Here is a 72089-nt window from a genome sequence, read left to right on the forward strand (position 1 = left end):
CACATTCAATAAGATTCATCCTTCTTTTTCACAAATAAAATTAGGGCTCCCCAGGGTGAGGAACTCGGTCTGATGAATCCTTTGTTAAGTAGCTCATTGAGTTGGCTGGATAGCTCTTGCATTTCTGCTGGTGCTAGGTAGTAAGGGGATTTAGCTACGGGGGTAGCTCCGGGGATTAAGTCGATGCAAAACTCGACTTGGCGCTCTGGAGGAATTCCCAGAAGCTCTTTGGGAAGGACATCGGGAAAGATGCAGACTTCCGGGATGCTCTCGAGGTCTTTAACTTCATGCTTCTTGTTTACGGCATGGGCTAGGAATGCATGACACTCCTTTCGTAGAAGTTTTCGGGCCTTGATGCATGAAATGATGCGGAGGTTCGAGCTGAGTTTATCGCCATAAACCATGAGGGTTTCACCAGAAGGAAGATTGAGTCAAATAGCCTTTTCATAAAAAATGATATCAGCACGATTGGGGATCAAACAATCTATGCCGATGATGACATCGAAGCTCTTTATGGAAACCAGCATAAGGTAGATTGGAAAGAAGTGATCGTTTAGGGTAAGGGTACAACTGCGGAATATATCGTTAGTGCTCTCTTTCTCACCATTAGCCATCTCGATGGTAAATTTTTTGGTTAAGGGTTGAGGTTTATGTTTGAGAAGGTGTTTAAATGCATGACTAACAAAACTTCTCTCTACACCATAATCAAAAAGAATGCATGCATAAGAGTTGTCGAGGAAGAATGTACCCATAACAACCGTGGGATCTGCAACTGCCTCCTCTTGCCCCATAGTCAGTACTCTCCCTGTTTTGTTGGTTGTTGTATCCTTGGGGTAGTTTCTCCTATAATGTCCGACTTCCCCACAGCCATAACAGGCTTGACCAACACCTGCTCCAGAGGCCTGATTGGTTGGTTGGACTAGAGTTTTGCATAAACGAGCTATGTGCCCTTCTTGCCACAGCCTTTGTAGATCATTTCTCAGCATGGGTCGGGGATATGATGATAGTTTCATTTGCTGCACCAAGGGAGGGTACAAGTATATCCGATGGTAGGTGCTTGAGTGGCAGGAGTAGTAGCAGCATGAACTGCCACCGTTTGTTGTTTCTTTGAGGGATCTTGCAAAGGCTAGCCCTTTCCCTGCTTCCAGAACTTTCTTTTCTCACCACTCTCTTTTGTTGGTTCAGGAGCGGCTGTCAGTTTATCAAGATCAACTCTGTGATCTATAAGAGTCTGTTCCAGGCACTTGGCGCTGTCAAAAGTGATTGGCCTAGCAGCCAATACATTTCCTTGTGTTGGGGGTGTCAATCCCCAAATGTATCTCTCCGTCTTCTTGCTTTCCAAGGTGACCATTCTTGGGCAGAGAAGTGCTAGATCTTCAAACCTAGTAGTGTAGGCAGCAATGTCGGAACCCTTCATCTTCAAGTTCCATAGGTCATGCTCTAGTTTCTTCATCTTGCCCCGTGGGCAGCACTCAGCGAGCATGAGCTCCTTCAAGCTCTCCCAACCCATAGCATTCACTACTGGTAGGGTTAGGGATTTGACCCGACTATTCCACCAGGTCAATGCTCTGTCTGTAAAGGTTCAAGCAGCGAACATCACCTTGCTCGCTTCTGAGCATGCACAGATCTTGAAGACTGTCACACTCCAAAACCAAGAACGGCGGAAACGTTCTGGGGCGGAGGACGTCATGTACAGTATCACAACACAGTATAATAGTAAACAACATCATCCATTGCATTAAATACATAATTTAATACAAGTGTGTTATGTAGTATATAAGACACCAAAACATAAATCAAAATATAAGATGAGTCTTGAATGCGCTCCATCTTCCCAAAATCTATCATCGGTACCTATCTAATGATGACCTGAGAATACAAGTTATTTTGAAATAGTTTATCAACATTAAAGCTGGTGAGTTCATAAGTATTTAGTGTCTATGTTTGTATCAAAATGTTTGAACCGTTTGTTTGAAGCACGAGTTTGTAAACGTTTATAGTAAAAGTCTGTGAATGTTTGTAAAAGTTTGTAACCCCTAGAAAATCCAATATTTTCTACTAAAAGTAGCCTTCTACCAAGGCACAACTGTTTTGTATGTTTGTTTCTTGTAAAAGTGTGTAATTTTCCCAAGTGTAACTATCATTATCAAAATATAGTTTGTACATTAATGTTTACGTGATATGATCACCAAATAAATGTAAAGGGTAAATTAATGTAGTACTGTAGTGTTGTATTATAAGAACTACTGTTGTACTAACTACCTTAAACCGGATTTATATCAAGGTTTTATGTGATTTATTGTACCATAATATCGACTGGAAAACACGACAATGTAAGTCGTCAAAAGATAAGACATTTGGCACCCTAAGACCTGCAGGTCCCGCTATAGCTAGCAGCAAGGTGTAGGATAGTCAATCCAGTATAGATCTATACGCAAACTCACGCTCTCCCTCCAGGAGATTCTGGTTACAACTCAGTCCATTACAATGAAGGCATGGTCCGATACAGTGGGCCACATTTATGTTATCGTATACTTGTATGTTCTCATCATAGTATCGTTATATATATTCTCATCCTAGTATAGTTGTATATGTTCTCATAGTAATAAGTAATGACTCATGAATGAACTGACACTTATATGCTTCATTAAACTAGAAGTAGTAAGTTGTATAACTCTAAACTATACCTATTATAATTTATTAGTAAACTTGTTTGTATGACTGAATGTACTGAACTAAGATAAAAGTCTTTATATCTATACATATATACATAATATGTAACTAAGGATTCAATGACACTTGGACAAACAATCGGGTACTTTAAGACCACAACCAAACAAGGAGAGGAAGTAAAGTGGCTTATCTCTCCTAAGTCCTTCAAACCTTATTTATATACTATATATGTAGTTGATATGGTTTTAACAATATATAAATTTGGAAACTATAAAAGAAAGGTTTAGTATACAAAAGTGAATTTGATAAAGAGTTTGATATGTAAAATAGTTTGATAGATAGTTTGAAGTCATTTGTTTGGTAAAATAGTTTATAGTATGAAAAATCCATTTGTATACTAGTTATTAATCACATGTGATTGATCTAATAACTAACATGGTTCAACTTGTATCCCCCCCCCCCCCCCCGCCCATAAAGCATTTAAAAACATTTAAAAGCATTTCAAAGGTTGATTAAGGGGTATGAACTCACTTGATTGAAGTGGTTGTTTTGAAGTAGTCAAGAGAAGAATCGAGTAGAACTTCGACTAGAGAGAGTTGAAATCTCGAGATTTTCGGGGGATCTCAGGAGTGTAGGACTTCCTTCGGGACTCGAGTATGAAAAATCGGGGCTTAGGGAAGGCTTATCGAGATAATCATGTAGAGTAACGACACTTAGATGGAAAGAGATGAGCACCAAACCCGGCACCCTTAAACTTCTATTTATAGGGGTTGATTTGGGGTCTCACGTCGTGAGTCTTGGATTGCTCACGTCATGAGGCTTAGTCAGTATGATCCACTTCGACGAGTTAACATGTCTGATACTCTACAACCCATCAATCACGAGGTCATTTCGTGAGCATGGTTCCCTCACATCGTGAGGCTGAGTCAGCCTCAGGTTTTGTGTACCGAACTTGTAAAATCCGTAACTTTTGCGTACGAGCTCCGATTTCAACGTTCTTTATATGTATGGATAGGTGTGAAAAGGCTCTACAACTCTCCTTTAGACTCCATCAGCAAGTTTTGAATTTATTTTTATTATATTATTTTTAATAGGTCGGGCCTGGAAAGGTTCGTTTAAATCCCATAACTCCTTCATCTGATGTCTATTTTCCTCAGACTTTTTACTGTTGTACTCCTATTGTCGGGGTCTTCAACTTTCGTTTAGGTCGTGTCAGCTAAACACCGCTCAATCTCTATTTCGAGTTTTTAGTTGTCTACTACTAGGTCAGAAACTTCGAAAATTCATAACTTCCTCATACGAAGTCAGATTTGGGCTTTTTTTATGTATGTTCGCGGTTTAATGATATCCACGACTTTCATTTGATACCTAAGGCTAAAAAGTATTTTATTGAAATTTCTCGTTTTATGCTTAACATCGCTTTACCGGTAGCGTTATGAATCTTAGATTGGTCATAACTCCTTCGTTAGAGCTCATATTTTAGTGTTCTTTATATTTTTGTACACCTTATCCTGATATCTACCACATAGTGTACCCAAACAGAGATTTTTGAACATTTCATTTTCAATGATATTCTTATTATTTTACAAAGAGGTTACAAGACTCGACTTTTAGTCATTACATTGACCTGAAATAACAGGTTGTCACAAAGACCGATTTAATCTTCTCGATCCATCGAGTTAAGGCAATGACACCTCCATTGTCGTCAAAGGATCTGGGCTTTGCGTTCATAAAGTCCTTGTAGGAACACTCCTTCTGGTGTCCCTAGTTTCCATCGAGGTTAAGGAGTGAGGCACCACTTCCCGATCCGCTAGAGCCGCCAGAATTTATATGTGACATCGCGGCAGCCACAGCGGCAGTAACACCTGATTGAAACATGGCGGGATCGAACTGAGGAGGTAGTGGAGTTGGATCTATTGGAGGATTGTTGTTCTTTTTGGTGGGTCTTTTCTTTGGAGGCATCTTTTTCTATATCAGGAAGTAGAAGATGGTAAGTCCCTTAGACTTTCGAATTAAGAGATATGAAACAATGTATATCTCTATCTGATAGATAAAGTGTGCTACTAAGTGATAAATAAGGAAAAGCTATTAATACAAGTAAACCATTGCTAAGAAAGAATGAGTAGCAACTCTTAGAATAAATCTCTACAGTGTATTTGGCTCTGGCTAAAATACTCCTATAATATTTTATGTTGTCTGTTTTGTTTTATCGATATCTTGTAATAGGAATAGTTGGTAAGTTTTAGGTCTGCTACGACACCACAGTCACTCCCAAGCACATCTTGGTCATGTATCGAATAAATATTGTTGATCAAGCTATATTGACTCTAGACATGATTACATAACTGCACAGGTTTAACCGCAGTGTTCAACATCCAAATACTTTTGTTTTGTTCTACTCATGATATCGTTTCTGGTATGTAGGTGTACTTGTATACTTTTTGTAAAATACTTATATTTTAAAGTATACTTTTAGTTCAAAGCACTTCAGCCCCTTAGTGTTTATAGTTGTATACCATGTAAGGTTCGGTATACTTAGTTCACTATAAACAATAGCTCTGATACCAATTGGTCACACCTTTGAACCATCAGAATAGACTGCGGAAACATCCGGGGGTGACGTCATACGTAGTATCACAATAATCGTATAATAGCAATCAAAGTAAACACAACCATTACATTACAGTATGAGTATTTACATCTGTTTGAAAACATAGTTTGTACACATTAGTATATAACAGAAGTAAGAGATGAGACTTCAAAAGCTCCAACTTCTCCAAAAGCTGGCACAGGTACCTGTCTATCGTTGTCCTAAGAATACAAGCGGTTTTGAAAACATATCAGCATAAAGTTGGTGAGTTCATAAGCATGTTTTTGTATTGAAAACTAGTCACAAAATTTGTACAAATTATTTCTTTTCATTATAAGTAAAATATCGCTTGTATCAAAACCCTGGTTAATCACCAGTAAGTAAAATGTGTTATGTTTGAAACCCTGGCTACCACCAGTAAGTGATGTATGTTTTGTTGAAAACCCTGGCTACCACCAGTAAGTGATGCATGTTCTGTTGAAAACCCTGGCTACCACTAGTATGTAAGGTAGTTTTATTACTTAAAACCTTGGGAAATGATAATGATCACCTGCCTTGTATGATCTTATTAATTTGAACATCAATTACAAAGATCAGCTTGATAATATGATTACAAATGATAAAGTAAGTTTAGATGAGTAAGGTGACAGTTAATTGTCCATGTTGTGTGTGTTTTAAAAGTGTATTTATAGTCTAGGTTAAGTAACTATAAATCCAAGATTTTCGGGATCCTATTGAATTGGTATTTGCTATGTGCTTTGACTTGGTATTCCCAGGTTTTAAGCCTGGTTAGAATGATTCTTCGTTGTGAATGAGTCCTATGTTGACCATTTCTGCACATGTGAGAAATAAACAAGAAATATAACCGTTAATCTTGTTAGGAAATAATAATGGTGTTATTCAAGATCCTGATGTATGTTCAGGATCCTAAGAATCCCTTAAGATTTGGGATCCTTGATAGGTTTAAGGATCCTTATATATCTTTGAGATCTAGGATCCTAGATAGGATTGAGGATCTTGGCCCTAACAATTGCCCCCAAATTATACCTGTAAAATATTTTAATTAATTTCAAGTATTTAAAGTGTATGATTTAATTAATTAAAAATATAGGATTTCAAATTCAAACCCTAACAAATATAATTGTATCCGTTCCAAAGATGTGATTATGTTTTCAAGTCTTTTCTCCATCCTCAGTGATATGAATAAATAAGTGTTAATGGTTATCGATCTTCTGTTACTTCTTTTAGCTCTCTTTCAAGGGTTATCAGTAATCTTGAAGTTAAATTTCATGTTCCTTTCTTCTCATTTTTCTTGTTTGATTATCATGGGTAAAAAAGGCACTTCGTTCTTCCTCGAGCATCCTTACTCTTTCCGACGAGAACCTACTTGATCAAAAGATTTTGTCTTACGAGGGGACTTGCTCTTTTGATGATAACGACATAGAGTCCTTGAAATCAACTCTTGACGACATCATTTTCAAGCCTTTTGATGCTAAGGAAAAACCTAGCTTTATCTTTCCTACTTGGGTTTGCTTTCAGCCAAACTGTTCCTATAATATGGAGGATCCTATTTTAGGTTGATCAATTCAATCAATCTATGCACGGGATTAGACGTGTTGGCCTATGTTTATGATCTCCAAACTTTTGGGTCTTCTCGTTTCCTACTTAAAGTCAAAACAAATAGATCACATCTTGTTTTGAAATTGAAACAAAATGATGGTTCTTGGAAAGAGAATATTTCTTTGTAAAATGTGAATCCATCCCCGAAGGTGATCTCCTGCCAAGGAATTGGGCTAGAAATGATAGGATTTTATTTTATTTTATTGAGGATCTAAAATTCACACTTCCTTGTTTTTTGTTTTTTTTTTTTTTGATGTAGCTTTCAAGTTCGAGGATCCCATCCTTACTGATAAAGATACCGAGGAGAATATTGTGAGTTTCCTTGCTTTGCCAGAGACTAAAAGATCCTGCAGGTTTAAAGAGCTTAGCTTTCAAGAGATTACATCTGCTACTGCCCCCATGTCGACATGTAAAGATCCTTTGTCTATCTATCTATTATTTTCCATGGATGATCCTAAACTTATTGAGTTCCTCTATTATGTTTAGAATGCAAGGCTACACACTCTAGTGCTTGGTTCACCCTTGTTGATATCGACTCCGCCATGTCCGCTGCCCAACTTGTGGTCAAGAAGGAGAATACCTCATATTCTCTTCCTTCAAAGAGAACCTCGATAGATCACCATTAAGACTCTAGGATCCCGAAAGATGAAGTCGGGTGAGACCTTCAATTTGGAGAGCTTTAGGGTGGACTAGGCGCTGAGTAAGATGATCTCTTTCACGCAAGCTATAAGGATCTTGGTGCTTTTTTATGTTTGATTTCAATTCTCGAATGTTCCTTGCTTTGTGATTTTAGGATTTCTAGTTATCTTTAACTAACTAGTAAATGAATATGTTAAGTTGCATATTATGAGGACTAAATAATTTCAGAAGGTTAGGTTTAGCTCTATTTCGCAACTCTCGTTTGACTCTAACCATTGTAGGGTAAGACCTCTCATTCGAAGAATTATCTGGTCTTAGTGATATGTAATGGTATCCGCGATCTAGTTAGGAGGGATAGTAGGGACTTTTAATGCAGCTGATGTTGGAGAGTAGGGCAGAGGTTACCCTAGGGCAAGCCTAGGATGAGATTAGTAGACAGCAATAGTAGTGAAAGGGATTTGGTGGAGTCATGGCAGTTCTTGAGGAAAGTACGGATAGATGTGGAAGGTAGTATGGGCCTGTACTACTGAAAGCAGAGGATCCGTACGCGAATCAAGGACGGCTGATATGAAGCTAGGGAACTTGTAATGTGTGAGATCCCTCGAGTTATGATGAGTATTTTGATGGTTGTTATGGTATATTTCCGAGTATAGTGATGCTACGTGGTAGACCAGATGGTAGTGCTAGTGCTGGTGACGGATCAAGCTCAAACTCTAGAGTCGGGCAGCTTGATGGTCAGATGAGGGAGTTCACCTCATCTAAGATTATGTGTAGTATCATTGACTAGACTCATGTGAACTTTGGTATGGTCAAGGAACGCACTTTGGAGATCTGTGATGAGAGGTTGGGTGCATTCCACACCCAAATGGCAACCATGATAGGGACGCGCACGTCGATGTTTTGGGATTTTGGAGCTCGTGGAGCCCCAGATTATCATGGGGATAAGGACCCTATTGCTAGCAGCAGATGGTTGGAAGTTGTCGCCAACTCTTTTCGAAACAGCCTTTATCCCGAGAGGGATAAGGTCCGACTTGTTTCCTACCTCCTGAAGGACAGGTCATGTGATTGGTGGGAAGAGGTTGGGATTGCTTTTGATACTTTTGTAGATATGATATCTTTTGTTTTCTTCTGGGCGGTTATCAGGAACTTGTTCTGTGTGGCAATTTTGGCTTGGGATTTGGATAAGCAACATCTTGGATGGATTTTCTGCTATTGTCGGGATTATATTATCAAGAAGTGTGATATGCTATTCTGCATGTCAGAAGTATTCAATGAATCATTAGAGGGTCGTATTTTGTCAAGTAGGTTCCAGTGTATTCCATTGTCTATCATGGTCCTTGGCAAGATCAATTCAGGGGTGTTACTTGGGAGATCTTTGACCAGGGTTAGCGTGATAGTTCTCCAATGAAGTCAGGATTCAGTAATTCTATCAACAGTTGGGTATGACCGACAGTTTCCTATAGAAGAACTTTAGAGTTCAAGGCACTATCATTTTTGGGGAAGGGAGAGCAGCAGGAAGATGATGGTGTCAGTTACGTGAGCTGTTTGATCATTGGATGTGTTAAGAGGATTGTATTTTTGCATGGACCGAATTCGATTAGATTTCAATGATTCCTTAAGGATAAAAATTAGAATAGAGATTCGTCAGTGCATGGCAAGGGTTACGTTTGTTAGTTGCAGGCATAATAACTCATGGAAATGGCATGGTTCCATGATAGGTGACTTGGATCATCATATGGGTTAAGGTCTCAAGAGCATTCTCCCGGATTCTGGTAGTTGGGAAATCATTGAGATTTAGCTAGTCATGGAACACTAGATTGGTAATTATAGGTTACAGGTAGTTCCTATTATATGAGGTTCGGTGGGTTGGGAATCCATTAGACTTATAGGATGGAAGAGCTTCGCCAAATCCAAGTAGAGGAGAATCGATCCGAATTTTCAGGAATTGGATCGGGTGTGGAACTAGGACACGTTTCGCATCCTGGTCAGGTATAGAGACAACACAAGTTACTATTTAGTTCGAGGTTTTGTAAGTGAGAGTTCAGAGAGACTCTTGACAGCTGGTCGACATTTTCTTGTTATGCATAGCAGGCTTGTGGATAGATCCCGACCGGGAGTCGTGTAGAGCCGTGCTGCCTGTTCTTGACTTATACGGATTCAATTCAACACATTGGGATTGAGATGGTTGGTTAGTGATGAAACCCGGGATGGTAATCATGATTGGCTAGAAATGTTGTGAGATTGCGATGGATCGTAGCATTCATCTGTTTGAGGTAGACCATCATTGGTAGTGGATATGAGCGTAAAGGGGGAATCAGTTTGTGCCTTAGGCACGCCAGTCAGGATTGTCACAGACTATTTCTCCGTTGTGGGTTGAGGACTGTTGGGGTCCGAGGTAGAGTTGGGCCTATGTAACCCTAGATGGGTGGGACCCGTGGGAAAGGCCCGTTTGTTTATAGTAACGCAGGTGGGACCTGGTAGAGACCGTTGAGCCAATGTATTGGATTCCGAATTTTAGGATTTAGTGAGTGGTCAGTGTGTGTGACCCAAAAGGGTGTATAAGCTAGATAGCTTTGTTATTTGGACTCTTGGGAACCTAGTGGTTAGACCAGGTGTGCGATTGGTAGTCTCAATATTGGTTTGGGAGCCTTTATAACTCAGTCCAGCAAGGATTGGCGCTATCAGAAGGTCTTGGGTAAAATGCAAGTGCAGATCTACGGATCTCTATTCACGAGTTGAGTATCAGGTTAGATTCTTAGGTAAGATCTCAAGTCGAGAATGCGATTGTTTTGTGCAGGATTTTCATTTATGTTGGTTGAGGATCAAGGTAGCTATTCACCGAGGGCATCGATAGAAGAGTTCCAGGGTAATAAATGGATTCAGTTCTGATGATAGATCATGCTCTTGTGTTGTGACTTGGAATGGTTCTATTGGTAAAGGACATAAATATAAGTCAAGGCAGTACTATTGATTCGGATCTCGAGTGTGGAGTCGCTTGTTACTCAGAGGATATCTCAGGTCACTTGCAGATGAGTTTGTATAATCTCATAGTAGATGATTTGGTCCTATGGTGCAGCTCTCATTTGAGTCTAATCATTGCAGGGATGAGCCTTCTACTCGAAGGATTATCTGGGCCTTCTATCAAGTATAAGTGTACTGCAGGAAATTTGGGTTGTGATTATGCTTTCTAGTAAAAACCTCAAGCTATCAGAAGTAGAGTAGCCAGTTGGGAGACAAGTGGGTTGGATTCAACCAAAATTCACCATGATTTAGTATGGGAGGTTTGTTAGGGAGTCAGACCATCTTGAGAATACATAATTCAGACAGAGTAGATGTGATTAAGTTGCAAAGGATTCCTTCATATGCGGGATGTAGAGCCCTACGAGAGTTGATTTCCGTTACCTTGGGAAGGTTGGTGTATGCTCGGGGTTGTGGTCGTGTTGTTCAAGTTGTTTTGGAGTGTCGGGAATGATAGGAGATGATTTCGAGGATGAAATCTAATTTAAGTGGGGGAGAATTGTAACATTCTGTTTGAATTAATTAGATTAGATAAAATAAATATATGAACCCCGAGATGTGAACTATATTTCGTATTATTATTTAAGTGAAGTTCTCAATCCATAATAATATATCGGTGCTAGCTTCGGGAGTTAAATATTATAATTGCAGGAATTTGGAGTTTATATTGTATTAAATGGACTTGTAGTGAATGGATTCTGGGAAGCAAGGGCTAAAGGGTAATTTCTGGATAAAGTTTGTAAAGATTTCTGAGGGCAGTGGCTGTTTGGTAAGTTTTGGATTTAAGTTGAAAAGGATTTGAGAAAGAAGGGACTGAATATGAATAACTGGTGATAGTTGTATAATGATGGGACATAACCCGTCACCCTTCCTCATGGCTGCATTTTAAGGAAGCAACCAACAACCTAACCCTAATTCTATTTCCATCCACCACCAAAGATGGAAGTCATCCAGTCGCCACCCCTCCGTCGAGAAACCGGAAGCCGTCGTTGCACAACTGCCGATGAAGATGAACCGCCATGGGAAACACGTTATTTCTTCTGTTGTTGTTATTCTTGGTACACAACGTTTCTTCCCTCCTACTCTCCATCTTCCAAACCACCGCCATCGTCGGCCGATAACCTCACATTTGTTAGTGTCGTTTGGTGGCCTCGCCGCTGTTGTGGTGAGGATTTACCATCCATTCGTTGCTTCTCTGTCGTCGCCCACCTCCAAGGAGATATATTACATTAGCTTAGTAAGTGCTTCCGCCCATGTATGTGTATATTACAGTGTAACATAGCGGGTGTTGTTGGCCGGAACGCTAGCGGACCACCAAGGCAGCCAACCATGGTGGTTGCCGCCACTTCTACTTCTTTCTGCCGCTTTCTGCCGTATCTTGCCACCACCAGCCACCTTGGGAGATGGTTGCGGGTGTGTGTAAGGGTGTGTGTTTGAAGGAACATTTTGTTTGATGTATTCATGGGGTTGTAGGTATCATTTTTGGCCGAAAAACCCACCGCCACCATTGTGAGGTGGTGGCTGCCACCGCTTGTTGCACCCTGCCACCGCATGGGTGGTTGTTTGTGTGTCATTAGATTTGTATGAATGTGTTTCCTATATGATTGGGATGTTGATTGGGTGTTTTGGCCAGAGAAAAACCTATGAAAACCCCACCACCATCGTGAGGTGGTGGTTGTCGCTGTGAGCCGCCGTCGACCTCCACTACCTGAGGTGGTAGTGGGTGGTGTCCAGTCTAGTGAAACTTATATTAGCCAAAAACATAACTATAGGGACTAATTGACTTTTGTTTGGGTTGGAAACCCTAATTAGGGTTTAGAAAACCCTAATCTTTGAAATTGTTGTTGGGACTTGTCGGGACCCGCGTTTGGACTGTTAGACTGGAATTTTGAATTATGTCTGACTACATTATATGAAAGGCCTAGTAGAGTGATGGAATTAATGGATTAAGTCCTTAATGGGTTAAGTAAGAACACGTAACCTTAATCGTTATTTTATGTGAAAACCCTAATTATGATTGGGCTTCAAGTTCAGCCTTTCTTTTGGGCTTAAGTGTTTGGATTCTTGTTGGGCCAATTGAGAACAAGTATATGGACTATTATATGTGGATGGGCCTTATGGTAAGGCCCATGTAAGGGGTTTGTGCCCAATTTGGAAAATTTGGCCATAATTTGGCCATAATTAGGCCTTAATTGATTAATTGGCTTTTGGGCCTTCAGAGTATGAGTTGGGCCTTGATCTTGGACCAAGCTATGTTAGGGGTAAAATGGTCTTTTACCTTAAGTGTGTATTTATGGTGATGCACTGAAACCCAAATGGTTAATTGGGTTTTTTTTTGATGTTGACAGTTTAGGAATCTGTTAGCCAGCAGCCAACAGTCAGGGATCGTCTGCAGTGCGAGGTGAGTTTCCTCCTGGTTTAAACGGGTCGAAGGCACCAATGCCGGCCCATATAGTTTATATGTTCTTGATTGGAACATGGAGTGTGGGCAGGGATTTTATCTCATTATTACATGAGTATAGATACCGGTCAGATTGTTGGATTGTTATACTTGTTGTCTGTGTGATACATGTATGTGTTGTTAGGAATGTGAGTGTGGGCGGGGCCCATATCTCATCATTAGCTAAGTGTGGTCGGGGACCATATCTTATAGCATTATTCGAGTATGTATATAGGATTGATTGATAGAATTAATTATACTTGTTGTCTATGTGATACTTGTATGTATGCTTAGTGGCTGAGTGTGGGTGGAGCCCGTATCTCATAGATAGACGAGTGTGGGCGGGGCGTGCATCTCATAGTCAGCAGAGTGTGGGTGATGCCCGTATCTTCTAGTTAGCCGAGTGTAGGCAGGGCTCGTATCTCGTATTCAGTCGAGTGTAAGCGGGGCCCATATCTCCTAGTTAACCAAGTGTAGGCAGGGCCCGTATCTCTTAGTCAGCCGGATGTGGGTGGGGCCCGTATCTCCTAGTTATCTGAGTGTGGGCGGCGCCCATATCTCGTAGTTAGCCGAGTGTGGGTAGGGCTTGTATCTCGTAGTCAGCAGAGTGTGGGTGGGGCCTGTATCACTTAGTTAGCGACGTGTCGACGGGGCACGTATCTCCTTGAGTGTAGGCGGGGTCCGTATCTCCAAGCAGCATGATTATTTGTATGGTATGTGGTAGTTTGGGGAGACTCACTAAGCTTCGTGCTTACAGTTTTCATATTTGGTTTCAGGTACTTCCGGTAGCAAAAGGAAGAGCTCGGGATGATTGTATTGCACACACCACATCGTTTAGCCTGGGAAAATTTACTCTGATATTTGGACATGTGACTTTGATACAGTGTTTTGATAAGTTGTTTATAATATTTTGAGATATACGACTTATGATTTTTATATGATGTTTGATAACTATGGTTTTCTTAATGATTAAAAATTAAAATTTTGGATTGTTTTTTTGGGATGTTTCAAATACGTATCCTGTGCTTTCAGTACTATGGGCCCATACTACCTTCCACACCTACCCGTATTTATCTCAAGGATCATCAGAACAACCCTAACAATAGACACTATAAGATGCATACACTCAATCCTCACTCCCTAGAGGAAGGCTAAACATCACCAGACTAGTCGCCTGACCCCACACAACTCATCCATGAAACTTCCACAAACCCTGCAGCACTCGTGTATAATGTTTTAAAAATTAGACCGGACATCGAACCGGCCGTCTTATTGGGTTGATGGTTCAAATGGTCCGACCGGTCTTAAAAACCGATAAAAACGTGTGTGTGTGTGTGTGTGTGTGTATATATAAGATTTTGCCCACATGAAATAGAGTTGAAGTTAAACGGTGATATTGCATTTTAGTTTCGTCTAAGAATGTTTCACTCAATATTTGAAAAGAGATAGAAAAGTTGTATAAGAGTAGAAGTAATAAATATTTGAGGAATAATGAAAAGCATTATAATCCCACATCGACCAAGTGAAGAAAATATGGATGTGCACCTTTATTATTTAAACGCCTTGCACTGTAAGATTGGAAATGGGCTCACTGCCAAACATATGTGGCACATAGTGACTTAAGTTGGCGTTTCTACATGAGATGGATGAAGATTTTTAGCAATTTAAAATTATAAATCCGGTTTTGACCGGTTGAACCACAAAGGTTTTGACCGCTTTTTGACTAAACCGGCGGTTTTTCGCAGTTCTCAAAGCAGCCGATTTTTTAGGCTAATTAAACCGGATTCCTGGCCGGTTCCCAGTTCAATCAGTTGAACCGGCCGGTCCGGTCCGGTTTTCAAAACAGTGCTTGTGTATGCTAATCATACATAACACTAGACCCTATAGACAGTTGAATACCTGGTCCTACGCTAAGAACTTCATCAAACAAGAACAGGAAATAAGGCCAAACCAAACATTCTAAGGCTATAAAATCTTAGTTATGTATAACCATGATGTATACACTAAGCAACTGCGATAATGAAGCCAGTTTCATATAAGGCAGAACGCTAGGCTATCATACATCATATAATCAGGCTATTCTATCATGCAATTCCTGAAGATCCCTAGCCTATCACTAGCATGTTGTTTTAACATATCACAAAATCAATAACAGTGTGGTAATTTCAGGTCTACTTACTGGCTCCAACTGATCGTATACATCACATCCTCTTTGATTATTTTAAAAACAACTTGAAAATCGTTTTTTTAATCGTTTCCTTAGTTTGAAACTGGATTTACATGAGTGTTCCTCCAATTCACTCAAACCAAAGCTCTAATTAAAACTTATAACACTTATAAAAATCATGATAAAATTAAACTTTTTAAAACGAACTAATTTCACAAATTGTTTACAAACATAGTTTTCAAAACATGTTCAACATCAAAGTCTCCCAAAATCATAATTCAAAACATAAGGATGTATATGGTCATGCCTTCTCCTTCTTGCGATCATCTGAAGTACCTGAAACATAAGCCAAAACTATAAGTCAAAGCTTAGTGAGATCCCCCAAAATACCAACACATAGCATAAGCATAATTACAAACAAAATGCATACAGAGCCTTCAGCCTGACTGGAATGTCCCATTGGCCTACAGTCTATCAGGTATGCTCATATGACCTTTAGCATGACTGGTACACCTCACCGGGCCTTTAACCTATCCAGAATGTTCCCCGGGCCTTCAGCCTGACTGGTACACCCCTCAGGCATGCAGTCTATCCAGGACACCCTGGGTCTCTTGGCCTTCAGTCTACACTGGTCTGCCTCAATCCGACCACACATACACCATGTCGATATATACATAACAGATAAGCATATATATATATATATATATATATAACCAGTCAACAGATAATCATACAGATCTTACAGATCACTAACCATGGAACCATCCTATCTACCAGGATATAAATCTGACAAATCACTACAACATACCAACATGTGATAAACTAGGATAAGAATCCATTGGGTCGGCCTTGGTTCCTTCAACCCAAAAGTACAGTTAGGGAAATCTCACCTCTGAATTTGAACAGTAGTTGAATAGGTCACAACTCTAAATATTAGCTTTACCCGTCACTGATTCATCAAACAATGACCAATCCTTAGATCCAACTCAAAATACGTCAAATACCCCTTAAGTCAAACTTGGTCAAAGTCAAAAGTCAAAATCCAAAGTTAATAGTCCATGTTGACCCAACCCGCCATGCTCCGCGAGCATCCAATCAGTCGGGAAAACCCCAGCCAACACGTCGTTTTGACTTGCAACCATGACATGGTTTCCTGCGTTTCAACAGCTTAATACATTCAACTAATTTCTTCAACTCCAAGAGCTCCAAAGCTCATATCTAGGCCAAAATGTGATCTAGAAGGATAAAGTTTCCAACTTTATCCATTTGGACTACCCAAATAGGTCCAAAACCCAAACCATAAAGCTTAGTAATGCAAGGGCTTAACCAATAAGCACTTTATCCTTAAAGTCCAAAGTCCATCCTTTCCAGATGTGCTTCAAACACCTAAACCATCCCAAAGGTTGGTGCTTTATAGACATTCATGCCCAATGCATGCATTGAACCCATATTAGGTCACAATGAGGATTTATACCCTAATCTCTATGCATGACATCAAAACTCGATTATAGTCCACATCCAAGAAACTACTAGATCACCTTAACCTGGAGATTCATAACGCTGCAAACTTTATGAGGTCTAACCATTCCAACATTCAAGGACAAGAAACTAAAGAGAAAAAAATCAAGATCTAACAACTTTGAATGATAAAAATTGATTCCTGGATACTTACAAAGGTCTAAAAGAGTGCCAAGATGAAGAATGGGACTTACTTGCTTGATCTTTGCTTCCTTCCTCCACCTTATTCCTTCTTCAACTTCACAAAGCACCAAACTAGCTCAAAATAAAGGAAGATGATTAGGGTTTGCAAGGAACGATTTGGGGGAATGGAGGTCGATGTTAGGTAGGCTATGAGGGGGTTAAAGATCCTTAAATAGGGCTCAACCCTTTATCTTGAGGGTTTTCTCCATCAGCCACCACCACGCTGTGGTACAACACCACCACATTGTGGTGGCCTATTAAACTTCACAATCTAAAGGCTTATCGCCATGCTGTGGTGAGGCTTCACCAAGCCATGGCCAAAAAGGAATCATGCACAATCCAAAAATAATTTCATATCTTATCATTGGGATGCTACAATTAGACAAGTGTTACAAATGGAAAAACAAAATAACAAGTACAAATAAGTAAAAAAAAAAAAAAACACAATTGTATATAATTAAATCAGTAATTATTTTATACATTAAACCCATTAAACAAAAAGACACCACCTAAAACTATTCTGATTACGCTAACAATGATGTTAAAAAAATATAAAATTTTAGAGAAATTGAATATCGTTCTACAGTTTCTTCATACTCATCCTACTATCAATATCAAATACTATCATGTGTCACATTTATTAACACTATTTTAATCTACTTGTTTCCATTTAATATAAGTATGAGGATAGATAGTAATAAGTAGGAGGATAGATAGTAATAAATGTAGGAGGATATTTAATTTTTCAAAAAAATTGTGTGACCTATAAAGGATGCCAAATATAGTTGATCTTGATCTTTTTATATGCATACAATAAAGTTATTTCCCATCCTCATTGAAAATAATATTAAAAATTACCTAATCTTTACAAAAATTAAAAAATAGTAAAATACAGTTTTGATCCTGTGGTTTCATAAAAATAATACATTTAGTCCTAGTATTACGTTTTTCTCATGTCTGTATGGGGGGGGGGGGGGGGGTTGGTAACACCCATGGTTCGTACATTGTTAAATCTAACAATCTAGTTGTTACTTTTTAGGATATGACTAATTTTCCCTTACGTTTATCTTGTCTTTATTGGCTTGTTTTCTACTAATCTGAATTACTAATCACCAATACTAATTGCATCTACCATCATCATCAATACCACCACGATTATGTTGATACCTCACCATTACCTGGCTACCGACTATTTTCACCACTCTACTATTGTCAGAACCACTAAAGCACACAAGAAATCCAAGTTCTAGATCATTCAAGCTAGTTAATCATAAAACAATGTATAGGGATTAACACATTCCAATACCAAAATTAGCTACCTATACGAACCAAAAGTGTATCATAATCTATACAGAATAAGTATACATTTTTAATAAATTCATAGTGGAAATTGAAAAAAGTCATTATATTACCAAAATAAATTCGAATTTGATACTGACTTTATTTTTTTCGAAATTGTGTCACCATATTTACAATTTTGTTGCAATATCAACCAAATAACTGGTTCTATCTGGTCTCCAAGTCAACATTTTTCCCGAATTGCAATAAAGTCACTATGTTTACCAAAATTGTGATTTTGAAAATGTGTTGTTTCTCAATTATGTCACTATATTTACAATTTTGTTGCAGTATCAACCAAATGACCGTTACCATTAATCTAGCACGTTACCAAATAAATGACGCTATATTTATGCTAGAATGTATATGGTACATGTATACTGAAAGCGCTTAAATTACCAAGTCAAAGTAAAAGGGTCTTCTTGGCATTAGTTGTTTTTTTATCTTGCATGGCCATAACATAAAAGGAAAAATGGCTTTTCTTCAACAAAAAAAAAAGTTGCCAAGTACAAGGGGCTTCTTAAAATTAGCTTTTTTTTTTCATAAATTAGTTAACTAACTAAAATCCTCAAATTACCATGTTAAAGTTTAAAAAAAGTGGCCAAAGTCTTACCTGGTGTATTTTATGTATATCTGATTCAACCTCTTAAAATCCCGCAACTGCCCCATCTCACATTTTGTCAAAATAACAAATACTTCTTGAATATCACAACTCAAGAGATCTCTTTGAAGTGTTCAAGTCTATAATTCTATCTTATACATAATACTTAATTATGTGGCTAAAATCATTAAACTTACCACTATGTTCATAATAGATCCATATTATAAATATTAACATTTATCTCGGGTTCTAACAAACCTTTCATAATCACGCTACACAAACATAATTACGTAATAACGAGATAAGATGATACCTTAGTTTACTCGGTAGTCATGTCCTCATATAGTAGCATAAGATTTATATCATCCAGCTACAAAACACATCTATAAGCTCTGGTTCTCGTTTTTTCAAAAGAACCACCAAAAGCCTTTGAACTCTAAACGCACCAAAGTTTGTCATGCGTCGTTCTCCTTCCGACATGTGTCTCTCTCATTACATGTGAAAACAATAAATCATGCCATCACGTCGTGAACTCCTGAAGGTCGTGTTGCTTTTTGTTAATATTTTAAATTATAGTAACATACTTTCCAATCGCGTCACGTGTCTATTCTCAAATGTGACGCGAACCCAAATTACATTACCATCATTCTCTTAGAGTATTTTCAAAAACTTTCCTACACCATTATCTTTGATAATGCATTTCTTAGCATCTTACCTGCCCCATCAACGGGTTACATCTCTTATAATAATACTTGCTAGGAAAAACAGGTGCCATAAGTTCTCCTATCCTTAAAAGGATTTTTTCCTCAAAATCTCACTAAGTAAGGTTATTACAACAGTCCTCACATTCTAACATAGTAAGGACATATATTGCCACACATAGTATTGTGAGATAACTCACATGAAGATTCTTAAAAAAAAACTAAGTAGGTTATATGTCACACCCCGAAACCGATGGCGGAAACGTTCCGGGGTGGAGGACGTCATGTAGTATCGCAACCAATGTACATAGTAAGCGTAGTAAACACAACCATTACATTACATAGAAATATTTACATTGTCTGAAAACAAAGCGTTACAATTGTTATACATATATATCATATGAACAAAAGTTAGACGAATCTTCTATACGCTCCGTCTTCTCCCAAAAGATCGTTGTGTACCTGTCTAATGTGGACCTGAGAATACAAGCAATTTGAAAATCAGCATAAAGCTGGTAAGTTCATAAGAGGTTTGTTTTCTGAAAATGTACAAGTTTCCTTTGGTTTCTGAAAAAGTTTGTTATCCAAGAAAATCTCATATTTTCTTTTAGTAAAGTTTGGTTATCCGTTTGTTATACGATCTGGTTATGTACAGTTTGTTATCCCAGGAGAAACCCTTATTTTCCTTAAAAGTTTGTAGTCGGTTATCGGTTCTGAATGTAATGTACAAGTATCTACCATACTTCAAGTGTTTGTGTGATGTTTCCTGAAAACCTGGTTATCCTTGAAAAGTACATTAGTTTTAACATGTATATAAAACTAATAAATAAGTATAAAAGTATTCATAATCTAAATTGCGAGTTCTATAACCATACAATAGACTAGATAAGGCTTGAAACAGGGGCCAGTATCTTTTTATGACTTTTGTCACCCTTGAACCTTTCGGTTCGACTGTAGCTAGCAGCCAGGTGCGGGGTCATCAATCCCGTATAGATCTATACACTCAAGTCACGCTCTCCCTCTAGGAGATTCTGGTTACGGGGGTAGTCCTACACTCTCGTAACTAGGGGGAGTATTACCAAGGACGTGTCTCCAATCTTAAGATTAATGAATTTTAAAAGTAGTCCATTACTCTCGAATCTAGGGTGAGTATTACCAAGGACTGGTCTATGTTCTAAGTTTAATGTTATTGTTCCTCCACTCTCATATCTAAGGGGAGTGTTAAAGTTCTAAGTTCAATGTTGTTAGTCCTTCACTCTCGTATCTAGGGGAGTGATATCAAGGATGCTTTAATGTTCTAGGGTTCACGCTTTTAACTGTAATGATATGGAAATTCATTTGTGAAATATAAAATATAACATTTTAAAATGAGTTTCACAAATAGTTTGACGGTTTACCGTGCAAGTTGAAACGGTTGGCTAATACAGTTTCCAGTGTTAAAAGCATACGAAATATGAAACATTTCAAAAGAAATCATAAGTTTGAGTACAAGATTTCCTTGTACTTTTGCTTGTATTCCCCCCTGAAAACATTGAAAACATGGAAAAACGTAGGGGTATGAACTCACCAGTCGAGAAATGTGTCGGCTTAGGATGCTAAGTGTCAGTTCAGGGATTGAAAACGCGGGAGGTTCCTATGTAATATGAAGAGATACACATTTGTATCTAATTAGACCCTGAACCACTAATCAAATATGAATAAACACTTTGAGATGCGGAAATACTTCAATACAAGTTTTTAGAGTGACCCGGGTAACATCTAAGGGTGTGTATGGCTTGGATATGGAGTTTTCTCTTCAAGAGTAAACTCCTAATGGAGTTTTCGGCCCAAATTACCAACTCCCCATGAGTTTATGGCCGTATAGTCATGGTGGGGGTGTTCTTGGGTGTTAAATGGTCTTACAACTCTTGTGGGTAATACTAGGCTTGGTTTTAAGGCATTGGAAGGTAATTTGAACAACTTAAGGACCATTTGAGGAGTTTACGATAGTAAACTAGGAATTTACGGCCGTAAACTCTCATGTACCCAACCTTGATGTGTTTTGGTGGTCCTAGGTCAATTACAAGAGTTTCTAGTCCAAAGTACAAGCCATGGAAGGAAATTAGGGTACCAATAGACCACCTTATAGGAGTTTACGGCCCAGGAACCATTCTTTGGGGGTTTTACAGCCGTGAACTCCTAGGAGAATGGTTTCTTGCATGTTTAAGGTCCCTAACACATTGTTGGATGGTTCTAGACTTTATTCCAAGGCTTAGGAGGTGTTTAAGGGGCATTTTAACACCTTAAAAGGGGTTTACAACCTATGAAAGGGTGTTTACGGTCCAAGCATGTTCTTGGACCATAAACTCATGTTTACCCCTCAAATGTTAAGGTTTTGGTGTTCTAAGTCCAGTATTGTAAGCCCCTAAGTCATATCTAAGCTCCAAATGTGGTTTGGAAGGGTTTTGAGGCTCAAAAACCCCATCTATGTGAGTTTGCGTCCCAAGGGTGTTCCAGGGCCGTAAACTCATGTCCTTGGTCCTATTTCATGATTTAACCACGAATTTGCAAGCTAAACTTGTTAATCTATGAGTTAGGAAGGATTACATACCAATTTGGGGCTTGAAATGGGTGATTTTGGATCAAGACTTGAATTTTTAGAGAGAGAGTGGAAAAGCTTCAAATGAAGCCCACTCAACTTTAAATAGGGCCCGGGTTTGAGGCTCGGTGGAATTTTACCCGATACTGACGTTAAACGGGGCTTTTGGTCGTACCCGATTAAGTTCCTATAAACCGACGCGGTCGAAACTAAAAGTTTTCCAATTAATAATTTGGGGTGTTTTCATGTGTTTCTAATGATTTTGGACACTCACGAGATCATTATAAAAGTCTCAAATTAAATGGCCTAACCCAAAATGTTAGCGGGAAATTTGAAAGATAGACGGGTTTCGCTGACGGGAATAGGTTATCGTGATGGAAAAATTTTCGGGTTGTCACATTATATAAGAGTAAGTGTAATTACTCAATTTTATGAGAGAGAGTTTGAGAATTGATGGAAGGAAATGATGATAGGTGACCCTCCTTTTATAGGGAGGTTTTTGCCTATTTGTGTCGCACTCTATATAGGGTCGCGTCGCAGCCATGGGTCAGATTGACATTTCTTTTGTGCATGCAATGTTGGACGTTTAGAGTTAGATGTATTTGATAAAATGCATTGTAGCAAATAGAGGTATGATGGGTTTTAAGAAAAACAACCAATACTTAAACTCTTAAGGGTGCATGCAACCATAATAAAGATCTATGTTTTCTCTATTGAATCTATAACTATGAACATCAAAAGGAATCCCTCATAACACTAGGCTATTTTTGAAAATACCAAATTAGGGTTAAGGATTACATACCTTGATTATTATTGTAGCAAATAACAATGAACACCTTCTTGTTGGTCTCATGGAAGCAAGCACCACAACTGTCGTGCGTCTAATGGAATAACACCCAAGCTAGCAATAGGATGAATATAGAGAGAGGATAAGGGATAGCCAAATTCATCCAAGGCTTCTTGAGGAAAGGAGTACACAAAATTGTTAAGGGCTATATCCTTTATATAGCTAAGGTAGCTTGGTGCCACATCTAGGGTTTAAGAAGGAAACCCTAAATTCCCTTTGCTTTGTGACCAAGCCACGTATTCCCCTTATCCAAGGGGCTTGGACAAAAACTATTGGGTTTGCCCAAATGATTTTCATCCACCTCATCCAATGAGGACCTTGGGCCTTCCTTCTTCAAATTTTAATAAATAACCAAACAGTCCTTACACTTTTAATTAATCCAATTAATTTCTGATTAATTATTAATTAAATAATATGATTTCTAATTAATATATTATTTTCATAATACATTAATAAACCATTTGTTTAATTTATTATTCACATAATAAATTAATCTCTCTCTAAAATCCTGGTCAAAGCCAAATTCAAAAAGTCAAAGATTACCTTAGGGTTTGGGTCTTCGCCACGTACGCGTAGCATACTCAACACCCACACTTTTTCATTAAAAATACCAAAAGTACCAATTTTGTAATTAATTCTCATGTTATGGGTATAAAAGGAAAATACTTGAATAAGGGTGTTATAATAACCTACTCCTCTGTTGTAATTTGGACTCCATGTGAAATCCGTTGAGGTTTTTGAGGTTGAAAAGCGGTTCATTTCTTGAGGGGATCTATTGAGTGGATTCATGAGCGCAGACATGTTGTAATCTAAACTATTTGTTTGTTCATGATTCATGTTCTCCTAAATATGATCATAGGTTTTTGGATGAAAATGCCTCTAAAGGGCTGAAAAAGGTGGTTGTAACTCTTTTTTGGTACCCTAGATTATCATCTTGATTTGCATCACTGAGTGCACGAATGGCAACTTTTGCTTCCTTCATGAGCTAATCAATCGTATTGGTAGCTCGATCAAAACGATTCATGGTCGACCTCAATCCAAGCTTCCTTAAAATCATATACTTCATCAATTGCAAAAATATCCATGTGCTTTATCGATTAAAAAAACTAGCTTATTATACCGAATCAAAAAAAGAAATCGAGATTCCAAACCATAAATTAGGATCCATATATCGAAAATCAGGCAAGGAATTAAACCTTAGATTTAAAACCGAACATGTAAATCATGTGCTTCATTGATTCCAAAAATCAAAATCCATGTATCGATCCAGGAAGTATAACCTAGTCGATCTTGTACACTGTAAAACCGAATTGCATTGTTAGGTGATAGTCGAATGCGTCTGTTTTTCGTGCGTCTTGTGGTGTTGACCTTGATTTGTCGGAAGCTCCTTCATACCACAATTGATCGAAAAAGAAGAAAAATAAGGTCTGGAATTTTAAATTTATGGATTGGAAATTAGGGTTTAAACTGGATCGAGGAACAATCTAAATAAGTAGGCATGAGCAAGTCATGATGTCTGATTAAAGTTCTCTTCTAGAATTCGACAATGGAGTCGAAATATAGTCTTTGAGGTGATTGCGGTTGAGTATTTGGTTGACTATATTATAGTGGATTTAATTGTGTTTAACAAAAATATATATAAAAAAAATAATGTGGATTATAAAACTTGCTATATCAAGTAGCTATGACCAAAAAAAAAACAGGTGGACGTTTATTTTATGCCTTTATAAAGCACTAAAAAAAAGTTTTATAAGTAAATGGGTAAATTCGAAATACTTCCTTAGACTAATGTGTAATCTTCCCAGTATTTTTTTTACTGATTTGGTGTGAGGGAAAATTTGTCATATTTGAAAAACTAACATATTTGTGTTAACAATGCATGGACCATGGGTGCTACAAAAACCCTCGATAGGCACGTTCTTTAAGAAAAACCCAATATTAGAACCAAAAATATTTCTTTGAGAAACCATCGGGATCAAAATTATATTTTTACTCATTATTAAAAAAATGATGAAAAAACCATTATATTTTGTCACTTTTTTCTGGTTTAACCATCAATTTTTTCAATAATTTCCGAAGAAACCAGGGTCGGATCTACCATTTGCAAAACTAAACAAAGGCGTAGGATCTCCAATTCCAAATTGCCTCCAATTTTAAAGCGTGTTTTTTTTATATTTTTTGTATATGTATGTATTTATTGTATTACAAAAACAAGTTGAAGTTTGCTCGGGTGATAAAACATTAGTTTATACAATTAAAGATCTCAAGTTCAAAACTATTTATTTGCTTAAAGGGTATCAATTTTTTTATTTGCTTAGAGCTTCTAAATTGATTGAGTCGTTCCTAAAAGAAACCACTAATTTTTGGTAAAATGTTTCAACATAACCACTTTTACCTATTAGAATCTACTTTAAGGACCAAGAAAGCACTATATTTTTCTAAAAGGTTGATTTAACCACCACTTAAAATGAACTTTTGGGGAAAAAAAAACATATGATTTTTTTTTGTATTTAAAATAGATTCTAATCCCTATTCTAATAAAAGAATAAGTTTAATCTCATATTGACAAGTGTCATACAATTAGGATTCCTCATTAATTAATGTTATATATATCACACACATATCATGCCACTTATCAATCTATTAATTATCCATTTCAAATTTCAAATTTTAAATTTCCACTCTAATTACATTAAATCAATAATTGATTCCTAATTTTAAATTTCAAAATTTTAATTTTCTCACTTTAATTATATTAAATTAATAACATTAGATTGAAAAATAAAATAGAATTAATATAGATTATAAGGTGATATAACTTTACATATTTATTTAAATCATTGATTATAATTCTCTTTGTATAACTAAAAAAATATTTCTTAAGTAATAATTTTTTTAAATAATTGATTAATAAATTTGATTTTTTAATAAAAAAATTTAATTAATTTTATAACCGTGGTTCTCACGGGTTATAAACTAGTAGATAATAGAGGCTAAGCTCGGAGGATTTTATTAAAAAAAAAAAAAAAAAAAAAAAAAAAAAAAACATTAACTTTTTCGGAAATTATTACAAATTGATGTTACCTGCCTTTTGGAAAATTATAATTTTTTTTCCTCAATTTCTCTTTAAAAAATGAGAAAAAACTTTGTGTGATTGCGACTGACATCTAGAAAAAGCATCTAGACGAAACGGACAAGTTGAAGGACCAATCTTGTAATTCACTCTTTATAATTATCAAAACGCTGAACATCAAATTTGAAAGTCAACCAAACATTTTTGCTTCCACACCTCTGCATTGCAAGTAACTCTCCTTATCCTACATGCCACCACCATAAACCAACCACCTTCCTCCGCCGTGAGCCAAAACCAATATGTCAATACTACCCCTACCCTCTCTTCTCCTCCTCCTCTTCCTTCTACCCTTTCACGTAATTTCACAGTCCACCTCCACCCAAAATGACCAAACCACCCTTCTCCGCCTCAAAAGCTTCTGGTCAAATCCACCCTCCATCAACCACTGGAACCAATCCTCCAACCCTTGCAGCTGGCCGGAGATTACATGTTCTGGCACCACCATCACCGGAATCACCCTCTTCAATCAGAACATCAACGGAACTGTCCCACCGTTTATCTGTGACATCAAAAACTTAACACACCTTGATCTGAATTACAATGACATCACCGGAAATTTTCCGACAGCCCTCTACAGCTGCACCAATCTCCAGTACCTTGACCTCTCTCAAAACTACTTTGAAGGAAATCTACCCAGCGACATCTCACAGTTGTCGCCGGAGCTCCGATACCTCAGCCTCTTCGGAAATAACTTTTACGGCGACATTCCGGCAAGTATTTCTAGATTATCAAAGCTTTCATCACTTCAATTGCACCAGTGTCCTTTCAATGGCACTTTTCCTCAGGAAATCGGTGATTTAGAAGATCTGGAAGAATTGAATTTGTCTTTTAACAAATTTACCCCATCAAGACTACCCCGGAGTTTTATTCAATTAAAAAAACTTCGATTCTTTTACATGACTGAAACCAACTTGATCGGAGAGATACCCGGAAATTTTTCCGGCATGCCGGCTCTGGAACTGCTGGATTTATCAGTCAATAACCTGACTGGATCGATACCCAGTGATCTGTTCTTGTTAAAGAACTTAACCGAAGTTTATCTTTACGGGAACGATCTAACAGGTGAAATCCCGGATTCAATTCAAGCATTGAACATGAAGATCATCGATCTTTCTGCGAACAAGCTCAGCGGAAAAGTCCCCAGTGGTTTCGGGAATCTAATGCGGTTAACAAACTTGACTCTCATGTTCAATCAGTTATCCGGTGAACTTCCCGCGAGCATCGGCCGCTTGCCTAGCTTAAACGACATTCGAATTTTCACTAACAACTTCTCCGGTGAACTACCACCGGATTTCGGAAGGTACTCTGAGCTGAAGTTATTCGAGGTGGACGAAAACCAGTTCACCGGAAACATACCGCAGAACCTGTGTTACAACGGGAAGCTCATAGGCTTAGTTGTTTACAGTAACAATCTTTCAGGCGAGATACCAAAATCGCTTGAAACATGTAGCAGCTTGAGGGTTCTTCAAGTTTATGATAACCAATTGTCAGGAAAAATTCCCGATGGGTTATGGAACCTTTCAAGCTTGGAGAAGATGATGATTAGTGATAATTCATTTTCCGGTGAATTGCCGTCGGAATTGGCGCCAAAATTATCAATACTCGAAATCAGTAACAACAGGTTTTCCGGTGAGATACCTACCGGAGTATCTTCTTGGACAAATATGCGGGTTTTCAAAGGAAGTAATAATCTATTCAGTGGTGGAATTCCTCAAGATTTAACCGCACTTCCAAATTTAGCAACTTTATTGCTCGACGGAAACCAACTCTCCGGCCAACTTCCGGCGACTATTGTTTCCTGGAATTCACTCAACACTTTGAATCTCAGTAAAAACCAACTCTCCGGTAAGATTCCGGCAGGTCTCGGGCTCTTGAAAGTTCTCACAGTACTAGACTTATCAAGAAACAATCTCTCCGGTCAAATACCGGCTCAGCTCGGGCGGCAGCTCGTTTCTCTTGATCTTTCCGACAATAATCTCGCCGGAAACATCCCGTCTCAGCTCAATAATGGTGCCTTTGAAAGAAGTTTCCAGGGAAACCCCGGTCTTTGTTCAAATAATCCTGTCTTAGGACTTAATTCTTGCAGTTCCCGATCCCAATCCGGACAATCTAGCAAGATTTCCAGTAAGTCGGTGGCGATTATCGGAAGTATTGCAGCAATATTGTTGCTTCTGGCAGTGATAATGACCGGATATGTCATTGCTCTTTACCGGAGAAGAAAACACGGTTTCAATTCAAATTGGAAATTCACTTCTTTTCAGAAATTAACCTTCACAGAATCCACAATTTTGCCTCGTTTGAACGATAACTACATGATCGGTCAAGGTGGTTCCGGGAAGGTATACAAGATTCCGGTGAACCGTTCCGGCGAAGTGGTGGCAGTAAAGAAGATCTCAACCAAAAAGGATTTAGATTTAAGGCTCGAGAAAGAGTTTTTAGCAGAAGTTGAGATTTTAAGCATGATTCGACACTCGAACATCGTGAAATTGATGGGTCACATTTCGAGTGACAACTCAAAGCTTCTTGTGTACGAGTACTTAGAGAACCGTAGTTTGGACCGTTGGCTGCACCGAAAGCAGACTCCACCGAACCGTGGGTTGACTGGTTCGGTGCGTCATATGGTACTTGATTGGCCTAAAAGGTTGCATATAGCACTCGGGGCGGCTCGAGGATTGTCCTATATGCACCACGATTGTTGTCCGGCAGTTATTCATCGTGATGTGAAATCAAGCAACGTACTTTTAGACAGTGAATTCAATGCAAAGATCGCGGATTTTGGGTTAGCCAAGATCTTAGAGAAAGGCAATGAGCTCGCTGCAATGTCAACCGTGGCTGGCTCATTCGGCTATATGGCTCCAGGTAAAGTTTCGATTAACAATAATATATTCATATTGTTTTATCAAATACCAATTACAATCCTATCAACACTACATTGGATCTCATCAGAACTCCACAGTTAAGTATAAGTGGACAATATTAGTATTAGGATGAGTGACCTCCTGAGTTTAGTTGTCCTCACATATTTGTCCATTAAAAAAATAAAGCATCCATAAGTATTGTCTCGGTTTGGGTGCAATCATACAAGTACTAATGCACCAGATATTACTAGAACTCAGCAATTAAACATACTTGAACGATAGTAACATCACGATGAGTGACCCTATGTAGTCCTTGTTTTTCTTAAACCATAGCTCCACTAAAGTATTTAAATTTGTTACAGAATATGCTCATACCACAAAAGTAAACGAGAAGATAGATGTCTACAGCTTTGGGGTGATCTTGTTAGAATTGACAACGGGAAGAGAAGCGAGTGATGGCAACGAGCATTCATCACTAGCAGAATGGGCTATGCAACATGCTCTAGGAGGCGAACCAATAGAAGATGTTTTAGACAAAGATGTTAAGGAGCCCATGTACATGAATGAAATGAGTGGTGTGTTCAAACTCGGGCTATGGTGCACTAGTAGATTGCCAACAAATAGACCCTCCATGAAGGAAGTGTGCAAGATGCTACTCCAGTACACTCCGGCTATGGTGGTTGGGACCAAGAAGAACGGTCATGATGTAGTTGATCATCTTCCCTTACTCAAGCTTGAAAACGTCTAAAAATAAATGGTGATTTTGAGTTTGTATATATATATATATATATATATATATATATATATATATATATATATATATATATATATATATATATATATATATATATATATATATAGATGTGTGGTTACTATTGAAAACATCGAGTTTTAAAATACCATATATGTTGCGGTTAAAAACGGTTTTGAGTTCATAAAATTCTTAACTGTTATCTGAAATTAGTTTCTAGTTAGTTATTATCCTAAAGGCTCAAGTATGTTAAATAATACTTGAAATATATGTATACTATTTATTATGATATTCAAACCATAAAAGTTATCCTTGATGTATTGGATTGGGAATGAGACGAATGTCAATGAGATAAAAATTATAATGTTTTGTCCCACCTAAATAGGTGGGACATGATTCGGTATTGATCTCTTATCTGTATAAAAACCATGGGGAAAAGTGCATAGGAGCTTAGATAGTTGTACCAAATCAATCGGAAAACCACTAGACCAACCGTATAATTTTGTCAAAAGTTTATGATAAGTAATTGTTATTATTTGATTATTACCGAGATGTTTTACTAAAGGGTTGTTTCGCAGACTATGAATGATTCAAGGACTCTAGATGTAAATGATTCTGAGTTGATGAATGTCTCCGAATGAAAACATATTATTGTATTGAATGAAATGTGTATGTTTGATAAGCAAGACAACAAAGAAAGGTAAAATTGTAAAATCTCACTTGATTCAAAACAATCAAATTTATTGAAGATCAAGAATTTGATAATACAGGACAAAACTATCAACAACAAAATGCAAACAAATATTGACCAGAGATCAAATTAAATTTCAACCTTACAATCAAACACATAATTAGGCTACAAAAATTCACATGCTGACTTTAAAGTTTAAACATTCAAATATCTTCAATAGTAATTGAAAATCAAAATCAATTACTTGCACTTTAGTTCATGCAACCAACTCCATTAAGGGCTCTCTTGATTCTTCTTTTGGTTATAGTACAAATACAATGTCAATTGTGCAATTCCCAGAATCGTCCCTATACCATTTGGAACCTAAAATTGAAATAAATAAAGATATTAGTATAATCACACTAAATATATATCTTGCTAATAGACATAATAATAAAAAATTAAAACTTCACTTACATAAATGAAAAGATCAAATATGAATATTCTATACAACTAAAATGATTAAAACTTTCTCTCAATTTCATCATTCTAATCACTTTATATTTAGTTTTCTTAAATAAAAATACAATTCTATATTTGTTCTTGTGGAGTTAATGCTGAATAACTTCTTTTAGGCCTTTATACACTTGTATTAAAAGTGCAAAATTGGGTTTCCATATAGTTCAAAATAAAAATAAAGATTACGACCATCTATAATCATATATAGATTTAGAATAAAATACGATATTAGACACAATATCCATCTATAGGCATGTCATGAAACATATGTCAAATGATTATGATAGATACATACTGTAACATGTGTCAATAAAAAATTGGTTGATTTTGCACCATATAAAAGTAAGTCGAAGAATGAAAAACTGTTATGGATAGAAACTATCATCTTTGGACGCCAATAGATGAATTCTTGTACCCTTTTACCAACATGTTGACCTATAAAAAATAAAGTAATGATGACATAATGCTAAACACCTCTACATATTAATATGGTTCCATTACATGATATATCTGTGGATCAATATCCATAATGCTTTTAATTTTTAACCGAAGGTAATGAGGAGGCAAATCAAACATGGTTGGTTAGTTCAAAATGATATAACATGAATCACCTCGGTTGATTTACAAAAGTAGAAAGGTTACATTTATCAAAACATTTTCTGATTGATAACAGCAAAAGAAACGACTTTATAGAATCAACTACAGTAAGAATCAAAATCTTTTAATCAAACAATCAACTAATGAATCGAACTCAAGTCAACAAAGAAAAACTAAAGAATCAAAATTACAACTCTTATAAATGAAGTACAAAACAAAATACCATAAACCATAAAATTTAGAGATACGACTCACTTTTTACCTCCATCCATCATCTTTCTTAGAAAGATCTTCCGCGTCTTCATTGAAAACTAAAAATTGTTCTTGCATCGCCTTGATTATGCGACAAATATATGAAACCATCTGCAAATTCATTGTCATCCAAACCCATCGATTCTAATTCTTTCTCGATTTCCTCACATGTACAGTCATGAGATTTTTTCCTAACATCAACGATTTCTTTAAAAGTATGCATAATACCGTGTTCAAAAGATTCCGGTTGAGGTCCGGCTACTACTTCATCTTCATCTTTTAGTTTTCTTCTTTTGAGCTTTTTGGTCTTGAATGCAATTGCGTCGATTTGGCCTGTTTATAAACAAATCCAAAAATAATTAGTAAAGTTAATGGTAAAAAATATATGAAACAATAAATCAAACGTAAAACCAACACATACACTAATTAATTGTGTCCATACTTCCTCCTCTGCTTCAATATATTTTGTTTGAGAATTCTAGGAGAATTCACTCAATGCAATACCCCAAAACAAATCATGTCATTTACCAAAATTACTTTTTAAAGTTTTCATTCGGTTTTTTAAATGATCTTTGGTAAAAGACTTGTTAAACTATTTAACATCACTGCAATCATGTTTGCATAATTTTGCGAAATGAATGTACCATTAACCCGGTTACCTATTTCATGTTCGTCTATCGGTACTTCAACGAGAACATTATCCATCTTATCTGTCCACATCAAATTTTCTAATTTCACAATGCTTCCATTAGCTACCCTTTTGGTCATGGCTCGTTATGTTATGTTTGTATGTACAGAGCGACCATGACCAAAAGGGTAACCGACGGAAGTTTGTGAAGAAAGAGAATTTGACGTGGACAGATAAGATGGATAATATTCTCGTTGAAGCACCGGTAAACGAACATAAAATAGGTTACCGGGTGAATGGTACATTCACTTCGCAAGCTTATGCGAACATGATAGCAGTGATGTGTAAAGAGTTTAACAGGTCTTTTACCAAAGAACATTTAAAAAACCGAATGAAAACTTTAAAAGGTATTTTTGGTAAATGACATGATATGTTCTGAGGTACTTCATTGAGTGGGTTCTCTTGGAATTTTCAAACAAAATACACTGAAGATGAAGTATTGGCACAATTAATTAGTGTGCATGTTGGTTTTACGTTTGATTTATTGTTTTATATATTTTTTACCATTAACTCTACTAATTATTTTTGAGTTTATTTATAAACAGTCAAACCTTAACGCAACTGCATTCAAGGCCAAAAAAATTTCAAACTACGATCATTTGGATATGTTATTTTCAGATGATAAAGCATCATGATCAAAAGCAGAAACACCAAAAGAGAAAAACGCCCTATTAAGCAAATCCATAGAAATTAAAATAGAAAAAGTTGCTGATGTTGATGAACTAATGACAAATAATGAGATAATTTTGGATAACGAATACAAAGATGATGATGAGGATATTCAAATAGTCACAGCAACGCATGTTTCACTCGAAGAGAGTTCAAAAGCGAAGAAGCTCAAAAGTAAAAGAAGAAAACTAGAAAGCAAACTTCAAGATGAAGATGAAGTAGTGGTTCCTAAACCAGAATCTTTTGAACACAATATTGTGCACACTTTTAAAAAAATTGTTCATGTTATGAGAGAAGGGAACAAATCTTGTGACTATACATGTGAGGAAATCGAGAAAGAATTAGAGTCGATGGGTTTGGATGACAATGAATTTGCAAATGCTTTCATATATTTGTCGCGTAATCAAGCTAATGCAAGGGCAATCTTTAGTTCTTCAATGAAGATGCAGAAGATATTTCTAAGAAAGATGATGGATGGAGGTAAAAAGTGAGTCATATCTTCAAATTTTATGGCTTTTTTTGGTTTTTTATGGTATTTTGCTTTAGACTTCATTTGTAAGAGTTGGAATTTTGATTATTTAGTTTTTCTTTGTTGACTTGGGTTTGATTCATTAGTTGATTGTTTGATTAAAAGATTTTGATTCCCATTGTAGTTGATTCTATAAAGTTGTTCCTTTTGATGTTGGATTCAACAAGCTTCTCTAGAAACCTCCTATTTCGATTTAACAAATCAATACAAGCATAATGCTCAAGTATATAATTCGAAGAGGCAAAGTTCATATTGTTTACGTGTTCTAAACATGATGTGTAAATAATGGTATAATTGTAATCTTTTAGTTTTCTTTTCTTTTCCCTCCTAACTCGGGAACACAGAAACATAAAATTTCCTTTCATTTCCTTCAAATTCAGGAACACGGAATAAGAAATTTTTTCCTTCCCTTCCCTTTTTTTATGGTCAATATTTTCCTTTCCTTTCCTTATTGAATTTACTAAAAACTCAGGAACAAGGTGTAAAAGTAGTTTACCTTTAGTCCACAGTTGTCAATAGCGACCATAGCGGTCGCTATAGCGAATAGCGTGGCGAAGCGGTCATCGAGCGCTATGGACTAAATAGCGACAGAAAGCGGGACTTTTAGCGATAGGGTTTTTTTTTCTTTTTTTTTTTTAAAAAAAAAAAGAATTGGAATAAACGTATTAGGGTTGGCGCTAACTAAAATCCAGTCTTGTTCGTCTCCCGCCTCTATGCTTTGGACTTGCTCTACTCTGAATCCTTGCGTCCACCTCCTAAATACGTATAAACGTTGCTAAATACGTATAATAGGTATATAATAAATATTTTTTATACTTTCATACCTATCGCTAAATACGAAATAGCGGTCGTTATTTACCGCTATTCGCTGCGTAGCTTATAGGTGGCTCGTCGCTATTTACCGCTATTCGCTATCGATAACTATGCTTTAGTCTTCCAAGATACAAGATACCTTCCAAGATACAAGATACAGAACCATACGACATTTGGTTTCCACCACTTTGGAATGTCAAAGCCGATAGTGTAAGCAAGTTTTAATTCACTAGGTACCTCTTTATATATGCTTCTATTGCAACATAATAGAGTTGTTTTCCTCAACATGTAGAAACTCACCAAAAATATCATTATCGTCATCATAATAAACATCTAATTTACAAGCTTCCTGAAATGAAGAGTGCACCTCGGCCTTGTAAAATCTTTCTCTATATATTATAAACAAAGTTTCTAGTTTATTTTCAATATACCGAACAAAAGCTACAACCTTCATGTCATTAAATTGTTTTCACAGTGATTTCCTTTCATTAAAATGCAAATAGCCAACGTCTTAAATGTATGCCCAATGATTCATAGTCGAATCCAGCATAACCACAAAATACATTTAATTAGAACCGGAAAAAGCCATTAAACCCGCCAACACAATGCAAACCCTACCCAAAATTGGCGGGTTGGGTTGAGATTTTCAACCCACTTAATTTAAATGGGTTAACCCACCTAACCAATATAATTAGATGGGTTGGTTAGGTAAAAACTATCACACAGTTTTCAACTTGGAAACTCATATATATATATATATATATATATATATATATATATATATATATATATATATATATATATATATAGTTTTATATTTAAATACTATTATCTAATACTTACATTTTAATGTTGTATTATTATTTATATTTATAAAAAAAACACTGCCATAATTCACATCTCTACCCTTGGTACCGAATTGTCAATCTCAAACCCTAGATTTAGCTTGTTATGCTCTCCTCTTTTACGACTCGCTCTCAGCCTGACAACCTCTCTTCGCTCGATGACTCTATCTCTTATCTCTCTCAGAGTCACACTCTCATTCGGTATTCATTGTTTGTTTCTCTGATTCACTCTCTTTCGGCATTGCTTGATGCACAAATCACAAACCTCTTCTAACTTCACCCCACTCCATATTATTAAGTAAAACATTATATAGTGGAGTATTCATGTTTTTTTAATTAAAGTGCTCACATTTAATTTGCTTCCAAGTTAAGTTCTTTAAGTATGTATACTTTTTTTAATCTATTTGCATTTTCAATTTTAAATGGGTCAGCCCGCATTCAACCCATTTATTTAATAAATTGGGTTGAGAAATATATATAAAAGGTCAACCAGATGGCAAACCATTTACCTAACAGACTGGGTAAGGTTGGAAATCTCAACCCTATTTAAGTAAACGAGATGGGATGGGTTGGGTTGGGTTGAGATGTTCAATCCATTTAAAAAATGGGTTGAACACGAACCCAACTCAACCCAAGTCGACCCATTATCAGCTTTGGATATAGTCATTACAACTTTTGTCAAAACTCTTCCAACATTTTTCATATTTTAGGCGCATTGAATTACATATCAAACAAAACTCGGATTTATTCTTGAATTTTTCTCCACTCATTGAATTTTCCTATACTCATAGATGTTTATCTACATCTAAAATTTCTCTAAAAAAATGTCACCGGCTTTAAACTTCTTTACACAAACTCAGATTTATTCTTAAATTTTTCAAGAACATCGACCACAAGTTTGCAAATATCTTTAATAAATGGGTCAGGCAAGAGTTTCATGCCCATCAAAAACACATGACAAATAAACAAAAAGCAAACTAGAAGCTTTGAACAGCAATAAATATTAGTGTGTTGCTACTCAATTAGCAACTATGTAAGAGAAACATACCTGATCAATCATCCACCAAGTTCTGCACGAGTTGGAACAACAGGCACTAGAAAGTTCCCAAATGGAGAATCAAATATTTTGAAATTAGCTTGGGACCCATCTTGTTGAGCCTGTGCAATTGCATGATTCTTAGCCTGTTGAATCCTCAGATCAATGACTACTCCAGTTTGAGCCACATTAACCTGTCATTACATCTTCTCAATTCATATAAGAATTCTTTAACATTCTATAATAGTGTCAATTAAACACCTGAAAAGAACATGCATACCGTTGGCTTTATTGTTGAAGTTGAAACTGCAAGATCTTTCTTTCCAGCTGGTGAAAGAGTTGCCCTAGAATTTCAAACATTTGCAGCAACACCATTAAAACATGTACTTTGTAATTGCTTGACATATTTGAATTGAAAGAGAGGAAAATAACTTTTAAGTGATCACTTCTCGAGGATATAAATCGAATACCCGAATTAAACAAATAGCTATCACTTAATTGGGATTTGTAATTCGGTATTGATTATCAATCTTTGATGTATTTCAATGTATGTCGATTCGTCATGATAAAATATTGATCCCATTAATTCAATTTGTCAGGAAAAAAATAGTAATGTATTCAACGAAGCAAGGTTTAACAGGTATATAGATAGTAGAAAAGACAAAAATTAGAGCTTTGACAGTGATGGGTTACGGGGAATACTAACCGGCGAGGAGGTGGACGGAAAAGCTTCCTTTTCTTCGTTTCAGGTTCCATTATTTTTCACGAGCTCTTCCCCCAAATTTTCTGTACATAAACCCTAAATCTAGAGGTTGAAGACGACTTGCTCTCCCTAGTTGCCCATGGCAAAATTGTAGTAATATTTTGAGCCCAACACTAAATTATGCGTTGTATTTGTAAAAGTATGAATAGTCAATATTATCAGATTTTTTTATTGTGATAAATGAGCCCATTAAGCCCAAATATTACATGCTTTCTTTAGATATTGTAAGTTTGGTTTATAAAAAAAAAAAATTGTTATTGTAAATTTGGTTAGTAAAATTGCTGCCAATGTTTGAAATCGTAGATTTCCTTAGTTTATTTTGTTTATTTATTTAAATTTAAAAGATTAAAAAAAACAATTTTATTAATTCATTAGTTTTCTTATTTTATTATAAATCCAAAATTCTTAAATATTTAAACCTTGATTTTAAATTTTTTTAATTAACCTATTTAATATATATATATATATATATATATATATATATATATATATATATATATATATATATATATATATATGCTACCTCATTGTCTTTTTAGGTTATCAATTTTTTTAGATAATTTTATAAAAAATCTATTAAAGTATTACTTATAATACTAAATATAGTAAATAAAGAAGAAAGTTTTACATAGACGTAGCGGTTAAACGAGCAAAAAACTGTGTCGCAACCCTTTTTGAATGTCAAAAAGTTTTTCATTAAATTTAAAAAACAAATTTTTCAAAATAATTTGCATTTGTCGACACATATTTTGAAAGACCCAAACTTTCGTATTTTTGAAAAACTCAAACTTTCATACTTCACAATATTATTACTCCAAAACATGCTACTTGCATATTCATAAACGCAATATTTTACATTAATAAAGAGGTTACAAACTACTGGATACAAATCGTCTATTACAAAGTGTTATATATATTACATAACTACCCAGGATATTGTAATTTATATAAATATAAAACTGAAGTACAAAAGTAGTATTACAAACTACTCTAAATCTTTCAACAATATGTGATCATACTGGTTACTTATCACCTGCAATTGTTAAACATTTATAGGGTAAGCGGTGACGCTTAGTGAGGTCAATAATAGATACAATATAACATTATATCATATATATACATCAATATGGCATAAGCAAAGAGGAACAACAAAGACATATGTGAATCATGTGACAAGCATTCATATCAATCAAAGACTTTATTCAAAGATATACTTTTCAATGCTTGATATACATTAATAAAACTTTGGCCCAAATGGCATAGAAGACATACAATTTCTGATTAACATCTTGTTAGATTCCAGGCTTATAGTCCTGTCTAACCATTTGTCAATGCCATAGAATAGAAGTCATTCTCTTACGGAGACATGCTCTACATGGTCAGAGGCTACGTACTAGTACCAATGTGAATTTAAGTCCTTTCACTGATCACATGGTCAAAGGTATTACATTTGCTATAAAAATAGCGAATAAAATAACACGGGAAAATAACCCGGAATAATAACACTGAAAAGCACATAGCACATATAACACATAACATACAATTGTTCCTATATATTGAACTCACTTTGAATTAACCGGGGGTTAAAATAGTAATTTGGGCAGCACTTCGACTTTAAATATGACTTTCTATGTTGAAAATTGGGAGCTTAATTGAAAATCGGGCTCTACAAAGGTATGGCTTCAAAACCAAAAAGATAAAATTTGCGGGCTTCTCGGGAGCTTTGGGATGTGTTTCGGGTGCTAAAATTGATATCGGGGCTTCGGGGAAAGTCAAAATGAAGAAAATATGGAAAAGGGGGTGAAAAGTGGTAATTTCTCAAAATTACCGGAGAAGGCTCGCAGCCTCCCTATTTATAGGTGAGGTCCAAAGGTCGGCTGAGAAGGATGAGTCAGCAGCGAGGGGCATGCGGCAGCTGGAGCGAGGTTCGGAGGCCAGACGCCGCACATGCGAGGCAGCCAGGTGCGAGGCTCGGAGGGGTGACACGTTTCGGATGCGAGAGTCGGATAGGTGTGCGACACGCGTCGCTCCTCGGACGCGCCACGACTCGGATGACGCAGCTACTTCGTGCGAAGGACGTGGCTGAATCCGGACCACTCATACGAGATTTTTCGGAGATTGAACCCCGAACTTCTAAAATCCATAACTTTCGCATACGAGTTCCGTGTTTGACGTTCTTTATATGAACGCGTAGGTGAGAATATATTCTACAACTTTCGTTTAGACTTCATCAGCTATTTTGAATTTATTTTTAATATTATTATTTTTAACAGACTGGGACAGGAAAATCCGTTAAAAATTCATTACTTCTTCGTCCGACATCCGTTTTCGTCAGACTTTTACCGTTGTACTACAAATGACGAGACCTCCGATTCTCGTTTAGGATGTATCGTCCAAATATCGCTCGATCTAAAATTCGAGTTTTTAGCTGTCTACTGCTAATTCGAAACTTAGAAAAATCATAACTTCCTCATACGAAGTCAGATTTTGGTGTTCTTTTTATCGAATTTCTCAGTTTAACGAATACTACGACTTTCATTTAGATCACTAAGGCTGAAAAGTAGTTTATCAAAAACTCACTTTTTACGTCATTCGGCGCCGTGTCGGTTTTATCGTGGATCTTCAGTTGGTCATAACTTCTTCGTTATAACTCGGATTTCAACGAGGTTTTCGCGTACAAGTTTCTAACAAGATTATTTACAACTTTCAGTAATAAAATTTTACTTATTTCAAATTTTATATTTTCGCTAAATTTCACTATTTGGTTTTTAATTGGAGTCTCATAAGACTTTCAATATTTTCTGAGTGATTCTAAACATAATTTTACCTCATTTCTAGTAAAAAAACATCTGTTAGAACTCAACACTTAATTTCACATAGTATTTCACAATTTTTTTTATTACAAAACATGATTTCAAAACGTGTATGTTACATATTTTACATTTTAAAAATAAAATCAACTCGTATTTTATGTATTTTTCTTGATATTTCAAATTGAACAAATCATCTTTTCTATAATTTTATACTTTTTGGTCAAGATATTAAATTTTGTTATGAATTTATTTTATTATGAATTCATTCCAAATTTAGTTTAATTTTACAAAATTAATTTTTTTATAGTTTTTTGAGAATCAGATTTTCAGCATCAAGATTTTTGTTCAAAAGAAGTTTCTGTTGAATCAGAATCAGTTTCTGATTCAAATTTTGTAATGTCCCAAAATTTTATAGTATAATTTTTATTTTTAAAACCATAAACAATACAGAGTAAAAGTCATAAAAAGTTAATGCAGAAAACATCGAGGGATGTTGTGCAATCATGCCGGGCCCTCCCTTTCGTACCGGAAGTACCTGAAAACAAGAATATAAAGTCATAAGCACAAAGCTTAGTGAGTTTCCCAAAATACCTCATGCGACACATACAATAGAGATTGTTATGTACCAATCATAGTCTTGTCATTATGCCCATGAGTCGTATCATGGTCTTTCATTGTCGGTTCGGGAGCCAAAACCCTAAGTCTTACATACAAGTGTCAAGAGCCACCTCCTGGTCTTCCATGCAAGTATCATAAAGACAACTAGCATACTACATAACTATCAGAGTCCGATCCTTGGTCATGTATACAATTTGTCAGGAGCCACCTCCAAGTCTTTCACACAAGTGATAGGGGACACCCCCTAGCCTTCCTATATAACATAAACCAATAGGTCGATATTGGTGCCTTCAACCTCTATATACAGTGAAGAGACTCACTTGAATCACAATGCTGACTAAAACCTCATGCAACGCCACACCTGATGGGTTTTAGGCATAACAAAACAAACTTAAAACTCTTAAGTGTGCAAGCAACCTAAAACAAGATCTATGTTTTCTCTACTGAACCTATAATTATGAGCATCAAAATAAGAACCCTAGAAACCCTATGTAGTTTTCAAAAAAACACATAAAATGGTTTAGGATTTCATACCTTATTGTTATTATAGCAAATAACAATGATCCTTGTCTTTATTAAAGCTTTGGAAGCAAGCACTACAAATGGCGCTCCTCTAGTGGTTCACACCCAACACAAGCAAGAAAGAGATTATGGAGGGAGTGTATAATTTTGGCCAACCCTAGAGGAAGAAGTTATGGCCGAAAATCAAAGGGTTATGGGTCCTTATATAGTGCAACTAGGAAGCTCTAGATAACTCTGATTTGAATATTAAATTAATATTTCAAATTTGGAGTTTATTTTAATCCTTAATTATACACATGGGATATTCTAGAAACCCTAGAATATCCCCAAAAATCATCCATCCCTTTAGAAGGAAGGTTCTGGAGCCTTTTGTTCAATTATTGAACAATTACACTTTAGACCCTACACTTTTAATTAATATTATTAATCCCAAAATTAATTCCAGTTAATTTCTGATTAATTATTAATTAAATATTGCTATTGGTAATTAATATATTATTTTCATAATATATTAATAAATTATTTATTTCAAATTATTAATCAAATAATAAATCAACCTCTATCTCCAAAAATCATCATGTCCAGTTGTTAGGTTAGAGGGCAACGCAAAAGGACTGTGCTACTATCAATTCAAGTTTATACCAATTATAGTTATGGGCTTAGACACCTAATCCAAAAGTGTCCCACTTGGATAACTTTATAATTATGATTTCCAATATAACTTCAAAACTGATCAGCAAATTGTAGCTTCTAAAAGCCCATGTCGAACTCTAACCTTGTGAGTTATGTATCCTAAGATTAGTGATCATATATCCTCCATTCTGCAATATATCATTCGGGCACGAGACATGGAACATAATCAATCTCATTGTCCAATCCTTTATTTCCTAATTTCTGATTTGTAATTACATAGAACTTCTAATTGAACACTTCAATTTAGTCCTGGTTGGGCCCGACACTATAAGTCAACACCAAATCACCGAGGGGCCTAAAGATATCGCTTTTCCCATTAGGGAAGAGTAATGAATAGAATTTGACTTATATGTTTACATTGTTTACTCATCAAATCATACACAAAAATACGTTTTATAACATCAAGTTACTAATGCGTTTACATATCATCAATGCACAACTGAATTGTAAACCACAACTCATATATATATATTCATTTAAAGATTATATGATATTATCATCTCATAATTACTTGTGATAAATTCCATAAAGTAATTCTTGGAGTGTAGGTTAATCCAATACTTAAATATCCATTTATAAGTACTTATAAGCATTATACCAATACTATTGCTATGCCTAAAACTCTTTAGACCATCCACAATTCAATTCATGACCATCTTAATTCACTACTTACTTCTAGAAATACGAAAGATTGTGGAATTTAAATAATTGAATTATTCTGGAAGTAAAACATGCAAAATGAAGCACAAGAATAAACAATTTGACAAAAGGTAGTAAAGAAAATTATAAATAATTCTCTACTAGTTAATCACCAAAAGTCAATTACATTTACTTTGTTACAAGTTTCAAACTAACTATATAACTACTAAAACTAATATCATCTTTCAGACCAATGCTCCTAGCATGCTGAATATGTTTAGCCCTACTCAGACCCTTTATGAGTGGATCTGCAGGATTCTCTTCAGATGATACCCTCTTCGCTATGAAGCAACCTTTTTCTACTCTATGTCTGATGAAACGGTTTTTCTGTCGATATGCCTTGATCTGTCATGATCTCTTGGTTCCTTTGTCAAGGAACCGCTCCTTCGTTATCACAGAAAAGTTCCATAGGCTCCTTGATGGTTAGCACAACTTGAAGATCTTCGATGAAGTTTTTCAACCAAATTTCCTCCTTTGATGCTTCACTTGCCTCTATGTACTATGATTCACATGGAGAATCAACCACTATTTGTCACACCCCAAAACTGGAACGGCAGAAACATTCGGTGGCGGATGACGTCATGTACAGTATCACAACAGTTGAATAATAGTAACCAATGTACAACAACCATGATATTGATAATGTATAGTTTTTACATCTGTGTTCAAATCAATGTATACTTGACACCAAAATATATAGCAAAAACTGAAAGACGTGACTCTATGAAGCTCCTTCTTCTCAAAACCTATGTTGGTACCTGTCTATTGATTCCCTGAGAATACAAGTGGTTTTGAAAAGAGTGTCAACAATTGAGTTAGTGAGTTCATAAGCATTTTTGTATTAGAAGTCTATCATTTGTTACTTGAAAATGTTTGTGTGTTCTTCCATAAAATCCAATATTTTCTATTGTATGATCGACTGTGGATAGTTTGAATAATCTTATTATTCGGAAAGTCAAAACATGCAAAATGAAACACAAGAATAATCGAATCCAATATGGTCTCAGAGCTTATGAATATAAATAAAACACCTTTTATGTAATCACCATATTGATTACACATTATTCATTGTATAATGTTTCAACTAATCAACTTAATACTTGAATTAAAACAATAGTTGTCCCATGCTCCAAGAATGCACACTATGTTTATCTATGGTTCTTACTTTGTGAAGATCAGTTGAAAACATCTTTATTGAAACTTATTTCACGATTCCAAATCTTTACCGTAAATGTACGGATATCAATTCTTGCAATTTACTATAATCTGTTAGATTCTAAACTTATATGCAATGATCATTTTGTAATTACTATGCATAAAAGTCATAGAGACTTGACAACAGACATTACAAAGTATTCCAATGGAGAGAAATTCCATGGAAACGAAGTATCACATTCAAAGTACATTCCTTTGAACGTCCTTCTTGCATTAAGCTTTTTAATCTTACATAGATTTAATGAATAACTTCCACCTATGGAAACATTTCCATATTCCCATTTTGACTATCACTTCTAAACAAGACTTTCCTCTTTTCAGAATATATCAATATGGTCCTTCCAAAATTTACACTATACTTCCAGTTTTCCATGAGCAATCAATCTTTGGTAAACCTCAAATTGTCCTCAACAATTGCTTAATCATTTTAGTCATATCCAGTTCTAGTCCTTTTCCCTCTTAATGCCCTAGGCATTTGGAAAAATAGAACACTTAAACATTATAGCATATGCAATCGATCCTATACCCGAAGCATATGGGATATGATTCATAATGTCTCACATAAAGACATGATACTTTACCAATCTCTTGATACAATGTTTCCACATATTATGTTGAACCATTTCAACATAACATACATATATGTTCTTGACTAAATTTGATTAAAATCACAATCTAAGCTTTTAGATTTGAAATAAAGTATGAATTCCTCTCCCTTAATTATAGCAAAAACAACTTTTCAACCCCTAAAATTGTGCAATTTGAAACTTTTGTTTTCTATAATTAACATTGCTAACTTGCAACACTTACCATTATAATTACGCTCCCACTAGCATAATAATTATATTCTTATTTGCATACCACTTATGCTCCCACTAGCTTTGACATGTACCTAGAAATCAGTTGGACATCTAGAATTAATACCTATTAACTTTCATTACCAAAGTTCAGAATTCTGATACGAGATGCTTCGATAAGACTTTATCTAGGCTTCTCAAACTCATACACCTTTCCTTAGATAGCTTACATGTGTGTCTAAACAATTTTATAACTTACAACAATAAGTCTAAAATGTTTAGACCTTTTCCATTTCTCACAATTCGAACTGTGAAGAGGGATGCCATAATCATAATCTAATTTGAGAATGCAAGTACCACAATTGCTATTTCATTAGAATCTACTTAGTGAAAGCGTTTCCTAACAATCATTTTCATGAAGTGGAGAGAAACCTTATGACACTTAGATTTTATGGTGTATGCGTTCCTATCAATGTGAATTTTTCAAACCATAATCATAAGAAAAGGTTTGTGACAAATCCAAACTCATATGGACTGAACTTGTTCAATCTTAATTTCCTGCCACTTGGTAGCACAAGGGCCTACCATGTCTTCCAAGTTGTTAAGCAGCTCACCCATACTGATCAATGAAACTTTCATCGATCCAGGTGCTTTGCCTTATCCAAATAATCGAGAACTCATAAAAATCACATGCATAGTCAACTTTTAACTGGAATGGGCACAAAAACAAGAAGACGTCAACATGATAGGTTGCAAACCTTAAGTCGTTTGCTAGTGAAAAACAATAGGTTTTATTCTTGATTAGTTATTGAAACTTTTTCAAGATCTTTAAGACTCTCACCGCCCTCTTGACATATAAGATTCTTTTGTCATGAACCATTCCTTGACAAAATAAATATTCAAGAGTTAGTGTGAATTCTAAATCCTCCAAAATCGGAAGGAAATATAGGAGGGAAAGTGATCCTTCCATTTTTCTCCACTTCTTTTCTTTAATGAAACCCAAAAACACCAATTTTTTTTCATTTTCTTCTTATTTCCACCATTTCCTTTCCTTTCTCTAGTTAAGTTGAACTCGGGAACCGAGTGTAAATCCCTAAACCACGACCAATAGTACACCCACCACCATTTTCTTTCTCTATTTTGATCAAATCTTCTTTCCCATTATGTATTTGATTAGACTCTTGGCCATCTCTCATCGCTTCTAATATTCTTTCCAAAATCAAATTTTACGTTTTTTGTTACTTAAAATCTTCAAATCTAAGATTAGGTTGTTTTTAGTGCATGTTTTGGGCTATGGTTTTGTTTTTACTTTAGGCTCGCATAGGGTTTTGGGCAAAGAGATGAAGTTTGTTGGTCATAATCAGGTAAATCTTATAGTTTGATATATCTTTTGGTGTATATATAAATTTATTAGCTTATGTTTTTTTAAGATTATTGCACATCTGTTATTTCTCTTTTTTGGCATCTGTTCTTATTGCATTTTGTGTGTGTTTTGTCTTTTACTTAGGATTCCCTTTTTATTTTGATTAACAAAAGGATAATGGTTTCGTTTAGGTTCAAGATAATGCTGATTAGCTCATATTGGAATTTCCATTTGTTAGGAAGTTGATGGCATTTGGTGATGAAATACCTGTATCTTGATTCTTGGATGCTATAAATTTATGATAGAATGGAAGTGTCAATAGATGAAGCACAACGGATGGTTTATAAAGGTAATTTTTTTTCTTCATATATTTAGTGTTTTATGATATAAACTTCTCTAAGCCTTAACATTTGATATCGTTGATCATGATTATGAGTTCATCTATAAATTAACATTTAATATCGTTGTTTAAACCCAAAACATATGGCTTACTATATTGGATAGTTGATTATGGTTTCAGCATAATTTTTCAGCATAAATGTTGGTATTAATGAAAAAACTCAATATATGTATTATGATGTTTCCTCTTACAAAACTCATTAATATGTTATATCATTAATTCATCCGAGGTCTAACGGTAATTTCTTTAGTTTTGAAACTACATTTATTATTTCACACATTTGTTCTAACTGTTACGCAGGACGAAAAACAATGTGCCGCTGAACAATCAACTAAGTTATCCCTTTTAAATGGATGTAGCAAAGGATCATTGAGCCAATATGAAAGAATTGTCTTATAGAGGAAAAAAGGAGCTACTTTAGAATTTATTAGGTGCAAATGATATGACGTTAGAGTTGAATTCAGATGAAGGAAGTCAATTGCAAGCACTAGACCATAGACGATTTCAATGCTTAAAACAATGAGGTTTAAGTCGGGTATTTTTTGTATTACCTTTAATTTCATGTTATAATGTTTAGTTTTGTATTTTTAATTATCCATGGTTATTGCGATTTTTTTAACAAGATACGTTCGAGATCTTAATTTTTCTTTCTTTTCATGTTTGTGTTAATTTAATTGTTAGTTTGTTACCATTTTTTCATATATTATTGTTTATTGTTCAAATTATAAGGATAGCTTTTGTAGTTACTTGAAAAAGAACTCCAGGTTTCAAAAACATGTTTCTATTTGTTGTTTCTCTCTTAGTTGATAATGGAAGATCCAATGGAGTACAAGAGGATTCTCAAGCTTCAGATAACTGTCTACCGTGTTTATCTTGCTATATTGTTCCATGTACTTTGGAATTTTTATGGTCTATAATTTTATAAGCAGGCATATAATATTTTATACTTTCTTCCTTGGAGTTTTTGGGTTGAATCCGTTCATTCTTATGGTTGTAGTGACTTTATTTTGTTGTTTGATTCGGGTTTGAAATTCTTGGAATTGCATGATTGGTGGTTCGAATAGAACTAATTTCCGAAAGAAGCTAATTTTTGAATGAAACTATTCATCGTCACCGCTTTGTGTGGGTAGATGGCTAGTATGTATGAGTGTGTGTATGTGTGTGTGTGTGTGTGTGTGTGTGTGTGTGTGTGTGTATATATATATATATATATATATATATATATATATATATATATATATATATGGTTAGGTTCATGTGAGACAGCTTAATTTTGTGAGACCATGAGACACAATCCTAGCCATTCATTTGGTAGATAAAAAAAATTAAAATGCAAAATAATTGAAAATTTTCGGAAAAAAAAAATTCAAATATTATTTGCGGAATTTTTATTTTCCAAAAAAAAAATACCAAAAAAATCATAAAAAATACATTTTTTTACATATTCTAGTAGAAAAAATAGAATATTCTACATATCTAAAAAATCTAGTATAGTATTCTAACATTATAAAAATCACATTAGAATATTTACAGTGTAATATTCTATTAGAATATTTCGCGTATTTAAAAAAACGGTAATTTTTATTTTTTATTTTTTTAGGTAATTAAAGTTCCAAAAATCATAATTAAAAAAAGAATTTTTTGGATTTTTCCTTTTATTTTGCATTTTAAAATTATTTTTAGATTTGGTCTCACGATCTCAAATGAACCTGAATATATATATATATATATATATATATATATATATATATATATATATATATATATATATATATATATATATATATATATATATATATATATATATATATATATATGGGCTTAGAGAATATGTGGCTATCATGTACCTAAGCTTATATATAGAATCTTCCAAACAATATAATTTTGATCAATTTATATCTAAACTAATCATGATATCTTTTTTACTATTCTTCATTAATCATGTGACTTATTAAATCGATCAAATTTATGATCTTTTTCTTCATTGTATCTAAGAATTTAAAGCATTAAAAGTGTTGATCATTTAATCAACACTACTAAATTCTAAATCAAAACTAACAGAATAAAAGATAAAAGAAGAACATCTCATTACTCAATCAAACTTTCACAAAATCATTGGATATAGTTTTTCATTTGAAAGACAAAACGCTTGAGTTATATTCGTTAAAAAATATTGGTTTTTTTATTTTATTTATAAACTTCAATAATTATTTGCAATAAAAATATATATAACTAATTTTTTTCATCACATAATTGAACCTAATTCAATGATATTCTATTAAAACAAAACTAAGAGAAAATGAAATTGGATTTGTTTTGTTTAAAACTATGTCGTTTAAAAGGTTTTATACCTAAGCTTAGGTACATAACAATCATATATTCACTTTTCGGTCCGATGCAGGAGGCAAGGCCCTAGTTAGTCCGGTCCTCGGTCCGATGCAGTGGGCAAGGCCCAATATGTGCTTTATATGTTATTGTATGGTATGTGGTAGTGTGGGGGAGCTCACTAATCTTCGTGCTTATGGTTTCAGTTTTTGGTTTCAGGTACTCAGTTTTCAAAAGAGGAGCTTGGAGAGATTGCAGTGCACACACCATAGTCAGTTAGCCTGTGAATGTTTTACTCTGATAATAAGATTATGTTTCGAATTAATACTCGGAAATTATGTTATGACTTATGATACGGTTTTATAAATATGGTTTTAGTAATGTTTTAAAATAAATTTTTAGCAGTGAGTTTTGGGTCGTTACACTTATAGATTTAATTTTCGCTACTGGTAAGAAGGTCTCTTCATAGTCAACTCCGAGAGTTTGAGTAAAGCCCTTTGCAACCAATCGCGCCTTATACGTGTGTACTTTCCCATCCATGTTGGTCTTTTTCTTGAAGATCCATTTGCACCTAACCGTCTTATGACCTGGTACATTGTCAACCATGTTCCAAACTTGATTGCCATACATAGACTGAATCTCGCTGTCCATAGCCTCTTTCCATTTTGTAGACTCTGGGCCCGCCATGGCTTCCTTGTAGTTGTTAGGTTCATCCAAATTTATTAATGTGCTATCACTAATAAACGTATCACCTTCACTTGTTATATGGAAACCATACAACACCAGTGGAACACTAACTCTACTGAAACGTCTAAGAGGTAAGGACTCGTCAATCGGTTCAACAGGAGTTTCCTCCTTGGGTTGAGCGCCAATGTTAGAGGTTCCTTCATCACTTGATTCTTGAAGCTCTTCAAGATCAATTTTCCTCTTACTGTCATCTTGGCATATGAGTTCTTGCTATCAGAAAACCCCTCTCCACGCAACGAAGACAACATTGTCACTTAGTCTATAGAAGAGATATCCGAAGGACTTCTGCAGATAGCCGATGAAAATACACCACTCACTAAGAGATTCGAGCTTGTCATGAGTCTCCTGTCTTACAAAATCCTCATTACCCCAAACCTTGATATGTGACAACGAGGTAGCTTTCCCTATCCACATCTAACGAGGTGTTTTGGCAACCTTCTTAGTTGGGAATAGATTAAGGATATGGGCAGCAGTCTCTAAGGCATACCCCCTGAATGAGATAGGTAACAAAGCTCGACTCATCATGGAACGAACCATGTCTAAAAAGGTTCGATTGCACCTCTTAGCCACACCATTCAACTGCGGTGTCCTAGGTGGTGTTAATTGCGAAACAATTCTGCGTTCCTTGAGGTAGTCGTGGAATTCAATACTAAGGTACTAACCACCTCGATCAGATCGGAGCATCTTAATTTTCCTGGCCAACTGATTCTCCACTTCTTGGTTAAACTCCTTGAACATTTCAAAGGTTTCTGAATTGTGCTTTATTAAGTATCTATACCCATATCTGCTATAATTATCGGTAAAAATCAAGTAGAAGCGGTTTGCATCCCCTGTGGTGGATCTGAAGGGCACGCATACATCAGTATGTATGAGATCCAATAAACCCTCACCCCTTTCACAAGTACCAGTGAAGGGTGACTTGTTCATCTTTCCAAGTAAACAAGACTCGCACATGTCATCATCCCTAAGGTCGAATGACTCTAACACTCTATCCTTTTGGAGTTGGTCTATGCGCTTCTTGTTGACATGTCCAAGATAACAATGCCACAAGCATGCCTTGTCCAAACCGTTGGACAAATCGATATGCAACACATCATTTCCTAAGTTGTCTTCAACTATCACAGTTTCATATATTCCATTACAAGGCAATGCTTCAAAGTAGAAAGTACCATTCAAGAAAATATTAATAGAACCAATTTCATTATTAAACGAAAATCTAAAAACTTCTTTATATAAACTATGAAAAGAAAAATAATGTTTCGTGTCATTTGATGATGAGCGACGCTTTCCTATTCCCCAAGATCAAGTTTATCTTCGCATTCTCCACATCCCTACTTCTTCTTAGACCTTACAAATCATAACAAATGTGCAAATCACATCCTGTATCGACGACCGAAGACGTAGCATGCGATGAGTTATTATATTGAATATTATAAATACCTGCGAAGGTGGCTTTATCTTCCCACCCTTGATGTCTTGCAGGTACTTCGGGCAGCTTCGTTTCCAATGCCCTTTGTCGTGGTAATAAAAGCACTATGCATCCTTTGGGTTGGAAGAGGGAGCAATAGGAAAAACTTTGGTTCCACTAAAAGAGGTACCATCATGGGGCTTGCCCTTGTGGCTCTTAGAAGGAGCCTTCCTCTTCTTTCTTTTTCCTTGCCCAATAGCCAAGACAACGGCAACAGCAGTAGGAGTAGATGCAGTAGATTTGCCATTTAGACTACTCTCAGCAGTCCTTAACAGGCATTGAAGTTTGCTTAGAGTGACCTCCTCCTTGTTCATATGATAATTCAAACAAAAATTATCATAACAGCGAGGTAGTGAATGTAGAATGATATCTATGACCAACTACTCATCGAAGTTGACATTCAACTTCAACAAGCAGTCCACAAATCTTTCCATTTTCTACATGTGGGTCGTAATGAACTCTCTGTCCTTCATTTTAGTAGTGATAATCACAACGATGATCTCATACCTTTCCTGCTTAGTACTTTGATGGTAACTTTCCATCAAATCTTGGTGCATCTCGAATGGATAGTGGTCCTCGTAGGACTTTTGGAGTTCTACAGTTATTATTGCGAGCATGATGTAATGAACCTTCATATCATCTCTCTCATGAGTTTCGTACGCAACAATTTCCTCGGGAGTAGCAGTGTTGTGGTCAATCTTCTTTAGCTCTCTGTTGAGAACATACTCCTTTTCCTTGCAGCGGGTGACCATACGAATGTTGCGAATCCAATTGTTAAAATTGGACCCATCAAATATCACCCTCCCACACAAGTTCATGAGTGAGAATGAGCCAGAAGGGGTTGATCCAGAAGCGTTGTTGTTTGAAGTAGACATCTGAAAAACAAAAGAGACAAAGTTAAGATTAGATAAGAATCCCCAATTTAACACCCAAGTGAAAAATTAGGGCTGGGACCCAGCACAATTATTTGCAATTCAGAAGATGGATGCCATATTCTAATTGCCAATAATTTGAAGGTAGGTAAATGACGATTTACCAATTTCCACCATGGAAAATGAAAAAGACAATTAAATTTTAAATGAATTAAAATTCCTAGATTCTTTTGAGATATATTGAACTTTCCAATGGCATGTTTAAATCTCGATATGCCTTTCAAGTTTGTGACTGGGATACCGAGGATCACAAACAAGGTGTGAATAACCATGTAAATGTACTTGGTATTCTCGATGTCATTTACCACCTAATCAATGTGCGGTTACCCACACACACTCCATTGATCTATGATAAATACCGAGCTACCCTTTGCTACCCTTGCTAGTCGCAAATTAGTGTGCCGGTTAACCACACACGCTCCACTAACGATTTGGCAAGGTGTAAAGTTTAAATTCATGGAATAGCATCATTTCACATTTTATCTAAAGTAACTAAGATTAGGAATTTATAAAAAAACATTTAGTTACTTTATTAAAATCATTATACTTATTAATGAAGAATTAGTAGCCCGATCCTACCCATTCGGATAACGACCCTCCACTAATCAAGGAAGCGGTGAGTGAGAGTGGACACCCATTAAACCACTATTTTATAGGTAGTAACTGATGGGTTTTGAGAAAAATAACATTCCTATGTGCACATGCAAAACCCTAAAGCTTTTGATCTAGGTTTCTCTATTGTACATGCAAATCATCCAAAGCTTGTAAACCTTAATCTAGCATACTATAAAAATCTAAATCTACAATTAAAGCAAGTTTAGATCATTACCTTTCACAGGTAGCAAGAATCTTCAACTTCAAGAGCTTAGTATCACAATTGTAATACCTCTAATGGCTTACAAATACTAAGGCAAGAAGATGATATTTTGAAGAGAGGGAATAGAGGCACAAAATTGGCTTTTGGGAGTCTTAGGGTTTCCAGTGGCCGATTTCTAATGCCCTATGGGTTCCTTATTTAGTGGTGCTGCTAGGGTTTCAATCAAAACCCTAATTGGATGACTTAGGCCTTAAGCAATCCAAAGAACCTTCTGGAATAAGGCCATGGACAAAATCATAGTGGGCTTCCACTCTAATTTTCATCCCCCTCAAATCCATAAGGATCTACAGCCCAAAATCCAATTATCTTTTAATTGCAATTCCAATCCCGTCAGTTTAATTAATCTCTTTTGATCACAAAATCAATTTCTTAATTAATTCTTGATCAATATTAATTAAAATAATATGATTTCTCTTTTAATATGTTACTCTTATAATATATTAAGAAACCATAATATCCTATGTCTCTCTCCATAAATCATCCGGTCAAGTTGCTTTAGTGAAGGTAACCCAAAAGGACCATGCTAAACTGTAACATACACATTCTGAAATTGTGTATTGTTATTATTAAAAGTGAATAAAATTGAGTGTTGAGTTCTAACAGCTAGTTTTTACTAGAAATGAAGTAAAACTATGTTTAGAATCACTCATAAAATATTGGAAGTCTTATGAGATTCCAGTTAATAGCCAAATAGTGAAATTTAGCGAAAATATAAAATTTGAAATAAGTAAAATTTTATTATTTGATGTTGTAAATCATTTCGTTAGAAACTTGTAGGCGAAAACCTCGTCGAAATCTGAGTTATAACAAAGAAGTTATGACCAACCAAAGATCCGCGACAAAACCGGCACGACGCCGAATGACGTAAAAAGTGAGTTTTTGGTAAACTACTTTTTAGCCTTATAAATCTAAATAAAAGTCGTAGTATTTGTTAAAACGAGAAATTCGATAAAAAGAACGCCAAAATCTGACTTCGTATGAGGAAGTTATGATTTTTCGAAGTTTCAACTTAGCAGTAGACAACTAAAAACTCGAATTTTAGATCGAGCGATATTTTACCGATACATCCTAAACGAGAATCAAAGGTCTCGTCATATGTAGTACAACGGTAAAAAGTCTAACGAAAACGGATGTCGGATGAAGAAGTTATGAATTTTTAACGGATTTTCCTGTCCCGGTCTGTTAAAAATAATAATATTAAAAATAAAGTCAAAATTAGCCGACGAAGTCTAAACGAAAGTTGTAGAGCATAACTTTAGCTATGTGTGCATGTAAAGAACGTCAAAAACAGAGCTCGTATGCGAAAGTTATGGATTTTAGAAGTTCGGGGCTCAAAAATCGAGAAATCTCGCATGAATAGTAACCGGCCACGTCACCTCGCACGAAGCAGGTGCGTCACCGGAGACATGGCCTCGCCTCGCAGTGCTGCTTGTCGCACAGGTGTCCGAAACATGAGAAGCCATCGAGGACCCTCGTAGCTGCCACGTCCTCCGCACGAGGAAGCCGCGTCACCGAGACGTGGCCTCGCCTGATTGGTCCGAAGCCGCGAGCCAATGGCCTTCCGACGCGCCTCGCTTCGTGTCACCACTCCGAGCCTCGCACTTGGCCACCGAACTTTGCTCCAGCTGCTGTGTGGCCTTCGCTGCTGCTGCCACCTGCTCCTCCGGATCCGAACCTCGCCCTATAAATAGAAGCCTGTGAGATCTTCCGGGTAATTTTGAGAAATTGCCATTTTTAGCCCCTTTTTCCATATTTTCACTGTTTTTGACTTTTCCCGAAGCCTCGGTATCAATTTTAGCACCCGAAACATGTCCCGAGACCCCCGAGAAGCCCGAAAATTTTATCTTTTCGGTTTTGAAGCCCTACCTTCGCAGAGCCCGGTTTTCAATTAAGCTCCCGGTTTTCAACATAGAAAGACATATTTAAAGCCGAAGTGTTGTCCAAATTACTATTTTAACCACCGGTTAACTTAAGGTGAGTTTAATATATAGGAACAATTGTATGTTATGTGTTATATGTGCTATGTGCTTCTCAGTGTTATTATTCTGAGTTATTCTCCCATGTTATTTTATTCGCTATGTTTATAGCAATTATAATACCTTTGACCATGTGATCAGTGAAAGGACTTAGATTCACATTGGTACTGGTACATAGCCTCTGGCCATGTAGAGCATGTCTCCGTAAGAGAATGACTTCTATTCTATGGCATTGGCATGCAGTTTGATAGAAATGGTATGTAGCCTCTGACCATGTAGAGCATGACTCCATAAGAGAATGAACTCTATTCTATGGTATTGGCAAATGGTTAGACAGGGCTATAAGCCTGAAATCTACCTAAATGTTAATCAGAAATTGTAAGTCTTCTGTGCCAAGTGGGCCAAAGCTTTATTGATACATATAAAGTATTGAAATCGTTATGTCTCATTGAAAAGTATATCTTTGAATACAGTCTTTGATTGATATGGACGCTTGTCACATGATTTCACGTATGTCTTCTTGTTCCCTTCTGCTTCTGTCGTATTGGTATATGTAAGGCATAAGATTATATTGTATCTATCTATTGAATTCACTAAGCGTTATCGCTTATTCCTCCCAATATTTAACAATTGCAGGTGATGAGTATTCCAATATAGCTTTATACTGCTAAAAGATTTAGAATAGTTAATAGTATTTCTCTGTATTTTTAATGTTCATGTATGTATTTGAATAGTAGATTCCTGGGTAGACATGAAATATAATAAAACTTAGTCGGTTTGTATCCAATTCTTTGTAATCACTTTATCAATATAAGATATTGTTTTATAAATATGCATGTAGCATGTTTTGAGGAAGTAACTTAAGAAATCTTTTGAAATAGTATGAAAGTTTGGGTCTTTCATAAATACGAAAGTTGGGGTCTTTCATAAACCGGGTCAAGTACATACCAAATATAGTTGTGGACTTAGACACTAATCAAACAGTCTCCCACTTGGATAAGTCTAATAACTAAATTTTCAAGTACAACTTCAAGATCCGATTAGCAATCATAGCTCTCATAATCCACTGTCAAACTCTGATCTTATCGGTAACCTCTCCTTTAGATAAGGGATCGTATAACCTTTCGTTATCAAAATATCATGCGGACAATTACATGGAACAAAGTCATACTTATTGTCCAACATTTTGTTTCTTGCTCTTTGATTTGTCTGACATAGAACTTAACTGAACACATCAATTTCGTCCTGACCGGGTCCAACACATTATTCAAGCCAAATCATCGAGGGGCCCATATATCGCTTTTACCCTCTTAGGAACATATAAACTTCTGCTTATATGTATTTACTATTCACTCATCAAATCATGCACAACAATGTGTTTTATGACATCAAGTTACTGATGCGTTTACGCAATATCAACGCACAACCAACTTGCAAACAATAAACCATATATCTAGGTTTAAAGACTATATGATATTATCATCTTGATATCACTCGTGATAAATTCCATGAAGTGATTCCAACAAGCGTGGGTTTAATACAATGCTCAAATCTTATTTCATAAGCACTCATGAACGTTGCATCAAACTTTTGCTATGTCTAATACACCTTTTAGATAGTCTAGAAACCAATTCATAACAGTCTTCTTTCATATCTACTTCCAACATATGAACAACTGTGGACTGTTCGAATAATCCTATTATTCAGGAAGTCAAAACATGCAAAGTGAAACAATAGGTAAATAATTAACACAAGACAATAACTTTACTCATAAACAATACTCCTTTATTTAGTCATCAAATGTTAATTACAATTTATCTATTACACGTTTCGAAACTATCTAATCTAAACTAATATCGTCCTTCAGCCCAATGCTCCTAGCATGCTGCAAGTGCTTAACCCTACCCAGTCCTTTTGTGAGGGGATCTGTTGGGCTATCCTCTGATGCTACCATCTTCACTACGAGGAGTCCCTTTTCTACCCGATGTCTAATGAAGTGATATTTCCTGTCGATATGCCTGGATCTGCCATGATCCCTCGGTTCCTTGGTTAAGCCAACCGCACCTTCATTATCATAGAAATTTTCCATGGGCTCCTTTATGGATGGAACAAATCCAAGGTCTCCGATGAAGTTCTTCAACCATATTGCCTCCTTGGACGCTTCGCTCGCTGCTATGTACTCTGATTCACACGTTGAATCAGCTACGGTTTCCTGTTTGGAACTCTTCCAAGTCACTACTCCTCCATTCAGGGTAAAGACCTAGCCTGACTGAGATCAATAATTATCTCGGTCTATCTAAAAGTTGGCGGCACTATACCTTCACACCCTGAAGTCATCACTCCCACCGAGGATAAGAAATCATTCATTGGTCCTTCGGAGGTACTTAAGAATATTCTTGACTATGGTCCAATGCACTCTACTGGGGTTCCCTTGATATCTGTTGACTATGCTCAAAGTGAAGGCCACATCAGGGCGAGTTCAATTCATAGCATACATGATCTAGCCAACTGCGAAAGCATAAGGTACTCGACTTGTTTCTGCTATCTCGACCTCGGTACTCAAACTTTGAGTCTTACTCAACTTGTATTGCTTTGAATCGGTAACTTCCCTTTCTTGGAATTCTCTATACTAAAATGCTTTAGCACCTTGTCCAGGTAGGTATTCTGACTAAGTTCTATTAGTCTTTTACTCCTGTTTCTCACTATCCTTATTCCCATAATATAGGCAGTCTCTCTGAGGTCCTTTATAGTGAAACACTTCCCAAGCTAGGACTTAACCTCCTACAAGGTCGGGATTTCATTTCCTATGAGTAGTATGTCATCAACATACAATACAAGGAAGCTAACTATAATCCCAGTAGCTTTGAAATATACACATGATTCATCCTCGCTTCGTAAGAAGCGAAACTCTTTGACTTTCTCATCGAAGCAAAGATTCCATCTGCAAGATGCTTGCTTCAATCCATAAATGGATTTCTCAAGCTTACACACTCTATTAGGATGTTTTGCATCGACAAAACCCACTGGATGACTCATGTAAACATCCTCAACCAACTTCCCATTAAGGAAAACGATTTTAACATTCGTTTGCCATATTTCATAGTCATGAAATGCAGCAATGACCAGCATCACCCTAATAGACTTTATCTTCGCGTCCGGTGAGAAGGTCTCATCATAGTCAACTCCGAGAGTTTGAGTAAAACCATTCGCAACCAATCATACTTTATAAGTGTGTACCTTCCCATCCATGTCGGTCTTCTTCTTGAAGATCGACTTGCATCCGACCATCTTACGACCTGACACATTGTTAACCAAATTCCAAACTTGGTTGTCATACATAGAATGAATCTTGTTGCCCATAGCCTCTTTCCATTTTACAGACTTCGGGCCTGCCATGGCTTCCTTGTAGCTGTTAGGTTCATCCAAATTTACTAGTATACTATCACTAATAAACGTATCACCCTCACTTGTTATATGAAAACCATATAACACAGGTGAAACATTAACTCTACTGCAACGTCTAAGAGGTAAGGACTCATCAATCAGTTCAACAGGAGTTTCCTCCTCATGTTGAGCGCCAATGTTTGAGGTTCCTTCATCATTCGATACTTGAATCTCTCAAAGATCGATTTGCCTCCCACTGTCTCCTTGGCTTTTGAGTTCTCTCTTTCGGAAAACTCCTCTCCTCGCAACGAAGACAACATTGTCACTCGGTCTATAGAAGAGATAACCAAAAGACTTCTACGGGTAGCCGATGAAAATACACCACTCACTATGAGGTTCGAGCTTGTCGTGAGTATCTCTTCTTACAAAAGCCTCGCAACCCCAAACCTTGATATGTGCCAATGAAGGATCCTTCCCTGTACACATCTCGTGAGGTGTGTTGACAACCTTCTTTGTAGGGGTTAGGTTAAGGATATGGGCAAAAGTCTCTAAGGCACACCTCCAAAATGATATATGTAACAAAGCATGACTCATCATGGAATGATCCATGTCTAGCGAGGTTCGATTACGCCTCTCAACTACACCATTCAACAGCGGTATCCTAGGAGGTGTCAATTGCGAAAAATTATGTATTCCTTGAGGTAGTCATGGAACTCAATACTAAGGTACTCTCCACCTCGATCGAATCGAAGCATCTTGATTTTCTTGCCCAGCTAATTCTCCACTTCCTTCTTAAACTCTTTGAACTTTTCAAAGGTTTATGACTTGTTCTTGATTAAGTAGATATACCCATATCTGCTATAATCATTGGTGAAAGTCACATAGAAGCGGCTCGCATCCCTTGTGGTGGATCTAAAGGGCCCACACACATCGGTGTGTATGAGATCTAATAAACCCTCACCCCTTTCACAAGTACTAGTGAATGGTGACTTGGTTATCTTTCCAAGTAAACAAGACTGGCACACGTCATTGTTCCTAAGGTCAAATAACTCCAACACTCCATCCTTTTGGAGTTGGGCTATGTGTTTCTTGTTGACATGTCCATGACGATAATGCCACAAGCATGCTTTATCCAAATCATTGGAAGAATCGACGCACAACACATCATTTCCTAAATTGTCTACAACCATCACAGTTTCATATATTCCATTACAAGGCAATGCTTTAAAATAGAAAACACCATTAAGAAAAGCATTAATAGAACCTTTTTCATTATAAAACGAAAATCTAACTCCCTGTTTATATAAACCATGAAAAGAAATGATGTTTCTTGCCGTTTCAGGAGAATAGCAACAATTATTCAAATCTAGTCCAAATCCACTACTAAACACTAAAGAGTAAACTCCAATCTTGGTGACAGGCAACGCTCTTCTGTTCCCCATGATCAAGTTTATCTTCCCATGCTCCACATCCTTATTTCTTCTTAGGCCCTACAAATCATAAAAAATGTGAAAACCACACGCTGTATCGAGAACCCAAGAAATTTTTGGATTAGATGTCTAAGCCCATAACTATTATTCATATGTACTCGACCCGAGAGTAGCATGGTCCATTTGGGTTGCATAACATCGGGACAATTTGTTAGGATGGACTCTTGAGAGAAGGTTATATATGATTTGTTAATATATTATAAGTTATAATATATTAATATGAATTCATACGTTTTAATTAGTATTTATCAAGAATTAATTTGGAATTAATTTAGTGATCAAAAGAGACTAATTAAATCTATGGGGACTAATTATGGTAATTAGTTATATTTATATGTGTTGGACTTATGATCCATGTTGGACCAAGTTTATGTATGGATACATAAAGAGTTGGGCCACATGAACCATGGATCATAAAACCCATGGGTATGGATTTGGGTTATACCCATGACCCTTGGAATCCAACATATAAATATGTTAGTTCATGACCAAAAACGACTACATGAAGTTCTTAGAGAATTATGGAGGTTTTTGGGTGCATGGAATTCTCTCTCAAGAGTCACCTTTTTTCTAGGTGATTTGTGATTCCACTTGAGGTGCAACACTTGGGGCACTAAGTTCTTAAGGCCAAAGTCTTTCTATCAACACCAAATACATCAAGACTTCAAGCCATATAAAAGGTATGTTACTCTAACTAGTATCATGTATTGTTTATGGCAAATTGCAAGATAATTATAGGTTTAATGACTTGGAAACCATTTTCATGTATAATTAGTGAAAACATAGATCCCAGGTATTTAGGGTTGTATGTGTACAATATGATGTTGTAGTATACAAAACCTAATAGTGGTATCAGAGCCATGGGTAGTTTTCAAGTTATACTTGCTGAAAAGGATGAAAATCAAAGTTTTTTGTTGTCTGGACAGGGGACTCGATGAGTCCATGTACAAAGTCATCCAACTCGTCGAGTTTGTTCTTACACTCGGCGAGTTGGAACCCCTGGCAGCAGATTTTCGAGTTTATTGGCTGGAATTGGACTAGGAACATTACCCTAAGCTATTTTTGAACTTATAAACCTGTTTTTGGTGTGATAATTTTCATGCTAATCCAATTTCAAAGATAATTGTCATAATCTCAATATTTGTATTAGTTTATATGTTCATGTGTTAGGTGCATTTCATGTACCCATTTTGTAGTTTTAATCTATAAAAGTGCATTGCATTTAGGTTTAAACTCATGCATTTTGCATGTTTTTCGGGATTTTTCATGAGGTAATTTCATTCAAATACTTTTTTGATATTTCAGGGACTTTTGGAGGTTGGATCTTGTTAGAGGAGGTAAATAAAAGTTGCGGACAAAATTTCGGGATTTGCGGAGCACTGAGGAGCAAGATATCAAAGAAATGAACATTTTGGCTTTACAGAGATTTACACGGCCGTGTAAATGCAGGCCTTGCGTTTACACGGGCCGTGTAAATGTAGATTTCTGCGCAGTTTACTTTTGCGTTTATGCGGGCCGTGTAAACGTAAACGTGGGTTTTAAAGCAGTTTTTCACCATTCTTAAAAAGGGGAACCGATTTTTTCTTGAGGGGGTCGACTTTTGGAGTAGAGAAGGCGAATTTATTGAGGATTTTGAAGTTGATTAATACTTGGGAACATTTGATTTCATTTTGTAAAAACTTTAATTTCATTTTCTAGATTTGTGATCTTCGTCTAGTCATGAGTGGCTAGAACCCTAGTTTCTCTAACTTCATGTCTTGACTTTTTAGTTGTGATTTCAATCATGTGATTTGATGTTTGCTTCTAATTCCTACCTAGTGAATTTGATTTTGTTTCAATTTAATGTTTGATTCTAGTTGTGATTCTTATTGGCCATTTGAATTAGGGTTAGGTCATTCAAGTTATCAAATTGCAAAATCCGTAATTGTTTTGTGAATTGAACTAAGTAACAAACAATAAATTGATTTCCATTGAATGAATTTAGTGTAAATATTATTCACATACTCTTACACTCCCAATCTTGTGAGGAGTATTGGGTGTTGTTGGGAACATTCACATAAATCTTATTGCATCCTTTTGATTTCTATCTAAGAGCTTGTTTAGACATAAATTAGAAAGTTAGGTTATTTTCAAAGAACTTGTTTTGAATTTGACAACTTGGTGAATGGGAAGTGTTAGAATGTGTTAACACTTTCAAGTACCAACTTAGGTGGAATTGAGTAGATATCACTTCATCCTTGGAATCACATTGTTAAATTGTCTTGCATAGAGTTGGAGTTCTCACAAATCTTGAATTTGTTTCATTTTATTGATCATTTACTTATTGCTTTATCCTCTTGTTTAAATCATTGCATACCAACCCCCCATTTATGTGACCATTATTGTACCTTCCGCAAAAAGGTATAAACATTTGTTCCGCGTCTCTGTGGATCGACCCTGCTTACCTTGTATTGCATTTCTAGTATGAAGTAGTAGTGTTTAAGGAGTTATTTTACCCCTTTATTTGTTGGGTTTGACACGCTCAACATCATGCTAATTTCTTGAGGATTTTTTATATGAATTATCTTGGTCTTATGAGTTGGTTTAGATTAATAGAAAAATTATGTGATAATTTTTTTTCGATCCAAATTGATCTAAAAGTTGTTCATAAAATGTGTTTTTGTAACTTGTCCTCAAGTTATATGAAACGTCTCATTTATGTTTTTTAAAACTCATAAGATTTCCATAAGTTATGAAAATGAAGAGTCTCATTTTTAAATGTTTTAAAGTCTTCCATAACTTGTCCTCAAGTTATGGAACTTGAAGAGTTTTTCCATTAAAACTACTTTAAACTCATAATTTATGGAAATCAAAAGTTTTTGAATTGTTCAAAACTTGCCCTGAAGTTTTGGAATGTGTAAAGTTTTCCCCCATGAATACTTTAATTACAAATTAAACCCTTAGAATTTTAAAAGTTAAAATTCAACCCTTATACTATTATAATATTATAGGTTTAATATATATATATATATATATATATATATATATATATATATATATATATATATATAAGAACAAAGTTAGTCTTACCATTAGTAAGTCTTATTCACGAAGCCAGTCTATAAGGGGGGTATAAGGTTATTACCTATAAAATGGCAGTTTAATAGGTGTATAATCTTAATCATCACTTCCTTGATTGGTGGATGGTCGTTAGCCAAACGGGTTTGACAGGACATTAATTATCCCTTCATTAAAAGTACAATAATAAATATTAAGTAACTAAACACTTATAAATTTCCAATATTAGTTACTTTAGGAAAATGTGAATTTGGTTCTAACCCATGAAATTACATTTTGTACCTTCCCAAGTTGTTGGTGGAGCGTGTGTGGGTAACCGGCACACTAACATGGACTAGTAAGAGTGGAAAAGGGTGAATTAATGTTTATCATAAATCGGTGGAGCACATGTGGGTAACCGGCACATCGATTAGGTGATAAATTAAGGGTACCAAGTCAATTTGCATGGTTATTTACACCTTGTTTGTGATCCTCGGCATCCTAGTCACAAACTTGAAAGAGCACAATCGTTCAATGACTCTCAAAAGATCTAGGAACACAATCGAGTTTCAAACCTTTTTCGTTTTTCATGGTAGAAATTGGTGAATCATCATTCGTCTACCTTCACATATTTTATAGTTTGGATTACAACATCCCCCTTCCAAGTTATAAAATATTGTGTTGGGCCTAGCCTTAATATTTTATATTGGGTGTTATATTAAGGACTTAAATCAACTAACTTGAATTCTCCCATTGTAGATGTCTGGTTCAGACAACTATGATCTTCCCAAATCTCTTGGAACAAGATTTTTTAATGAAGATGAAGTCCCATGATTGGATCATGGAAATCATACTTCACTTCCTCTACCTCCTCCAATTATTCTCCCTAACCCACAAGTTCTTGAAAAAGTTCAAGGTCACTCAAGCCCTATTGGCAAGCAAAGTCTATGTGTGCTCACATCTTGGAGATGAAGTCACATATTGACAAGCTGGGAGAGTTGGGTGTCAAAGTCTTGAGGAAGTTGGTTGTTGACTAGGTTCTTCAATCACCTTCTAAGTCACATAGTAAGTTCCTTTAGCACTACTATATGATAGACCATGACATGACCCTTAATGATCTTACCTATTTACTTGATGCTGCTGAATCAACAATGATTTGGAGCGCTGGTAAGGCAAATTTTATTGGAAGATTGACTTCCTAAACTTCCATGGAGATTGAGAATGGTAACATTGGAAATCCAGAAAAGCTTTATCTTCCCAATGGAAAGGGATCGGCATAGTCAACTCGGTTGACCAGATGGTAAAGAGAAAGGCTAAGTATGAGATAGTTCCATGTACCATTACCAAAGAGTCCATATGCCAAAGGAAGGGGCATTGGTTGCAAAGCTTCCCTATTTACCCAAAAAATCATAAGGACGGTAAAGTCAAAAGGTTTGACTCTACTTCGGGTAAAGTTTACTATCTAACTCTATTAAGTTCCTATTTGGAGATTCTTATCACATGATGTGACTAGGTCGCATGTTGATGTTTTAAGAATCAAAGAAAAGAGGAAGCTTAAAGGAAGAATATGCTGACTCTGATCGCGAAGATGGATTTCGATCGCATGGTTCAGTGATTAGAATTTTGAGCTGTTGCTTAGAGTTATGATACATTGCTTAGGAATAGATAACAACATTGTTTCCATATGAATTTGCAATGTAAGGATAAGTTATTTCCGCAAGTTTTAAAATAGAAGAAAAAGTTTTAATTTTATTTATTTTAAATATCCTTACAGTGGCATTTGTGATAAATTGTTGTTTATATGATTCCATTGATAGCAATATTGGAAAATGGATTTGATTCTTTCGTTTGTGGTAGTGTCATAATTTACCAAATAAGGAAAGATTCTCATCACGCAAGTTTCAGTTGGATACAAACTTGGAATCATGCAACTTGTATTGTATGTTGAATTAGAATTTTCATCTTTGGGAAATTAAGACTAATTCATTGTTCACATGTATATGTGAGTCAAGTCAAGGACTAGGAGATCGGGTACTCTTTGTTGTACGCTGATCAGGTCCACCAAAAAGATCGATAAGGCTATTCGTCATGATTTACTAAAAGTTAGTAAATATGGTTACACTTACTAGTTTAAGTGTAATTCTAAAACTTTGGAAAAGTTTCAATGTATGACAGGACGGATGAGAAGAATCAAATTAGGCAGAAAGATAAAAGTTTCTCCAATCTGAAAAGATGGGAGAGTACTTGAGTATCTTGTTTTATGATTATCTTAGTGATTATGAAATCATATCACAATTGATTCTCTAAGGACATCTTAGTGCATTTGTTTGGCTAAGAAGAGGAATCATGGATTGTTGAAATGGATAAATCAAAAGATGAATCATACTTCGTTCCAAAATTGAGTTTCAGAGTGATACTCCAAGATTGTAACATGAGTGACATAATCTTTAGAAGGTTTATAACACTTGTCAAATGTAGAATAAGATGTTTCTTATTATTGTACATTTGAAGTTGGTAAGTTGTGAAGTCTTGGATAAGATAAAGACCAACTGAGATCAATAGTGTGAAGTCTTATCTTGATAAGAATCCGCACTAACTCTTGAATATTACTTTTTTCAAGGAATGGTTCTTGACAAGAGAATCTTATATGTCAAGAGGTCAGTGGGAGCCTTAAAGATCTTGAAAAAGTTTCAAGAACTAATCAAGAATAAAACTTGTTGTTTATCACTAGCACACGACTTGAAGTTTGTACCCTATCGTGTTGACATATTCTTATTTCTATTCCTATTCCAGTTAAAAGTTTACTATGCATGATAGTTCTATGAGTTCTCAGTTGTTTTCATAACTACTTGGAAGCAATGGTAGGCCCTTGTTTTACCAGGTGGCAAAAAGTTAAGATTGAACAAGTACAGTCCATATGAGTTTGGATTTGTTACTAACCTTCTCTTGTGGTTATGACAAATTCACATAGGTAGAAACACATACACCATAAAATCTAAGTGTCATAAGGTTTCTCTCTGATTCATGAAAATGATGGCGAGGAAACGCTTTCACTAAGTAGATTTTAAATAAGATAGCAATTGTGATATTTGCATTCTCAAAGTCGTTAGTGGAGCGTGTGTGGTTAACCAGCACACTAACATGGACTTGTGAGAAATGACAAAGGTCTAAACAATTGAGACTATGATTACGAAATCCCTTTTCATAGTTCTAAAAATTGTTTAGACACTCATATAAGCTATCTAAGGAAAAGTGTATAATTTAGATAAAGTCTTATCAAAGCAGCTAGTATCAGAAATCTGAACTTTGGTAAGAAAGTCAATAAAGTATTGATTTCTAGAAGTCCAACTGATTTCTGGATACATTTCAAAGCTATTCGGAGCATAAGTGTTATGCTAATAATTATTATGCTAGTAGTAGAATGATTATTATGTTAAGTGTTAGTTATAGAAAACAAAATTTCAGTTTGCAAGATGTACTTTGCAGGGTTTGAAAAGTTGTTTTGCTATAATTGAAGGAGAAGAAATTATACTTCATTTCAATTCTAAAAGATTAGATTGAGTTTTTAAACATCTTTAGTCAAGGATATATATATATATATATATATATATATATATATATATATATATATATATATATATATATATATGAATTTTATGTTGGAATGGTTCAACATAAGGAAATTCTATATATATTGCGTTCTCAAAATTCGATTATGATTACGATATCCCTCTTCATAGTCAAATTATGAAAACATATTGTAGCAAAAGACTGGTCTAGGATCATATCTTTATGTGAGACATCATGAATCGTGTCCCATATGCTTCAGATATAGGATCGATTACATGTGCTATAATATTTATCATTTCTAAATTTTCCAAATGCCTAGGGCATTAAGAGGGGAAAAGGTCTAGAACTGGATATGACTAAACTGATTAGGCAATTGTCAAGGACAATCTGAGGTTTACCAAAGATTGGTTGCTCATGGACAGTTGGAAGTATGGTGTAAATTTTTGGAAAGGACCATATTGACATATTCTGAAAGGAAGCAACTTTTATTCAGAAGTGATAGTCTAAATGGGAATATGGAAATGTTTCATAGGTGGAAGTTATTCATTAAATCTGTGTAAGATTAGAAAACTTAATGCAAGAAGGATGTTCAAATGAATGTACTTTGAATTTGAGACTTTTTTTTTCCAGGGAATTGCTCTCCATTGGAATACTTTGAAATGTTTGTTGCCAAGCCTTTGTGACTTTTGTGTATAGTCATTATAAGAGGATCAATACATATAAGTTTAGAATCTAACAGATTTCAGTAAATGGAAAAGAATCTTGTATTCTTACATTTGCGGTAAGGATTTAGGATTATGAAATGAGCATCATTGGAAGAATGTTCAATTGGTCTATTTTACAAAGTAAGGATCATAGACAAACATAGTGTGCATACTTGGAGTATGACATAACTATTGTTTGGACAAACATGGTGTGCATGATTGGAGCATGGCAAGACTATTGTTTTAATTAAAGTATAAAGTTGATTATTCGAAACATTATACAATGAATAATGTGTAATTAATATGGTGATAAATAAAAGGTGTTTTATTTATATTCATAAGTTCTAAGACCATATTAGATTCGATTATTCTTGTGTTTCACTTTGCATGTTTTGACTTCACGAACAACTAGGTTATTCAAACTCTCCACAGTCAATCATACTTTGGAAGTAGGTATGAATCAAGACTGTCATGAATTGGGCTTGCAGATGTCTAAAGTGTTTAGACATACTAAAACTTGTTGCAACATTCATGAGTGCTCCTGGAATGAGATTCGAGTATTTGATTAAACCTACACTCATTTGACTCACTTCATAGATTTTATCACGAGTGATCATGAGACGATAATATCTTATATTCTTCAAACGGAGACATGTTAGTTGTAGTTGCGCATCGGTTGCACATTGACATATCTAAACACAACCAATAAGTTGGTTGTTATAAGACATATCGTTGTGTGTAATTTGATGAGTAAGTACAAGAGAACATTTAAGTTGACATTTATCTATTCCTTTTACCCTTAGAGGGATAAAAGCGATATATGTGGGCCCCTCGATGATTTAGTGATGACAAACATAAGTGCTCGGTCGGGCCTGGACTAATTTGATTTGTTCAATTAGTCAGTTGTCATAAATCGGAAATCGGGGAACAACAAATGGACAGAGAGAATGATTATAATCCATTTCTCAGTCCATATGATATCTAGAATGGAGAAATATATGATACAATATCTAATGGACACGTCATTGACTAGGTCAGAGTCCGACAACAGTTTTTAAGAGCTACGATTGCTAGTCGGGATCTTGGAATCATATTTGCAATAATAGTTTTAGACTTATCCAAGTGGGAGACTGTTGGATTAGATGTATAAGCCCATAACTATTATTGGTATGTACTCGACCCGAGAGTAGCATGGTCCATTTGGATTGCGTAACACCAAGACAATTTGTTAGGATGGACTTTTGAGAGAAGGTTATATATGATTTGTTAATATATTATAAGTTATAATATATTAATATGAAATCATATGTTTTAATTAGTATTGATCAAGAATTAATTTAGTGATCAAAAGAGACTAATTAAATCTATGGGGACTAATTATGGTAATTAGTTATATTTATATGTGTTGGGCTTATGATCCATGTTGGACCAAGTTTATGTATGGATACATACAGAGTTGGGCCACATGAACCATGGATCATAAAACCCATGGGTATGGATTTGGGTTATACCCATGACCCTTGGAATCCAACATATAAATATGTTAGCTCATGACAAAAAAACGACTACATGAAGTTCTTAGAGAATTATGGAGGTTTTTGGGTGCAAGGAATTCTCTCTCAAGAGTCACCTTTATTCTAGGTGAGTTGTGATTCCATTTGAGGTGCAACACTTGGGGCAATAAGTTCTTAAAGGCCAAAGTCTTTCTAGCAACACCAAACACATCAACGCTTCAAGCCATATAAAAGGTATGTTACTCTAACTAGTATCTTGTACTGTTTATGACAAATTGCATGCTAGTCATAGGTTTAATGCCTTGGAAACCATTTTCATGTATAATTAGTGAAAACATAGATCCAAGGTATTTAGGGTTGTGTGTGCACCATAGGATGGTGTAGTATACAAAACCCATCAGAAATAGAATGCGATGAATTATTAGATTGAATAGAATAAATACATGCGAAGGATGGTTTTATCTTTCCATCCTTGACGTCTTGTAGATACTTCGGGTAGCTTCGTTTCCAATGCCCTTTCTCATGGAAGTAGTAGCACTCTACATCCTTTGGGTTGGAGGAGGGTGCAGCAGGACCAACCTTGGTTCCACTAGAAGAGGTGCCATCATGAGACTTTCCCTTATGGTGGCTCTTTGAAGGTGCCTTCCTCTTCTTGCCCTTCCCCTGCCCAATAGCCAAGACGGGGGCAACTGTAGTAGTAGGAGTTGGTCTAATGGATTTTTCCTTGATGTTTCTCTAAGCAGTCCTCAACAGTCCTTGAAGCTTGCTCAACGTGACATCCTCTTTGTTCATGTGGTAGGTCATACAGAAATGGTTGTAGCAAGGAGGCAAGGAGTAAAGAATAATATCAATCACCAACTCCTAATCGAAGTTAATGTTTAACTTCTGCAGATGGTCGACATATCTCTGCATTTTCTGTAGATGAGCAGTGATAGACTCTCCATCCCTCATCTTGGTAGTGATCATCAAAGTGATGATCTTGTACCTCTCCTGCCTGGCACTTTGGTGGTACATGTCTAGTAAATCCTGGTGCATCTCATAGGGATAGCAGTCCTCGTAGGACTTTTGGAGTTTTGCAGTCATAGTTGCGAGCATAATGCAGTGGACTATTGTTGTATCTCTCTCGTGGGCCTCAAAGGTAGCAATCTCCTCGGGAGTAGCAGTGTTGGCATTCATCTCCTTCAGCTCCTTGTCGAGGACATACTACTTGTCCTCCTAGCGGGTAACCATTCGAATGTTATGGATCCAATCATTGAAATTGGACCCATCGAATATCACCCTCCTACACAAATTCATGAGTGAGAATGAGTCGGAAGAGTTCGAGCCGGAAGCGTTATTGTTCGAGTTAGTCATCTAAAAAAGAAAAGAGATAAAGTTTGATTAGATAAGAATCCCCAATTAAACACCCAAATGAGAAATTAGGGCTAGGATCCAACAACGTTATTCACAATTTAGAAGAGGGATGCCGTAATCTAAACAACAAATAATTTGAAGGTAAGTGAATGACGATTCACTAATTTCCACCATGAAAAACAAAAGCAGTTAAGTTTTAAATGTATTAAAACTCCTAGATCTTTTAAGATTCATTGAACTTTTCGATGACATGTTTAAATCTCGATATGCCCTTCAAGTTTGTGACTGGGATACCGAGGATCACAAACAAGGTGTGAATAACCATGAAAATGTACTTGGTGCCCTCAATGTTACAGTCACCTAATCAACGTGCCGGTTAGCCACACACGCTCCATTGATTAATGACAAACATCGTGTCACCCTTTTACACCTTTGCTAAACCCAAATTAGCGTGTCAGTTATCCACACATGCTCCAATAACGTCTTAGCAAGGGTACAAAGTGTAATTTCATGGAATAGCATCATTTTCACATTTTTCCTAAAGTAAATAAGATTGGGAATTTTATAAAAAAAATTAGTTACTTTATTAATCATTATACTTTTAATGAGGAATTAGTTGTCATATCTTACCCGTTCGGCTAACGACCCTCCACCAATCAAGCAAGCGGTGGGTAAGAGTAGATACTCATTAAACTACCATTTTAATCAAAATTTAAATTCTAAAACTTCATGGCAAGTTTTGAAACTATTCAAAACTATCTGGATCAAAATTCCAATAATATAATTAAACAGTTAATTGGTGATTATCTAATTTTAACCTAATCCAATTTCATTCAAGATAATTGATCAAATAATTCAAAAAATTTAAGTTTATCAAATAAGGCAATAATTATCTAATTAATTGATAAATATCATTTATTTTGATAAGGATAATCACATGGAATCAATAAAAATCGGGTTTTATTAATTAAAAGCATTTTCCATAATTATCCCAAGTCAAAATAAGCCAAAATCCCGAAAATCCATCTGTCTGATACCCCAACTCGTCGAGTCCCTTACAGAACTCGCCGAGTTCATCTGACTCGTCGAGTTCATCTTGAGACTCAACGAGTCTGGTAGGCGGAAGGTAGAAAAATCAATTTCAAGCAATGAATTAACACAGTATGCATCAAATACAATATAAACCAAGCAAGACTCTGATACCACTGATGGGTTTTGAGCAAAAGAACATTCCTATGTGCGCATGCAAAACCCTAAAGTTGTGGATCTAGGTTTCTCTATTGTACATGGAAATCATCCAAATTTTGTAAACCTTAATCTAGCATACTATAAAAATCGAAATCTACAACTAAAGCAAGTTTAGATTATTACCTTTCACAAGTAGCAAGAATCTTCAACTTCAAGAGCTTAGTACCACAATTATAATACCTCTAATGGCTTCCAAACACCAAGGAAAGAAGATGATCTTTTAAAGAGAGGGAATAGAGGCACATAATCGGCTCTTGGGAGTCTTAGGGTTTCCAGTGGCTGATTTTTGATGCCCTAAGGGTTCCTTATATAGTGATGTTGCTGGGGTTCCAATTAAAACCCTAACTGGATGACTTAGGCCTTAAGCAGTCCAAAGAACCTTCTGGAATAAGTCCATGGACTTAATCATAGTGGGATTCCACTCTAATTTTCGTCCCCCTCATATCCATAAGGATCTACAGCCCAAAATCCAATTATCTTATAATTACAATTCCAGTCCCCTCAGTTCCATTAATCTCTTTTGATCACAAAATCAATTTCTTAATTAATTCTTGACCAATATTAATTAAACTAATATGATTTCTCTCTTAATATATCATTCTTATAATACATTAGTAAACCATAATATTCTCTCTTTCTCTCTCTCTCCATAAATCATCCTGTCAAGTAGCTTTGGTGAAGGCAACCCAAAAGGACCATGCTAAATAGGGTCAAGTACATACCAAATATGGTTATGGACTTAGACACTAATCCAACAGTAACCTTATACCCCCCCCCCCTTATAGATTGGCTTCGTGAATGAGGCCTACTAATGGTAAGACTAGCTCGTCTTATATATATATATATATATATATATATATATATATATATATATATATATATAATAATAATAATAATAATAATAATAATAATAATAATAATAATAATAATTATTCTTATTATATTATAATAGTATAAGGGTTGAATTTTAAACTTGTAAAAATAACGTTTAGAATATAAATATTTCAAAATTAAAAGTTTTATTCAAAAATTTAAATTCCAAAACTCGAGGGCAAGTTTTGAAAATTTTCAAAACCTTCTAGATCACATTTCAAATAATTTAATTAATCAAATAATTAGTGATTATCTACATTTGACCTAATTCAACTTATGGTAAGATAATTCATATTTAATAATACAAATAATTAATGTTATCTTATAAACAAGTAATTATGTTATTATTTAACAATTATCTTCTAATTGGATGAGGATAATTATTACCATATTGAAAAAATCGAATTTTATCAGTTAAAAACATGTATGGTAATTA

The 72089-nt window shown here is 35.6% G+C and overlaps 1 protein-coding gene and 1 long non-coding RNA gene across 3 annotated transcripts; one reads left to right on the forward strand and one right to left on the reverse strand.

The window, feature by feature from the left end:
* Positions 1–26157: 26157 nt before the first annotated feature.
* Positions 26158–30064, forward strand: LOC145008890 (uncharacterized). Its single transcript, XM_078967516.1, has 2 exons — positions 26158–28905; positions 29267–30064. The coding sequence occupies exons 1-2, from the start codon at positions 26286–26288 to the stop codon at positions 29650–29652; spliced, it is 3006 nt and encodes a 1001-aa protein (XP_078823642.1). The 5' UTR covers positions 26158–26285; the 3' UTR covers positions 29653–30064.
* Positions 30065–30375: 311 nt separating this feature from the next.
* On the reverse strand, positions 30376–37154 carry LOC145011405 (uncharacterized). 2 transcript variants are annotated; one of them, XR_013664102.1, is made up of 4 exons: positions 36980–37152; positions 36554–36617; positions 36286–36467; positions 30376–30709 (listed from the first exon to the last, which is right to left on the reverse strand). It is a non-coding gene; the product is annotated as an uncharacterized LOC145011405 (long non-coding RNA). The 2 variants fall into 2 exon arrangements; XR_013664103.1 differs by lacking the exon at positions 30376–30709 and adding an exon at positions 31664–32026 and having other exon boundaries at positions 36980–37154.
* Between the last annotated feature and the right edge of the window lie 34935 nt (positions 37155–72089).

Source organism: Lactuca saligna, chromosome 8 (genome assembly GCF_052625555.1).
Source record: "Lactuca saligna cultivar CGN05327 chromosome 8, ASM5262555v1, whole genome shotgun sequence".
Classification (NCBI taxonomy): Eukaryota; Viridiplantae; Streptophyta; class Magnoliopsida; order Asterales; family Asteraceae; genus Lactuca; species Lactuca saligna.

Bases quoted from the DNA above. Each gene is read 5' to 3' on its own strand.
- LOC145008890 (XM_078967516.1), top strand. From the start codon at position 26,286: ATGTCAATACTACCCCTACCCTCTCTTCTCCTCCTCCTCTTCCTTCTA. The intron at 28,906-29,266 runs GTAAAGTTTCGA...AATTTGTTACAG, and splicing joins ATTCGGCTATATGGCTCCAG to AATATGCTCATACCACAAAA.